The sequence below is a fragment of the Dendrobium catenatum genome, unplaced genomic scaffold, assembly GCF_001605985.2.
Source record: "Dendrobium catenatum unplaced genomic scaffold, ASM160598v2 fragScaff_scaffold_183, whole genome shotgun sequence".
Taxonomy (NCBI): Eukaryota; Viridiplantae; Streptophyta; class Magnoliopsida; order Asparagales; family Orchidaceae; genus Dendrobium; species Dendrobium catenatum.
The window spans coordinates 349,116-421,204 of NW_021318645.1; the positions used below are offsets into that span (position 1 = coordinate 349,116).

General features: G+C 35.1%; 2 protein-coding genes and 1 long non-coding RNA gene across 8 annotated transcripts; 1 reads left to right on the forward strand and 2 right to left on the reverse strand.

Annotated features, from left to right (window-relative positions):
- The first annotated feature begins 1,834 nt into the window (after positions 1-1,834).
- On the forward strand, positions 1,835-36,621 carry LOC110097251. Of its 4 annotated transcripts, none has more exons than XR_003699995.1 (7): positions 1,835-1,974; positions 3,878-3,966; positions 6,541-6,639; positions 6,765-6,829; positions 6,916-6,988; positions 31,804-31,983; positions 36,573-36,621. It is a non-coding gene; the product is annotated as an uncharacterized LOC110097251 (long non-coding RNA). The 4 variants fall into 4 exon arrangements; XR_003699994.1 differs by lacking the exon at positions 36,573-36,621 and adding an exon at positions 32,336-32,492; XR_003699996.1 differs by lacking the exon at positions 36,573-36,621 and having other exon boundaries at positions 6,541-6,643; positions 31,804-32,013.
- Positions 36,622-40,498: 3,877 nt separating this feature from the next.
- On the reverse strand, positions 40,499-41,616 carry LOC110097262 (heavy metal-associated isoprenylated plant protein 33). Of its 3 annotated transcripts, none has more exons than XM_020823533.2 (3): positions 41,318-41,616; positions 40,968-41,221; positions 40,499-40,879 (listed from the first exon to the last, which is right to left on the reverse strand). In XM_020823533.2, exons 1-2 carry the CDS (start codon positions 41,406-41,408, stop codon positions 40,980-40,982), a joined length of 333 nt encoding a protein of 110 aa, XP_020679192.1. In that variant the 5' UTR covers positions 41,409-41,616; the 3' UTR covers positions 40,499-40,879; positions 40,968-40,979. The 3 variants fall into 3 exon arrangements, with proteins under 3 accessions (XP_020679192.1, XP_020679191.1, XP_020679189.1); XM_020823532.2 differs by having other exon boundaries at positions 40,499-40,892; XM_020823530.2 differs by having other exon boundaries at positions 40,499-41,221.
- Positions 41,617-43,185: 1,569 nt separating this feature from the next.
- LOC110097256 lies at positions 43,186-50,482 on the reverse strand. Its single transcript, XM_020823525.2, has 6 exons — positions 50,090-50,482; positions 46,175-46,260; positions 45,938-46,060; positions 45,058-45,849; positions 44,750-44,963; positions 43,186-44,118 (listed from the first exon to the last, which is right to left on the reverse strand). The coding sequence occupies exons 1-6, from the start codon at positions 50,394-50,396 to the stop codon at positions 43,586-43,588; spliced, it is 2,055 nt and encodes a 684-aa protein (XP_020679184.1). The 5' UTR covers positions 50,397-50,482; the 3' UTR covers positions 43,186-43,585.
- Positions 50,483-72,089: the final 21,607 nt, after the last annotated feature.

Genomic DNA, 72,089 nt, shown 5'->3' on the forward strand with positions numbered 1-72,089 from the left:
ATAGCTTTTTACTACTTTATAAATGAACTTTTTAGTAAAAAAATTCTTGAATTACAATGTTTTTACGATAAAGCTGATTTAAAAAACCGTAAGAAAGTGCGCTAACCCAATGGAAAACTTAGTGTTGGATATTTGTTTCCAGATTTAGGATTGCTTTTAGTTTAGGTTTCTTGTTTGGCATATATGGACAATAGTGTAGTTATTTGTATAGCTTTAAGAGACTATATATAGGAGCTCTTTAGATTGTAATAGGTGGCCAAGAAGAAATAAAGTTTTGTTGCATTTGACTCTCCCCCTCTCCTCTCTCTCTCCTCCTCCTCTCTCAAGATCATGAGGAAGTGCTTCTTCCTCAAGTGAGGGATCTTACACTTAGGTTTTGTTTGGGATGGCTTTCTTATTGCTTCTTAAAGCAGCTTTCTTATAAGCCATTAGGCTTTGTTTGGAGTAGTTTTCTCGTTGCTTTTTAAAATGACTTTCTATCATAAAAAATTCCAATAAAAAAGTTGTACTAAAAAAATATTTTAAAGAATGATATATCATCAAAGAATTTTCTTGATCAACTTTTAATAGGACACAATGGCAAAAAAGTATTCATGTAGCCGACCTCATGTAGTGGAACAAAGGCTTGATGTTGTTGTTGTTGGGCATGAATCTCAAAGCAAAATCAAGCTGGAAACTTTAAAAATTAAATCGGAAGTCATCAAAACTTCAATTTTACCAAACATACAATCGAACTAAAGTACTAGAAAATACGAATCCAACGACACCAAATTCAACCCAATCCGAACTCAAATAGGTCAAAATCAAAGACCCGAAGTGCGTTTGGAAGGTTCAATCCATAATTTGGATTACCAAACAATTTCCAAATGTGCAATACTTATAGTCGAATTGAGCGACTCGACGAGACAAATTCAATGAGCCCAAGATCGTCAAATTCTGATATCATTAAGACATTCAAATGTTCAATAAATGATCCAAGGTCAAGTGATTCAACGTCGACATCCATTCAAACCACTCACAATTTACCCTTGATATTCCTCATATTTCTTTATCATGTCACTCTTAGAAAACTATAAATAGATCCCTCATTTCGCATGAGAAGGGGACACAAGCAAGAAGAGAAGAGAAGGAAGTAAGGAAAAAAAGGAAGTAAGAGAATGAAGAGAGCTATCTTACCACCAGACTACCCATCGACCACCGCCAAACTTCCACCCGGCAGCTGATCGACGTTGGAGTTCTGCTCGACCGCTGACTGATGCCAGAGTTCTGCTTGACATCCGATTGACGTCAAAGTTCTGTATGAGAGCAGACAGACAACAGATTTATGCCCGACCGTTAATTAAAGCCGAATTTCTACCCGACCATCAAAAGTCGTTTGATTACTGATCTCCATTCGTAACTGAATTTCAACTCGAGAGTTGATTTTTGTAATATGATTGTCCTCAATATCAGGGACGAATCAGCCACTTGTAATCTAATCAAACACTAATATAATTCATTCAACTGGGCGTGACCCCATGGTTTTTCCCTTTTTCAGGATTTCCACGTAAAAATTCTGGTGTTATATTTTTCTTATGTGTGTGTTGGATATCCGTACAACACTGAGACGAAATTTTTATAACTTTATCGCCATGCATATTCTAGCTCACAACCGAGAATAATAAAAAAGCTGTCTCAAATAAAATTTTAGGCTTCATTTAGAATAGTTTTTAAACTGTTTTTTACGATAGTTTTTAATATAATTTTTTTTAAAAATAATAGTCAATAGCTGTCCAAATCCTCACTTAGCTATGGGGCTCGTTCAGCTATACTCACCGTCAAGGTGAAGGTGATACTTAACGTTTCGCATGCGCCGCGTGCATGCGGATTCCAACCAATCCTTTTGTGGGAGCAATCTGTACGAGCCTAACCACCTTTTCTTCGCTCCGGTTTCGTCGTCGCCGGAAGAAACAGCTGGATTCATAGATGGTTAAGGTACGGACAGCATCCCAATTCGGTTCTGTGGTTGGATAGGATCATCTGCGTGCTTAGTGATTTGCCATTGGAATTTAGGGTTTAATTTTATTCGTTTGTTTGCCCTTCTCTGGTGTGCAAATGGAGTTCTCTCGACTTCATCGTACCGTCTTGGTAAAGTCCGTCGCTCTTGTGAGATTACGCTGGATAATCTCTATAGGGCATATTCTGTTTGATTTTCCTTTGCTTTCTAAGAACATTTATGCTTTAGAGTGGCCGTTCGTCTGTTTAGTTGGCTCTTCTGCTCTGCAATTTGACTTTATTTTACGAACATTCTTGGAAGGATGCATTGATGACTGTTTTTTCGTCTTTTTATTTAAATATATAATTAAGTTTTTGAATTAGATAACTGATCGAGTGACTCGTTTTGTGACCGGTTGTTAAAGTATGTGTAAATATAGTAGTGATGATCATGACCGAGTTGAGAGCATAGAAACTGTTGTCTCTATTATGTGATTGGGCTTTCAAATTGATCTGTGGAATATAAATAAATGGTGGAATATGTGATGTTGGTGTATTCCTTTGTTATATGGAATTTAAATTTGACTGTATCGTTATCTTTCCTTATCTTTGTTTTCTATGCCTGGAAGCTTCTGTAAATCTGATGCCCCAAATTTTCTCATTTACTATTGAATGGCGGTTGGGGATATATGATTGCGGCGATGGTTTCTTCAAAAGTAAATTTTTGTCATACCCAAAATTGAATACATTTTTTATTTGGCACCTAATAGATAAATGTTTGATGTACCTACAAAGTCAACTTATTCTCAAACATAAAGTTGAACAGTTGATGTTTAAAATATTTGATTTTATATTTGTAAAGAAGACGGTGGTCCAAATTCACATCTTTTCATGACATATAGTATTGAAATGTGGTTGAAATGTGATTAGTTGATGGGTTTAAAGAGCATTTTGATTTATTAAATATAAAAATAATCTTTTTTTCGTTTGTTTTCCCCTTCAATTGCAAAAGCTAGTATTTCATAAATTTTTTTAATTTTATTATTTCATTTCATGTCGCTAAAAAAAAGTGCTGTGTTATAGGAAGTATTGAGCATGCCCTTTCTTAAATCAATTGAATAATTTATGCTGCCTTAGGCAATTTGTTTTTTTTTTTTGGTTATCTTTGAAAGCTGCTAGGTCTTTTATGAAAAGCTAATTACTTAATTTGCTAAGTAATATTCTTGGGTTTTTAACTTTTTATTTTGAATGATGATTTGATCCTTTGTGTTTATTATGCTTACTACATTTGTAAATTTTAAATGTTCTTCTATGTGTCTTCTTATTCTCACATGTGCATGTCTTAATGGTATTTGTTTTATTTTTTAAGTTATCATGTGAATATGTGATTGTATTTTTAATTTTTTTTTTCATGGCATGTAATATTGAGAAGAATAACCTTGTACAATGCATAATTATTTGCCGTCCTTTAGAAAAAGGGTGTGGATGGGTCAGATTGGTTTGGCCCTTGCTGGCACACACTGAATTAGTTGTAATTGTTTTATAAGATTGAAATTGAATAATAATGGAATTTGATTTGGAACTAATTGTCATCCTTAGACTCAATGTAACTAAGAATCGGCAATAAAAACTTGGCTTGATGGATAAGAAAAGTAACTATCGAAAGTGTGCACATTAGCACATCAAATGATTATAATGGGTTAAGGAGGTATAATATTATATCTCTATTTTTTTTATTGCTTAGTAGGTATAATATTGTATCCTAGTTATATTGTCATGCTTGTAAAGTTTTTGATTTTGATAGCAATTACTATCCACCTATCATATTATGTAGCAAGAAATATATATCTTTTCAAGATTGATTTATTTAATGCTCATGAAACAAATTGTTTACATTGCATAGATGCTATTTAGATTTGGCAAACGGGATTTGGCTTGAGGGAGTTGCTGCATAGCTTGTAAGAAGCCATCGAAACATCTCTTCATCTAATGGTAAATCATTTTCTGCACATTGAAATTTAGTATTTATTTTTTGAAGTAATTTTGATCTTGATCATCAATATTATTTAACTTTGATATGGATGGGAAACCCATCAAACCTAATTTTCATTACTAGTGGCATTTCAACATTGAATTATGATATGGTCTGAGTCTGACCTAGCCCAATCATTTTTTGCATAGTTTTAGGGTGGTGATCCTAGAAATTGATATGTGCAAAGGTGCATTTGCAAATAGATGGCGACATTATTAGTAGAATTCAAGTAGGGTGATTAAATTGGAGGAATGCAATAGGTCTATTATGTGATAGAAAAGTACCACTGATGTAGAACGATACATGTTTTAGATATCTTGGATCTATTGTTCAGAGTGATGGTGAAATAGATGGGGATATTATCAGCAGAATTTAAGTTGGATGGTTGAAGTGGAGGAATGCATGGGGCTTGTTTCGATGTCCTCATCAACCACTCAAACTTAAGGGAAAATTCTATAACATAGTGGTGAGATCTGCAGTGCTTTATGGTGCAGAATTTTGGCCATTAAAAGAGAAGCATAAAAGTAAAGTGTTGCAGAGATGAGGGTGCTCAAGTGGATGAGTGGCTTCACTCTTAGTTAAACTATCCTATAAACTATCCCCACCCTCAATTTAGCGATTTACCCTTGTTTGGCATGAAATTTTGGAAAAATAGGATTTTGATATGGTAGATTAATAGGGTGATATTGTTTACTACAACAACAACAACATCAAGCTTTTATCTCACTACGTGGGGTCGGCTACATGAATCCTTTTTCTCCATTGTGTCCTATTAAAAGTCAAATTCTCTAATAAAGAAAGGTCATTCCTAATATTTTCTAACCAAGTCTTTTTAGGTCTACCCCTACCTTTCTTAACATAAGTCAAATCTAATACCTTTACTCTCCTAACCGAGTCGTCGGAAAGCCGCCGTTTTATGTGACCAAACCATCTAAGGCGACTCTCTCTAATCTTATCTTCTACTGGAGCTACTCCAACCTTTTCACGTATATGCTCATTTCGTATCCTATCTCTAAGGGTAAGCCACTCATCCACTTGAGCATCCTCATCTCTGCCACACTTAACTTAGTATTATGCTTCTCTTTTAATGGCCAACATTCGGCACATATTGTTTACTAATTTAGGTCAAATAAATTTAAATGAAAAGTTGAATATTTATATATGTACTTTTATATATCAAAATAATCAAAATGAAATATAAAATTTAATAAAAATAGTTTTGATGATTTTCAGGACATGCATAAAATGGGGTCCAAGTTTTATGAGAAAGTTTCATATCATCTTTTGAAAAATTTGGATATTACACCTACTATACCTCTTGCCTTGGAATCAGAGCCTCCCTTATTGTTGATGCTTCCTTCTTTAAGTATCATAGCTGTAGGAGGAACTTATTCTTTAAATGTCAGCATTGATTTAGACTTTTTCAGTTGTGTTAGTGAAACTCCTCATGATCTTTTTGTTGTAAAGGAAGTAGGTGGCCCAAGATTTGATTATTCATATGCTTTTGATAGAAATCTCAAATCTATAAGTCTTGAGGAACAAATGGATAAAAGATTTCAAATTCTTTTTACTAGGAGACACAATAATTACAAAAATATATATTTCTTCCTTTATCAAGGTTTACTAGATTTCAAACAAGAGACTATAGTTTGTCTAACTATTTTTTTATTCTTGACTTGCGAGGAGTTAATGGGGTTTCTTCACATAATTTTGATGAAAATTTTCTTCCCTGCTATCATGTTTTCTTTTGTTCCTTGTATTTTGGTTGATGCTGTCTTTTTGTTGCTCGTTGTAATTATATTGTAATCTTTTCGTTTTTTTGTGTGTAATATTTTCATTGATTTGCTATAAAATCTGTTTTTATAAAATAATATTCAAATATTGGCGCCTTTATGTTCATTGTACAAATATTTATAAGGTCAAGTGCATGAACTTTAGTTTCCTATAGTAAGCATACGATTCAGCTATGATATTGCTCATAGAAGTAAGATTTGAGTCTTTTTCACTCCATTTTCAAGTATGATAATTATTTTGGATTAGTTCCCATACTTTTTCATTACAGAAGCTTTTTTGAAGGATGATATTGCATTTTAGGGCCTATAATAGAAGAACAATACTAAACATGATTGATTTAGCAGATTTTGTATTTTACTCGAGCATGGTTTAAAATCTGTAATACGAGGTGCGCCTCAACGCTTTTCTGGAAAATTTGCATCCACTGTGAAGCTTACACCTTAGATGAGTCCTCACTTTAGTTTTTTTGAGATGTGTGTAATTTAGACCTGAGATATATTTTTAAAAAATAAATATAAGTAAAATAAACTTAAAAATTATTTCTGCTTATCCAAATATTACTTCCGTCTCACTCATGAACGCTTTTGATTATCCAAAATAAAGATTTCTTGCTTCAATTATCCAAAATGGGTATCTATGTTTTTTTTTTGTTGATTGAGATTATTTATATATCATGCCGCTTTTTTTTTTATTTTTTTTGCGGCTAATATGTTTAATTTTTTTCTTTTTGCAAACTCAAGGTTGAAGAGGTGTTACAGATGATTTTCTTGCAAGTTATGCAGCTGCTGCCGCAAGCTTTTTACTTCAACCTGCCAGAACTAGATTATTCATTAAACAAAGTTGGTACTGACATGCTCATGATTTCTGTGAAAATAATGAAGAAAAAAGCACCATTTGTTAAAATATCAACTAATTAAGATTGCTTGAGAAAAAAATGTTTTTTTTTTTGTTAATGATGTTGTAGTTTTTTCCCTTGATATCAACTACTAGCATGGAAAGAATTAACCAGAACATTGAGCCCTACTGAATGTAAGATGCTATTAAGCCAATTTTGTTTTACTTTAATTTATTCTTACATATTTGTTTGTTTCCTTCTAATAAAATCTAACTTGCAGGTATTGAGTATCAGCAAATGGTCTTAAGTAAAAGCCTAATAATGTTCTCAGGTTGCATAGTTTCTAAGTCCAGGTCAATAGTTGTATTTGGTTTTAAATACAGAAAATGATATATTTTATCATTTTCTTTCTTTCTTTGAATATTTGTATTGATCTGTATATATTTTTTCAATCCGCTCCTAAACATCCTTAAGGCTCTTTTGAACTTAATACTCATCCTATATCGGTAGTTATATATTTTACGAATAATCGAAAACTATCTGGACACTATAGGAGTTTGATACTCCTTGGGGATGAAATCAGCGAGAAAAGATAATAAAAAGAAGAAATTGAGAAATGATAGAATATTTTGATGTGAAACTAAATGCGATAGACAAGAATTGCTTGTTAGAAAATTAATAACGTGTGAACTTGCATTGCTAATTTAAAACAAATGTGTTCCAAGATAGATCGTAAGAAATTTCCATGGAAGAACTAAGCAACGTCAATCAATTATCTTAGAAGCGACATGAAACCAACAAAATTAATCCAATGGATAAGTAATAAAGCAAATGGCTCTTAACAAAAATCCACGGCTTAAGATATAGATCCTTCACCTTGAAGTCCCTCACTTCACTCTTGGATTCACTCGGTTAGCGGAAGAGGATGGCGCAGAAACTCAACGATGCCACTATCACACAAGTGACGCTGAGAAGACTAGTCGCCGGGGAAGAAGCCGGATTTGGGGAAGATGGTGGACGCCCGTTGATGATCTAATCGTCGGCCGAAAGTTGTTCGTCGATGACATCCACGAGAGTGGGAAGGATACAGTTCAAGTAATCCTCAACGGTGTGGTTGAAGCCAAACCCAACGTCAAAGAATGGCGAACGAACGACGTCAATATCTCCTTGAAAGTCATACGCAAATCCGTGATCAAATTCCGGATCCGCCATTCATGTTCGTAATAAATAGAGAAGAGAAGAGGGAGGGGGACGGGAGGTGGAAGTGGCAGTTTGGGGAAGAGAGGGGTTGGCCGTGAGCTAGAGGGAGAGGGAAGGATTTAGAAAACTGAAAATAATTTCAGCTTCAATTGGTTTTGGAGGGAGATTAATTTGAAATTTCAAATTAATTCAATAATGGGCTTGGACCCGGCGGCTAGCGACAGGGAGCTGGGAGAGCCGCAGGTGGTTGGACCGGCTAAGGGAGGCCGGCGGTGGAGCGGGTGGGGTGGGAAATTTTGGGGAGGAGGGGAATTTTCGGTTAAGTAGGGGAAAAAAGGATTGGGTAGGGAAAAGAAAGTTATCAAACTACAAACCTTGAACACCACTTCCACAAGAACTCACAAAGAGATCCACAATACTATCTTCTCAAGAACTCTCAAAGAGATCTTGGGAAATTTCATGAACTCACAAAGAGATCAACAAGAAAAAGAAATTTTCATTCATCAATAATCATCCTCATACAATGCATGAGGCCTCCTATAAATAGGCCAAAATAAAACTAAAACTAAAAGACATAAATGCTATCGGGACTACAATATCGAATGACCATCCATAAGGGTAAAACAGTAAAACTGAAAAATAAAATAAACTACTACATAACATGACTCAAAATATAAACTCATGACCGTGGCCGTTGATCTCCGGTGGTACACGTGTCAATGATGTCCTCATCAGATTTTTGTTTTAATACTTCAACATCAAAGCAGGATACAATAATCCTATCGCCTTCCTTAGCTGTGAGACATGAAAGACTGGGTGCAAAGCTGATGAGGGTGGTAGCGTCAATCGATAAGCTACTGTTCCAATACGCTCCAAGATCTCATAAGGCCCAAATTACCATGCAGATAACTTCTTATTACTCCTTTTGGCTAGTGTTTTCTATCAGTAGGGCCTCAATTTTATGTAAACCATATCTCCTGGCTTAAAGTTTACTTCCCTCCTGTGCTCATCAGCCTTCCTCTTCATGATCTGTTGGGCTCTCAACAAATGTACCTTGAGCTCAGATAATACCCTATTCCTCTCCTCGAAGTACTGCTCTACACTAGACACAGGCATAATGCTCAGCCCATAATGAATCAGATGGGGTGGATCTTTCCCATAGAGAATCCTGAAAGGAGTGGTCTTCGCTGCTGTATGATATGAAGTATTGTATCAATATTCCGCCCAAGCAATCCACCTTACCCAGCTCTTTGGCGTGTTTGCTGCAAAGCATCTCAAATAGGTCTCTATACTTATGTTGGTCACTTTTATCTGGCCATATGTCTGAGGGTGGTAGACTACATTTCTCTTTAGAATTGTCCGCTGTAATTGAAACAACTCTCCATAAGTGACTAAGGAACACCTTGTCCTTGTCTGACACAATGGCTTATGGAATTCCATGTAGGCGCACTACTACCTTTATGAAGGCAGTAGCCACAATAACGATGGTATAAGGGCGCTTCAAAGGAATGAAGTGTGCATTTTTGCTCAGACAATCCACTACTACTAGTATCACTGAAATCCCCTCTGATCATGGCAATCTCTTGATGAAATCCATCATCACCTCCTCCCACACCCTCTTCGGTAGGGCTAGGGGATGTAGTAACACTGTCGGCGCCATGGATAGGTACTTTTGCCTTTGTTCAACATCACATTTGGCTATCCAATCCTTTACATCACGATGCATCTCCACCTAGTATAATTCTGTTGATAATCGATTGTAGGTTTTCTGCAGTCCTGAATGCCCTCCCACTACACTGCCATGAAACTTCTGTAGCAGCTTGGGGATGTATCCCAATCCTTTTGGTAGAACAAATCTCCCCTTATGTAGCAATTGGACTCCTCTCAACATATAACTAGGATGATTATTCGGGTTCTACAACAACTCGTCTATGATCTTCATTAGTCTATCATCCTGTTCACTCTTCTATTTTAGAACTTCCCAATCTAGGATTAGATGTACTGACAAAGTTGTTAACTGAGGCTCCTCGATTCTCCTGGATAAGGAATTAGCTTCTTTGTTTTCTAGGCCCGGTCAGTACTGGATCTCAAAATTATATCTCAGTATCTTGGATAGCCATCATGGATGCTCTTCGGTGACCATCCGTTATTCCAGCAAATACTTCAAGATCCTCTGATTTTTTCTAACTAGGAAGTGTCTCCCCAATGAATAGGGTCGCCACTTTCTTTCGTACACTGACTTGAGTATCGCCCTGGTTGTGAGCACCTGACTAAAATGGGCAATCTGTCTCTTATTCTGTATGAGTACTATCCCTAGTTCATATCCCTGACGCATCTGTCTCTACCACAAACAGCCTGCTGAAGTCAGGAAGTGGTTATACCGATACTCTCATTAAAAAAAAAAAAAAAAAAAAAAAAAAAAAAATTAATCTTTAATTTGAAAAGCTACAATAGGACTATGTCTCAATACAAATGACAAAAACAAAGGTTTAGATAACTCAAAATCTGTGTGAGCAAAGCATATATATAAAATCTAATTGTCTCATCCAATTACCTTATTGGTACTGAATTAATTCATTTAGTTGAGTTAAACCTAATTAATTGAGTTAATTCATTTGAGTAATATAAAGAGTAGTTAGAACTTAGAAACACTACATTTCCACATTTCTTCCAACTGGGAATTCTCGGTTAGAAACAGTAAAAATATAAAATTTGAAGATGAATAGCAACCTGATAAGGAAAAATGCAGTGAAGAAGATAATCAAGTGAAGATAATGCAGTGAAGAAGATAAACAGTAAAATATCCAAATTTTTTCAAGATGCAGATAACAAGATAAGGAAAAATGGAAGCAAAAAAAAGAGCAAGTGGAGATTATGGAGTAGTAATGAGAAGCCAAACAATCAAAACTTACCTTCAAAACAGTGAAGAAGGCTGCAAATCGGGAACTGGAAAGAGAGGGCAGCGGCGAGCCGGCAACCTCTTCGGCTCTTCACGTAGACACGAAGATGAAGGCTGCAGGCTGTGAACAAGAGGGATCCGCCGCCGCCGGTCCGCTCGTCCTGCGACTGTGACTTTGCGAGGCAGCGAACTCGACTGGAGCACGGGTGACGGCGTGAGGAAATCGCGAACTGAATGGGGAAAAATGGCTCACGATCGGAAGATTTAGTGAATTTTTTTTTAGGGGGGACAGAAGGTCTAAAATGCCCCTTCTCTATAATAATTTTTTTTTTAGGGTGGGCATTTGCCCACCCTCAGCCAACCGTGGATCCGCCACTGCTAGTCATTACTTTCTTTAGCAACTCGAAAGCATGTGTAGTTGTCTCCCCCCACTTGAAACTTTCCTTCTTCAGCTACTCAGTCAATGACCCTACTATTGTGCCATATCTTGCACGAACTTCTAGTAGTACCAAGTGAGGCCTAAGAATCCTCTTAACTCCCTAATGCTCTTGGGCAAAGGCCAATTTAGCATAGCCTCAATCTTGGACTGGTCCATTGCTACCCTTGTCTTGATCACCACATGTCCCAAGTACTCTACCTATGGTTGTGCAAATGAACATTTCTTCAGGTTGGCATACAGCTGGTGCTCCCTCAATGTCTCCAACACTGTCCTCAAGTGTCCCATATGTTATGCTTCCATTCAACTGTAGATTAGGATGTCATTGAAGATTACCATGACAAACTTTCTAAGATAGGGTTGAATAACTCGATTTATGAGTGACTTAAAAGTGCCTGGAGCATTGGTGAGGCCGAAAGACTTAACTAAAAATTCGTAGTGACTCTCATGGGTTCTGAAAGTTGTATTTTGCACATCCCTTTGTTTCATTCTGATCTCGTGGTATCCGAATTTCAGGTCAATCTTTGAGAAGATAATCACCCCAAATGGTTCATCCAATAACTCATCAATCAAAGGAATAGAAAATTTGTTCAACATAGTTTCTTTGTTTTAAGTTTTATAATCCACGTAGAACCTCCAACTTTTGTGCTTCTTTTTCACCCGTAAAATAGGACTGGAAAAAGGGCTCACACTGGATCTAATAATCTATGCCTCTAGCTTCTCTTTGATGAGCCACTCAATCTTATCTTTTTAGATCTGCAGGTACCGGTAAGGTTGAACACTGATAGGAAAACTCCTGTCAATGAAATTGCATACTCATGCTCTCAAGGTGGTGCTAATCTGTTGGGTTGCTAAAAGACCTCTGAAATTGTTGTAGCAACTGATATAAACAGTCAGGGATCCGGTCTGCCTATGACTCTCGGATCCCCTCCAAACTCTGCAGTTTTACCAAATAGCCTTGTCCTGCTTCCTATATATCCTTGATCATGGTTGTGAGTGAAACTATGGTCCTGCATAAGCTGGCATCCCCTCGTAGCACCACCTTCACTTCCAACTGTACCTCCATAGAAAAAGACTTCAAGTCCACCTTAGTCTCTCCAATCGTCTGTAACAAGTTCATCCCCATGATGACATCAGTGCTTCCCAATTCCAATAGAAGAAAATTCCTCCACTATTTATATGCCTTGGAGGGCTAATACCAACCCTCTGCAAATACCCTTATTCCTCTCTACCTTTCATGCCCCCCTAATGACTCCAGAACTCCTTGTATCCACTAGCTTCAATCCTAACTGGTCCACGACCCGGTGGGAGATGAAGTTATGAGTGGCTCCACCATCTACCAAAACCACCAATGCTTGCTCTCCAATTTGTCCCCTTACCTCATGGTGTGATTTGGGATAAATCCCACCATTGAGTTCAGAGATTCCTCTGCTACATCTAAATGTAACTGCTCTATCTCCTTCATAACCTCCTCCAGCTTGTCCCACTCTCCTCCTTCCCTTCACAAACCATCAAGGCCTGAAGGTCTCGATTCTTACACAAGTGTATCCTTCATAACCTGCTCGAAATTTCTGCGAGTTCCACCCCTAAGGTTGTCCACCTGATTTTGCTAGACCGACCCCTGCTGGGCTGGCTGCCCTCTCCCCCGTATCAGAGTTATATGGGATTACCATGAGTATTATAGTAGGCAGTAGAACTCAATGGTGGAGCGACTGTACTTCAAGCACTATCATACATGCAAGGTGAATGCTATCAAAATAACATGGACTATGTGTAGTTTAAGTTTAAATCTCATGATGACTAGTTTTGTTTGTGCATTTGCATATGGAATTAGGGGTGTTAATTTCGGGTCGGGTTCGGGTCGAACCCGAAACTGATCCGGCACTATTCGGGTCAACCCGAATCCAACCCTTTTTGAAAACGGGTCAGTTTTCCTGACCCGAATCCGACCCGCTTCGGGTCCGGGCCAACCCGACACGACCCGAATGACCCATTTCCAACAAAAAATTGCTAGTTTTTGGGTAAAAAACGGGTCTATCTCATCTTTTCGGGTAAAAAACGGGTCTATCTCCTCTTTTTCGGGTAAAAACGGGTCAATCTCGGGTTGCCGGGTCAAAATCGGGTTTTCGGGTCAAAGGGTTAACCCGAACCCGACCCGAATTTTGAAACGGGTCAAAATGTTGAACCCGAACTCGACCCGTTTCGGGTTTGGGTTAACCCTAACCCGAAATTTTGGGGTCGGGTTCGAGTCGGGTTTTTGGGTCGTGTCAAATATTGACACCCCTATATGGAATCTATAAAAAGCTATTGCTTTTATTTTTAGCATAAGTATTCTCTGGAATAGTTATGTAAGGCTAAGCTCTTAGGTTTTATATTTTGCTCAAGTATTATTTATTGTTGTGATAGTTTGATTTGGCAGTTTAATTGAGTTTCTTTATTACTACAATTTATTTTTTAATCAAGTTATCTTTCTTTAACCTTTATGCAAAACTTAAATGTGGGCTCCGTAAATTCGCACCCCGGCCTCTTCGCAAACCCTTTCTTTCTTCTTTGGGTCGTCGAGGAGAGTTTTAACGCTCAAGTTCCTGGGAAAATTTTTCAGAAGGCATATTGGATTATGAATAAGACATCACCTAGAGATTTCTCCCTCATTTTATGAGAACTTTCAGACCTGAGTTCAGGTTTCATATAGGCGCAAGCCCTATAATTAATTACCCCTCCCGATAACATGAGAGAACTTTCGATTAAGGCTAGTCATTAAACAGATACATATACATATCTGGTATATAGTAGCAGCATGGGTTTAGTTTTTGAGATTTAATATTTAAAATTAAAAATTTTGCCATCTTGCACTTAAAGCGGATGGTGGGGGAAGTGATGATAGACCCGATCAAGATTCCATAGTTCCGTCTTCTCGGGCCATCGTAGTCTCTGATCTACTTAGTCATAGGAGGTAATCGATCCAAACTTGATAGAAGAATTCTCATCGACAACTATGGGTTGCTTCATCTATGGGTAGTTTGTAGACTTGGAGTGAATAAGGTGATAAATCTAAATCCACCTTAGCTAACAGAGGGATGTGTGCCCTATCGATTATATCTCAAGAATTTGGAATCATTGGGGAACATGTGAGCTCTGAATATGACCGTAATTTTGTGGTACCATTTAGCGGCAAATCACCCGATTTAGAGGGTCCCGGTCATAACCATTTACCCTGTGGTGTCATTTGGTGGCGAAACCACCGGTTAAAGGACATGTGCCACATCCTTGCTAGTAAGAGATTGTTTGAGAATAAATACACGTGATATTCTCGACCAGACATTTGCTTTTTGTGAGTTTTCACGTATATGCTCATTTCGTATCCTATCTCTAAGGGTAAGCCACTCATCCACTTGAGCATCCTCATCTCTGCCACACTTAACTTAGTATTATGCTTCTCTTTTAATGGCCAACATTCGGCACATATTGTTTACTAATTTAGGTCAAATAAATTTAAATGAAAAGTTGAATATTTATATATGTACTTTTATATATCAAAATAATCAAAATGAAATATAAAATTTAATAAAAATAGTTTTGATGATTTTCAGGACATGCATAAAATGGGGTCCAAGTTTTATGAGAAAGTTTCATATCATCTTTTGAAAAATTTGGATATTACACCTACTATACCTCTTGCCTTGGAATCAGAGCCTCCCTTATTGTTGATGCTTCCTTCTTTAAGTATCATAGCTGTAGGAGGAACTTATTCTTTAAATGTCAGCATTGATTTAGACTTTTTCAGTTGTGTTAGTGAAACTCCTCATGATCTTTTTGTTGTAAAGGAAGTAGGTGGCCCAAGATTTGATTATTCATATGCTTTTGATAGAAATCTCAAATCTATAAGTCTTGAGGAACAAATGGATAAAAGATTTCAAATTCTTTTTACTAGGAGACACAATAATTACAAAAATATATATTTCTTCCTTTATCAAGGTTTACTAGATTTCAAACAAGAGACTATAGTTTGTCTAACTATTTTTTTATTCTTGACTTGCGAGGAGTTAATGGGGTTTCTTCACATAATTTTGATGAAAATTTTCTTCCCTGCTATCATGTTTTCTTTTGTTCCTTGTATTTTGGTTGATGCTGTCTTTTTGTTGCTCGTTGTAATTATATTGTAATCTTTTCGTTTTTTTGTGTGTAATATTTTCATTGATTTGCTATAAAATCTGTTTTTATAAAATAATATTCAAATATTGGCGCCTTTATGTTCATTGTACAAATATTTATAAGGTCAAGTGCATGAACTTTAGTTTCCTATAGTAAGCATACGATTCAGCTATGATATTGCTCATAGAAGTAAGATTTGAGTCTTTTTTACTCCATTTTCAAGTATGATAATTATTTTGGACTAGTTCCCATACTTTTTCATTACAGAAGCTTTTTTGAAGGATGATATTGCATTTTTGGGCCTGTAATAGAAGAACAATACTAAAGATGATTGATTTAGCAGATTTTGTATTTTACTCAAGCATGGTTTAAAATTTGTAATACGAGGTGTGCCTCAACGCTTTTCTGGAAAATTTGCATCCAATGTGAAGCTTACACCTTAGATGAGTCCTCACTTTAGTTTTGTTGAGATGTGTGTAATTTAGACCTGAGATATATTTTAAAAAAATAAATATAAGTAAAATAAACTTAAAAATTATTTCTGCTTATCCAAATATTACTTCCGTCTCACTCATGAACGCTTTTGATTATCCAAAATAAAGATTTCTTGCTTCAATTATCCAAAATGGGTATCTATGTTTTTTTTTTGTTGATTGAGATTATTTATATATCATGCCGCTTTTTTTTTATTTTTTTTGCGGCTAATATGTTTAATTTTTTTCTTTTTGCAAACTCAAGGTTGAAGAGGTGTTACAGATGATTTTCTTGCAAGTTATGCAGCTGCTGCCGCAAGCTTTTTACTTCAACCTGCCAGAACTAGATTATTCATTAAACAAAGTTGGTACTGACATGCTCATGATTTCTGTGAAAATAATGAAGAAAAAAGCACCATTTGTTAAAATATCAACTAATTAAGATTGCTTGAGAAAAAAATATTTTTTTGTTGTTAATGGTGCTGTAGTTTTTTCTAAAAAAAAAAAAAAAAAATGGTGTTGTAGTTTTCCCCCTTGATATCAACTACTAGCATGGAAAGAATTAACCAGAACATTGAGCCCTACTGAATGTAAGATGATATTAAGCCAATTTTGTTTTACTTTAATTTATTCCTACATATTTGTTTGTTTCCTTCTAATAAAATCTAACTTGCAGGTATTGAGTATCAGCAATGTTCTCAGGTTGCATAGTTTCTAAGTCCAGGTCAATAGTTGTATTTGGTTTTAAATACAGAAAATGATATCTTTTATCATTTTCATTCTTTTTTTGAATATTTGTATTGATCTGTATATATTTTTTCAATCCGCTCCTAAACATCCTTATGGCTCTTTTGAATTTAATACTCATCCTATATCGGTAGTTATATATTTTACGAATAATTGAAAACTATCTGGACACTATAGGAGTTTGATGGTAGCGTCAATCGATAAGCTACTGTTCCAATATGCTCCAAGATCTCATAAGGCCCAAAATACCGTGCAGATAACTTCTTATTCCTCCTTTTGGCTAGTGTTTTCTATCAGTAGGGCCTCAATTTTAAGTAAACCATATCTCCTGGCTTAAAGTTTACTTCCCTCTTGTGCTCATCAGCTTTCCTCTTCATGATCTGTTGGGCTCTCAACAAATGTCCCTTGAGCTCAGATAATACCCTGTCCCTCTCCTCGAAGTACTTCTCTACACTAGACACAGGCATAATGCTCAGCCCATAATGAATCAGATGGGGTGGATCTCACCCATAGAGAATTCTGGAAGGAGTGGTCTTCGCTGTTGTATGATATGAAGTATTGTATCAATATTCCGCCCAAGCAATCCACCTTACCCAGCTCATTGGCGTGTCGGTTGCAAAGCATCTCAAATAGGTCTCTATACTTCTGTTGGTCACTTTTATCTGGCCATCTGTCTGAGGGTGGTAGGCTGTATTTCTCTTTAGAATTGTCCCCTGTAATTGAAACAACTCTCTTCATAAGTGACTAAGGACACCTTGTCCTTGTCTGACACAATGACTTCTGGAATTCCATGTATGTGCACTACTACCTTTATGAAGACAATAGCCACAATAACGACGGTATAAGGGTGCTTCAAAGGAATGAATTGTGCATTTTTGCTCAGACAATCCACTACTACTAGTATCACCGAAAGCCCCTCTGATCATGGCAATCTCTCGATGAAATCCATCATCACCTCCTCCCACACCCTCTTCGGTAGGGCTAGGGGATGTAGTAACACTGTCGGCGCCATGGATAGGTACTTTTGCCTTTGTTACACATCACATTTGGCTATCCAATCCTTTACATCATGATATATCTCCACCTAGTATAATTCTGCTGATAATCGACTGTAGGTTTTCTATAGTCCTGAATGCCCTCCCACTACACTACCATGAAACTTCTGTAGCAGCTTGGGGATGTATCCCGATCCTTTTGGTAGAACAAATCTCCCCTTATGTAGCAATTGGACTCCTCTTAGCGTATAACTAGGATGATTATTGGGGTTCTACAGCAACTCATCTATGATCTTCATTAGTCTATCATCCTATTCACTCTTCTATTTCAGAACTTCCCAATCTAGGATTAGAGGCACTGACAAAGGTGTTAACTGAGGCTCCTCGATTCTCCTGGATAAGGAATCAACTGCTTTGTTTTCTAGGCCCGGTCGATACTGGATCTCAAAATTATATCCCAGTATCTTGGATAGCCATCATTGATGCTCTTCAGTGACCATCCGTTGTTCCAGCAAATACTTTAAGATCCTCTGATTTGTTCTAACTAGGAAGTGTCTCCCCAACGAATAGGGTCGCCACTTTCTTTCATTCATTGACTTGAGTATCGCCCTGGCTGTGAGCACTTGACTAAAATGGGCAATCGGTCGCTGATTTTGTATGAGTACTATCCCCAGTTCATATCCTGACACATATGTCTCTACCACAAACAGCCTGCTGAAGTCAGGAAGTGGTGACACCAATACACTAGTCATTACTTTCTTCAGCAGCTCGAAAGCATGTGTAGTTGTCTCCCCCCACTTGAAACTTTCCTTCTTCAGCTACTCAGTCAATGACCCTACTATTGTTCCATATCTTGCACGAACTACAGGTAGTGCCAAGTGAGGCCTAAGAATCCTCTCAACTCCCTAATGCTCTTGGGCAAAGGCCAATTTAGCATAGCCTCAATCTTGAACTGGTCCGTTGCTACCTCTGTCTTGATCACCACATGTCCCAAGTACTCTACCTATGGTTGTGCAAATGAACATTTTTTCAGGTTGGCATACAGCTGGTGCTCCCTCAATGTCTCCAACACCGTCCTCAAGCGTCCCATTTGTTATGCCTCCATTCAACTGTAGATTAGGATGTTATTGAAGAATACCATGACAAACTTTCTAAGATAGGGTTGAATAACTCGATTTATGAGTGACTTAAAAGTGCATGTGATGCGATCAAAAAATATAGGGGACCCTATATTTTTGTCCCCTATATTTTTTGATCACAAAAGAAAATTAGAAAAAATACTACGACGACGACGACCCGCTAAAAGACTAGTAAGAGAGAGAACAAACTCTTACATTTCAAATCTAAGACCGACTTAGAAATTAAAACAAAATTGCAACGACTTACAAACTCGACTCGAATTTAAAAGACACCATAAAGTTGCTTCACTTAGAGAAGAATGATACAGGTGGAGCGGCTTTTGCGGAGAGACGAAAGAAGTTAGAAGCCCGAGAAGAAAGGGTGGAAAGAGCTCGCAAGATTTCCGGAGGGGATGAGAAAGAAGACGGACAAAGCTCACAAGCTTTTCCATGAAACCCGCAGGTTTACATTTCCAAAAATCACATTTTCATAACTACTTTCAAACATAAATAAACCCTCATATTTATAGGTATGAAGGGGGAATACAAAAGGACACGTACATTAAATTATCACAAGAACCGAAGGAGCATCCACGGGAGCCAAGGAGGCCGCACGGAACCAAGGCGCCAAAGCCACGGAAAAACCCCTCAAGCTCGGAAAACCAACAGCCACCGTGAGAACCAAGGAGCTTTGCACGGAAAACAGCCACCCGTTGAAGCTAAGGAGCCATGGCATGGGAATACACATTTTCTTGGGATTCCAAAATGGCCCAAAAGCCATTTTGGAATCCCAAGAGACAACATAAATTAAAACATAAAAACTATAAATAAAAAGTTACATAAATAAGATAATTAATGAACTAAAACCTAGCTAATAATGAGCTAACCTTTAGTTCAATAAATGAACTAAAAACCAGCTCATAAATGAGCTAAATTCCAGCTCAAAATTTATTGAGCTTGTAGACTCAAGGGAAGCCAAAAATTGATTTATTTTGGACATGAGTTGACCCCCCCCTTTGTCTACATCAGCATGGAACATTAGTGAGGCCAAAAGGCATCACTAAAAATTTGTAGTGACCCTCATTGAAGATGTATTTTGCACATCCCTTAGTTTCATTCTGATCTGGTGGTATCCGAATTTCAGGCCAATCTTTGAGAAGATAACCACCCCAAATGGTTCATCCAACAACTCATCAATCAAAGGAATAGAAAAATTTCACCCCAAATGGTTCATCCAGCATAGTTTCTTTGTTTTAAGTTCTATAATCCATGTAGAGCCTCCAACTTTCGTGCTTCTTTTTCACCAGTAAAATATGACTGAAAAAAGGGCTCACACTGGATCTAATAATCTATGCCTATAGCTTCTCTTTGATGAGCCTCTCGATCTTATCTTTCTAGATCTGCGGGTATCGGTAAGGTTGAACACTGATAGGAAAACTCCTCTCAATGAAATTGCATGCTCGTGCTCTCAGGGTGGTGCTAATCTGTTGGGTTGCTAAAAGACCTCCGAAATTACTGTAGCAACTGATATACACAATCAGGGATCCGGTCTTTCTATGACTCTCGGATACCCTCCAAACTTTGCAGCTTTACCAAATAGCTCCGTCCTGCTTCCTATATCTCCTTGATCATGGTTGTGAGTGAAACTATGGTCCTGCATAAGCTGACATCCCCTCGTAGCCCCACCTTCACTTCCACCTGCACCTCCATAGTCAAAGACTTCAAGTCCACCTTAGTCTCTCCAATCGTCTGTAACCAGTTCATCCCCAAGATGACATCAGTGCTTCCCAATTCTAATGGAAGAAAGTTCTCAACTATTTATATGCCTTGGAGGGCTAATACCAACCCTATGCAAATACCCTTATTCCTCTCTACCTTTCATGTCCCCATAATGACTCCAGAACTCCTTGTATCCACTAGCTTCAATCCTAACTAGTCCACGACCCGGTGGGAGATGAAGTTATGAATGGCTCCACTATCTACCAAAACCACCAATGCTTGCTCTCCAATTTGCTCCCTTACCTCATGGTGTGATTTGGGGTAAATCCCACCATTGAGTTCAGAGATACCTCTGTTACATCTAAGTGTAACTGCTCTATCTCCTTCATAACCTCCTCCAGCTTGCCCTCGCTCTCCTCCTTCCCTTCAAAAACCATGAAGGCCTGAAGGGCTCGATTCTTGCACAAGTGTCTTGGTGTAAACCTTTCGTCACACCTGAAACATAGCCCCTTTGCTCGTATATCATGCACCTTTGCTTCTGTGAGGTGCTTGAAGTTAATTCCAAGATAAACTCTAGTGCTCTTCTCCTTTGGTGCTTCTCTTTGAAATGATGTCGTCTAGGTTCTTGGTATCAGGGTCGTGGAGGCACTCTTGTAAGCCCCTCCCATAGTGTTGCTCTGGCTGGCCTTATTCCTCTGCTGTTTCTCTTCCACCCGTTGTGCCAGCTCTGTTGTCTCTCAGAGTCCTCGAGGTCTCAATATCCCGAGCTCTGCTTGCATGTCTTCTTTAAGGCCCTTCATGAAATTTCATTCCACTCCTTCCTCAGAGACCCCTCTCAGTCTCCCCGACAATAGCTCAAACTTCGTCTGATACTGCATAACTGTCCCCTCCTGAGTTAGGACATAAAACTGCTCGTGGAGGTCTCCTTCCCGAATAGCTCGGAAACGTTCCAACAAATACTCCTTAAATTCTCCTCATGAGTAAATTGGATACACAGTCTCCCTCCATTGAAACTAAACTAGGGCTTTCCCTTCCAAACATAGACCCGCCGCTAGGAGTTTTTTAACCATCAGGCAGCCCATTGATAGCAAAGTAACACTCCACTTGTACACCCATCCCTGAGCATCTTCCCCTTCGAAGACTGGCATCTTTAGCTTTGTCGATCTCGCATCCATACCTCAATGGTTTCTTCCATCGCTAGTTCCTCTTATGTATTGTTGGTGTGATTCTCTCCCTTCCTCCCTTGGCAGATTTGGACCCTATGGTTCGGCCCAACCATTACCTCCTCCCATCCACCTTCCCTCTTATCTAGGTGGTCTCGAAAAGGGTTCAGATTCCCCTCTTCTTGCTGCCCTCTCTTCCGGATACCCTGACACAACCATTGGAATCCACCTAGGTGGTCCTAGAGGAAAAACACTCTCCACTTCATCATCATCTTCATGCACTATCTTCCCCTTCCAATCATCCCTACGAATAGCCGACAAAGCCTTCTTTTGCATTTCAATCAACTTCATTATATCTTCTATGTTTTCAAAGCGGTTCTCCATAGATGAGAACCTCTCTTCCATTCCAGAATATCTCTCTTCCATTTTGGCCTTGAGTTGTTCCTTCTCACATTCAAACACCTCCATCTTCTTCACCGCCATAGGTCCCAAAATGTGCTTTGATACCAATTTGATACGCCTTGGGGATGAAATCAGTGAGAAAAGATAATAAAAATAGCTAAAATTGAGAAATGTTGGAAGATTTTTGTATTAATACTTCAGCATCAAATCAAGATAGAATAATATATAATTAGAGAGGTAGATCGTTTCTTGCACTTGACCTTGACGCCACTGGGAAGCCCTGAAGAGAAAAAAATATAGAAAAGCTATAGCAAACTCCAAAGATACATGATGAAAATAAACCCTAGAATAAGCCTTAATTAAACTCCCCTTATTCTCCCCTAAACAATCCCCTTCCTTAAATAATTTCCCTCTGCTTTTCTATTTCAAAATTAGAATTCTTTCCTTTAACATTTCCATCCTTATTTCTTCTTCTAGTGTATTTAATCAAAGCTTTGATGGGCCCTACAAGGGGGGGGCGAAATTTCTGCCAGTTCCACCCCCAGGGCTGTCCACCTGGTTCTGCTAGACCGGCTTCTGCTGGGCCAGCTACCCTCTTCCCCGTATCAGAGTTATATGGAATTACCATGAGTATCTATGGTAGGCAGTAGAACTCAATGGTGGAGCAAGTGTACTTCAAGCACTATCATACATGCAAGGTATATGCTATCAAAATAACATGGACTATGTGTAGTTTAAGTGTAAATCTCATGATGAATGGTTTTGGTTGTGCATTTGCATATTGAATCTATAAAAAGCTATTGCTTTTATTTTTAGCATAAGTATTCTCTGGAATAGTTATGAAAGGCTAAGCTCTTAGGTTTTATATTTTGCTCAAGTATTCTTTATTGTTGTGATAGTTTGATTTGGCAGTTTAATTGATTTTCTTTATCACTACAGTTTATTTTTAATCAAGTTATCTTTCTTTAACCTTTATGCAAAACTTAAATGTGGGCTCCATAAATTCGCGCCCCGGCCTCTTCACGGGCCCTTTCTTTCTTCTTTGGGTCGTCGAGGAGAGTTTTAACGCTCAAGTTCCGGGGAAAATTTTCAGAAGTTATATTGGATTATGAATAAGACATCACCTAGAGATTTTTCTCCCTCATTTTATGAGAACTTTCATATCTGAGTTCAGGTTTCATATAGGCGCAAGCCCTATAATTAATTACCCCTCCCGATAACATGAGAGAACTTTCGATTAAGGCTAGTCATTAAACAGATACATAGAGATATGCGATATCTGGTATATAGTAGCAGCATGGGTATTTTCAATGTTTGTGATCCCCTCCGGTTGAGATTTACTATTAATATGACCATCAAACGAATGATCAGGTTCTCTGTCGGCTTTATGCCTTTTTTAGTAAATTTTTCTTTTGGAGGGCCTTAAAGGCCTTATATGAATGTATAAAATGAATATTCTAGTCGATGCCATGATCACATATTTGTTTGATAGCTCGAGCCGTGCCGACTCCTATTTACCCACATAAAAGGTTCGAGCTCGATCTTATATTCATTTCTTAACCTGTGCAGCATCTTCAAACGTTATGTGTGTACCCATAACACGCTCGCCAGGGTTCATGCGGGTATATGCATTTGCATGTATTTTGTATGATGCATTTGTATATTGGTTGTATGTGTGTATAATGTATTTTGAATTTACATGTTGCTAAGTCATGCTTGTATGATATATTGATGTGCTATGTCGTGGTTTAATGTATTAACATAGCGTATGATGATTTTGTATCATATATGTGTATGATGCATCAATGCATTACCTGTTTGTTTGCATAATGCATTTGCATTACGATTCAACACTTTCAGGTAGTTCATGATATATTTGTCGACGTAGCATTCTGTCGCGCTACACTGTTGTTGTATAGTATGCATTGCATGTTGGATAATATGCTTAAATAGTACATTTATCTGTTGCAGCTTGCATATGTCTAATGCATTTTTTATATGTTGAAATGTATAAATGCACAGTATGACTGCATATTAACATAACACACTGTCACAATACAACATAGACTGTCATGTGGGAGGGCATTTTTGTAAAGTGTCAGCCATTTTTTAGTGTGCGTGACATTCTATTTGGAAGCCTGTAGATGCTTTCTATCTGCTTGTACAAGTGTTGCAGATCTGGTGGCGTGGCGCTTTGCTGCAGGTGATTTGCTGCTTTATGCACGTAAACTGTCGTGCACCAACGTGTCTCCTGCAATTTTTCATGGGTACTTGCATTGATCATAGGTTTGATGATTTCGGTTATAGGTAGTGTATCGCACTTGTTGCAATATTCTCGTTCATGTCTTCCACCATCATCTGCGGGCAAATTGCACTGAATGCAAATCTTCCAATGTCGTTTGTAGGCATACTGTTGTATGTATGATGGGTCATCTGCCATTGTTTGTAAACGTTGTGATGACGCATTCACCACTTCTTACATGCACGTTGTTGTCCACTATGAGATCTGTTAGATTATTTTGCGGGTTGGCAATAGATGCCCAAGAATCACTGGCCATCGTATGCTGATGAATAATTTTTAGTGCGACATTTCTCAGAACTATTTGTAAATGCTTGCATTTACCACAACACATGCATTTGCTCGAATATAGCGTTATATGTACTTGACAAGTCTTCTTTAGCAGCTCATAAGCACTTACATTTGTTGTATCTTTGCTTCCATAGGGTTAGCATTTTTATCAGATAGTTGCTTACTGTTGACTGCAGGGATGATCAAGCATCCACAGCTTATTGTTCATCACCACCCATAGGTGGACTACTATGCACATTTCAGTCCTACATTGCCTACTTAAGGTTCAGTCATATTCGCCACAAATTTACTGTTTTGATTTGTGTGTAACTTGCTCTATATATGATGAATCATCTGTTGCTGCTTGTAAGTGTTGATACAGATCACCGGCCACTTCCTGTAGGCAAGTTGTCACATAATGCAGGTTTAATTTAACACTACTTGCGAAAACATTTTATTTGTTGCTTGTACATCCACCGATATTTTCTTGGATACACTTGTAGGAAATGTTATTTCTTGCATGTGAGCTTGCGTTAATCTGTAAACTTTTTCATGCATGTTGACTGTCGTCATTTGCAGGGAACTATTATATTCATCCACAAGTGGATTGATATTGATTGTTGGAGTATCATTGTATCCATTGCAACTCTTCTAATGTCGCTTATAAATACGTTGTGTTCCTTGTATATGACTGTTGGTAAGTCATCATATTCATTGTTTGTTTATTATTTCAATTCATAGGTGATCTATTTCATATATATTGCAAGTCACTTGTTACTTGTCGACGTTTGTGCATTGATTGATATAGCTGCCATATTTTTTAAGAGTTTGTGATGTTGCTTGTGAACAAGTCAACAAATCATGTCTATTGGGACTTCAACACAAGTCCCATATTCATTCGTTGGTTTTTATTTGGATAATTAGGGTCACAATTAGCATTTATATTTTAGTTATGATTGTGCATTTTCCAAATTATTGTACAATTCCTTATTTATTAATTTGAGTTATGTTCCCTGTTGTCCATTCAAAATTTCTGTCAATTGTTTAAGTTCAGGTCCCCTATCACTGGAAAATTCGATATCCTCTCAGCGTCTACCCCATTTAGTGGGAATTCTGGGAGCTAGGCCTTCCCTACCACTCTATGAGAGCGCGTAGGATGAGTGTTGAGCGACACTGCTATCGTAGCATTCAATCCCACTACACTACGAGAGTGTATAGGAGTCTTCGAGGTACCTATTTGAAACAAGGCGCAATTTTTTCACGTAGGAACTGTAGCTCATACACATGTACTTAATTTTGTCCTCATCACGCTACAAGAGCGCTTAAAGGCCTTCTCACCTCGTCGTAAGATTTGCACTGAGTTTCCTCCCACCAAGTTAGAGAAAAGTGTGTATAGTTGTTTTTCGGTGCGCCGCGAGCGCCAAAAATAAGATTTTTTTGAGGATTTTGGATTTTTAGGGCATTATAGCTGAGCAAAGGGGTTGCCGATGGTGATATCGATGATGCCGAGGGCACGATGATTGCAAAAATGCACAAGATCATAAAAAAATGTTTCTTTTCCCTTAAAGATCACAAAAAAATTGTTTCTTTTCCCTTCTCTTTTTTTTTTTTACTAAATGTAGATAATAATATTGTATTAATCTTAATATTAATACTAATATTAATATTAATAGGGAGGAGGAGAATTGAAATGGTTTGGAGTTTGTTAATGGACTTTTGGGCTGTATGTTTATGTGGGCTGGCTGTTTTGAGTGGAGGCATGTAGGATGGGCTAGTGATGGGCTGTTTTGAAGTGGGCTTAAGTGGCTTTTAGGAAGTGTTTGAGTGGATTGAGGCTTAGTGGGCTTATTTGAGGGGGTCGGTTGTAGTTGTTGTAGGTTTAGATGGAAATGGTTGTAGTGGGCTATAGGTTGGAGTTCGGGTATGATGGGCTAGTGGACGAATGGAGATTGATAGAAGCTACTTGGAGTGGGATCGGTTAGGGATTTGGTGCTGGAGACAAGAGGCGGGATCTATGCGGCTTAAAGGCGGAAGATCGGAAGGTTGAGGGTCGGTTTGGGCTGTAAGATCAAATGGGTGTTATGGCCAGTTGGGGGACTCGACTGTGGAAGGTCAAAGGAGGAGGTGGGTTGATGGATTTGGCTGAATGAAGCATGATTGTTGGCGTCAATTTCGGGATTGAGGAGCTTCCGTATGGTTCAGAAGAGGAAGGATAGATGGATTGGAGTTCGGATCAAAGAATAAATAGGTTGTAGGCAGTGTCGGCTAGGATTGAAAGAGGAGGTTTCGGCTAAGGGGTTGAATGAAGGTCAGAGCCGGGATAATTGGAATGGCTGGAGCTAGGTTAAGGGAGTCAAATAAGGGAGCAGATCATGGAGTTTGTGGCTCGTGAGGTTCGGCTGTGTGCGGGAACAACAAGAACGAAGGCCTAATCCTCTCTCGTTTTAAAACGAATGAGGTCATCTACGGGGCGAGTAGAAATTGCGGGATATGACAAGTGCGGCGTCGATGCCGAATTGCAGAGGTAAATGGGATTTCCGCGGAGTTCGTGGAGGTGACGTAGAGGTCAACATTAAACAATTTTATATTTTTCTTATGCAACATTATTTTTTAATAAAGAAAATGAAGTGGGGAAAAGCTGTTGGACCTGATGATATTTCAATAGAGGTGTGAAAATGCTTAGGAGATGAAGGAATTTTTTGGCTTACTAAACTTCTTAATATTATTTTACAAACTAAAAAGATGTCAGATGAGTGGAGAATGAGTGTGTTGATTTCTAATTTTAATAATAAAGGTGATGCACAAGATTGTGTGAATTATAGAGGAATTAAGTTATTGTGTCATACTTTAAAAGTATGGGATAGAGTTATGGAGCATACGTTGCGGCGTGATACTAATGTTTCTCAAAATCAATTTGTATTTATGTCGGGTAGGTCTGCTATAGAAGTTATATATTTATTGAGAGGTTTGATGGAAAAGTATAGAGAGAATAAGGAGGATCTACATATGATATTTATTGATTTAGAGAAACCATATGATAAAGTTCCAAGAGAAGTGCTATGGAGAGTTCTAGAAAGGAAAGGGGTTAATAATGCTTACATTCAAGTCATTAAGGATATGTATGCAAGAGTTGTTATTTTCCTATTTCAGTTGGATTACATCAAGGATCAGCCTTAAACCCATATATATTTGCTTTAGGCATGGATCTTCTCACTAGACATTTGCAAGAGGTTGTACCCTGGTGTATGCTTTTTGCTGATGATGTTCTTCTTGTTGATAAGATTACGGAGGGAGTTGAAGGTAAAGTTGAATTATGGAGGTCAACCTTAGAGTCTAAAGGCTTTCGTTTGAGTAGATCTAAAATTGAATTTGTGGAGTGTAATTTTAGTTATAATAGTTCTTATGGGGGGTTATGATTTTGAGTGATCAAGTCATTAATGAGAGTACACGTTTTACATGTCTTGGGTCTATTGTTCAAAGTCATGGTGAAATAGATGGGGATATTATTAGTAGAATCAAGTTGGATGGTTGAAGTGGAGGAATGCATCGGGCTTGTTGTGTGATAGAAAAGTCCCTTTCAAATTTATGGGGAAATTCTATAAGGTGGTGGTTAGACCTGCAATGCTTTATGGTGCAGAACGTTGGTCATTAAAAGAGAAGCATAATATTAAGTAAAGTGTTGTAGAGATGAAGATGCTCAGGTGGATGAGTGGCTTTACTCTAAGAGACATGATACAAAATGAGAATATGCGTGAAAAGGTTGGAGTAGCTCCAATGGAAGATAAGATTAGAGAGAGTCGCCTTAGGTGGTTTCACATAAAGCTATGGGCTTCCGATGACCCGGTTAGGAAGGTAGATGTATTAGATTTGACTTATGTTAAGAAAGGTAGAGGTAGACCTAAATAGACTCGGTTAGAAAATATTAGAAATGACCTTACTTTACAAGAACAACAACAACATCATGCCTTTGTCCTACTACGTGGGGTTGGCTACATTAATCATTTTTCTCCATTTTGTCATGTTAAGAAATGACCTTACTTTATTAGATTTAAATGAGAATTTAAATCTAAACTTTTAATTGGGCACAATGGAGAAAAAGATTCATGTAGCCGACCCCACAGTGGGATAAAGCCTTGATGTTTTTATTGTTATAATATTATTTTTTAATGTTTTTCTTCTACATTGATTATTACAGAATTGTATATAATATGCACTATTTTCAAAATAGCATGTATTATGCTATGCACTGGGCGCTACAGCTCTCGAGAACCCTTGTGCTACATCACATTATTACAAATATGGGGAGTACCTATTAATATGTATCATTTTAATGTTTGCTTTTTTTGGACAACGTGTAGTGGCACTTTATACTGGCTAATAAGTTGATCTCTAATGGATTGATTTTAATAGCGAATTTTCATGCAATCTGTTCTATCTTTGTTTTATTTTTATATGATAATTCATTTTCTGGTTCTTTGTAGGGTTTGGTCAACGGCAAGCCAGACAGTGGTTGGTCAATGTGTTTTGCTATAGCTATTCATTGGCAGTGGTTTATGTTGTTTATTTTATCTCTAAAAAGCATAAAATTTGATAGTTTATCAAACATTTATGATTAATTATTAAAATCAACTCATTTTGCTATTATTCTTGTTTAGAGGAAAGCTGTCTTTTATATTATTGACTGACAATGTGAGGCAAAGGCATACAAGAGGATTTAATAAGGAAACAAATAAGAGAAAGCTATAACCCTCAATTATGTGGATATTACTTTCCACTATGAGGAGTCTTACCTTTTCGGCTTTTATCATCTAGTTTGAGCATATATATCTGTTAGCTCTAATTTGCTATATATTTGAGAAAAATGAGCCTTCGTAAAAATATTAAATCACTTATTCTAAAATGGAAATGGAAATAGTAACACTTTTCTTGAAAGCATGATATCTTGTATGACATAACGATTAACTTTGATATGGCTTTTATTCATAAAAAATAGGATTGTTTGCAATATAGATGTCTGTTTTTTATTCATAAAAAATAGGATGGTTTACAATATAAATGATGACATAATTGTCACCTATGATGCACCGACACGGACATGTCGACACGGACACGACACGACACGGACACGGCATAATAATTTTTAAATATAGTATATAGAAATTAAGGTGACATTATATTAAAAGTGACAAGCAATAATAAATCAATTTCATGATAACTTGTTTAGTTTATAACATAAAGATGTTTAGTACAAAATTTCTAGTACAACCACAAAAATATAAGCAAAAAATTATTTAGTACAACATGAAGGTCCAACTACTCAATAGAGGGAATGATAGAATTAGATTCAGAGATTGATCTTTGGCCTTCAATATTATTATCACTGAATATCATTGCTTTTAACTCTAGTTCATCTAGAAAAAGATTTGCAACCTCCAATAATCTCATATCATCAAGGCACTCGAACCCATCTCTAGCAACATCCCACATTTTGTTATCACATGTCATATAAAGTGGGGTTTTCCTTGATAGAAGACAAAGATTTGTATGCACATAAATTAAATCTTCAACTCGTTGTGGAGTTATTTTTATTCCTCTTCATTGATTGAATAAATGAGTATGTGCTCCAATTTCTCTCACAACAAGAAGAGGATGATACTTGAAGTTCTGCTTGTTTTTAAACTTCGTAAGTTATTTGTATGGAAAGATACCGAGCGGTACCGAGCATGTACCGAGCGGTACCGAGCATGTACCGAGCGGTATCGAGCATGTACCTAGCGGCACCGAGCTTGTACCTAGCGGTACCGAGCATATACTGAGCGGTACCTAGCGGTACCGAGTATGTACCTAGCGATACCAAGCGGTACCAAGCATGTACATTAGCTTTTTTTTTTTTTTTTTTTGTAAGTTTCAAAAAACAACAATTAATATTTCAGGCTTCGAGAGTCAGGCGTCAATGCCATTTATCACTCACCGAGAGAAGAGATGAAAATATCTTCACTGCCAAAAAGAAATGAAAATGAGAATATTCGATGATTGGAAATTAAGTGCGGACATTGATTTGGTGTTTTGGATAAGAAATAAGAAATTTAGTTTAAATCCCGCAAAATACATGAATTTATATTTAAAAGAATTCATAAAATATTTAAGATACGCGTGTCGGACACGGTGTCGGACACTGCACGCCTCTTTGGGGAGAAGTGTCGGTGCATCGTAGATTGTCACAATATAGAGACATAGGCTGAATAATAACCAAACTCTTCTAAAAGAGTTGCATGTGCCGTAGCTCTATATTTTGATTTTGCACTAAATGTGGCCACAATATTTCATTTCTCGTTTTTTATATGGCCAACTTTACTCTAACAAAGATGCAATATCCTGAGATTGACTTTTTGTTATCAATAGATCGACATGAAAAGCCTTCAACATTCAAATTCCCATACTTAGTATATAATAATCATTTTCGTTGAGTCTTTTTATATATTTGAAGATTTCCAGAACTACTTTCCAATGCTTATTCCATGTTTGCATGTGTTGATTCACTGCTCCAACTAAAATAAAAATTGTAGTAGTTCCAATGGAGTATTCTAAATACTTAATTGATGTTCACAATGTAAGAGAACACCTGTTTCTTATATATATATATATGGATTTTGATTTCTTTATTGAGTGTATCTTCAGCAGTTTTGTTCAGACAGTTTAAAGGGGAAATTCTTTTTTTTTTCACTGGTACCTACTTTAAAATAAAACTAGTTTTTTGAAGCTTCTGGAATTCAGTTACTGTGGAGATATCAATTATGAACAAGGGCCACGTTCATCATAGTTGGCCTTTCTTTTGTGCTGGCACGACCGAAAGTTTCTCTTATTTTCTAGTTTAATTTGAATGAAGGTTATTTGAAGGTATTTGCGAATAGCTTAGGGATGATTTCCCTCAGGATCATGGGCTGGGGCGTGATAGTGGGGCTACTTGCTTTGTTACGAAATAGACGTAAAATAAAAGATATATTTTTCTTTTTGGCTTTTAATTTCATTTAGAGTTGCTGCATTTAGTAACAAGCTGTCTTTAAGCTCATTCCATTCAGAATGAACTTGCAAAAGAGATAACACACTTTTACTCTGTAAGAGTTCTGTTTAAATATCTAAAAGATCTTGATGCTAGTTGGAAAGCAATAATATTTCATTCTTGACTTCGAAGAGATGCATCTGCCCCTTATTTTATTTCTGAAAGCTTCACAAATTTATGTTTATGGGACTTGTGCTGTATGTGATTATTTTAAGAGCGGCCTTTGGGACTGCAGGTGAAGTCTTGCTTGTTTGCTTCGGAAGGAGTTGTCCTCTTCCTTTCTCTCAAAGGAAAACGGCAACCTAATATTAAGGATTCTACGAAATTAAGAGTGGCTTTTTTGGGATTCTCTTTCCAGATATGTGAAGACTGAGTAGACAGAAGGATTTTGATCAAACAAAGGCTCATAATCTAGGTAAGTCTTGCTCATAATTATGTTTTTTTTTTTTTTTAAATAAGTTTTAATCCATTCATGTTGACAAAAATTACAAATGTTTTTGTAAATAAGAATATGGTGCATCACACAGTTCTCAGCTAATCCATGAGAGCAATATTTAAGATTTATCTGTTTGAACCTTTGAAATCCCAAGAGCCAAGACTTTCATTAGTGCCAAATTCCGTCCACAAGGACCTTTTTCCTAATCTAATCGCTTATAGTAAACCTCAATTGGAAAATATATTATAATGTTATATCTTTCGGAATTTCCTATGTCAGCCGTTATTCTTCAATTATATCCATGAGCTTCCCATTTTTATTTATGTGCTAGGTAAAGAAGAGTAATTATACGCTAGCTAATGACAAAAGAGAACAATGTCCATATGCAAGTATATACATTCTTGGCTTGGTGTTTTCTTTTGTTCAACAAAAAATATTTTTAGTCTTCTATTTCAATCAGTTGAGTCAAATTCAAATAAAAAAACTAAGTTTTCATATCCAACCGAAGGAATATATGTAGCAATGCATTTGCTTTTGCTTCATTTTAAAAAAAAATGTGAGGTCCTATTTTGCCAATGTCCTTTAGGGCTAACTCATTATATAAAAAAGTTCAATCATGTTTAGAAATTTTCAATAACCTAGAATTTTATTGCCTATTGTGGCTATTTTACTCAATATAACATTTAGGCCTCTACCGTGTGAGCCATAATGAACTGCCCTTTAGGGTGTACAATGTTTTTGCTTTATATTGAGGACCAACATTATAAGGGATAGAAGGTAGGGGTGTCAATATTTGACACGATTCGAAAACCCGACTCGAATCCGACCCAAAAATTTCGAGTTAGTGTCAACCCGAAACGGGTCGGGTTCGGGTTCAACATTTCAACCCATTTCAAAAATCAGGTCGGGTTCAGTTTAACCCTTTGACCTGATTTTGACCCAGCAACCCGAGATTGACCTGATTTTGACCCGATTTTTACCTGAAAAAAGAGGAGATAGATCCTTTTTTACCCGAAAAAGAGGAGAGATCCGTTTTTGACCCGAAAACTAGAAATTTTTTGTTGGAAACTGGTCATTCGGGTCGTGTCGGGTTGACCCGGACCCGAAGCGGGTCGGGTTCGGGTCAAGAAAACTAACCCGTTTTCAAAAACGGGTCGGGTTCAGGTTGACCCGAATAGTGCCGGGTCAGTTTCGGGTTCGACCCAAACCCGACCCGTGACCCGAAATTGACACCCCTAATAGAAGGTGGTGGTTGTGGGGATGAGAAGGCAAAAAATAAGCCTTATTTAATTTATTCATGTAAGTGGAGAATGTAGTGGATGAAATTATCATCCTCCAAATGAATGGAGCACAAAGTTGTTTAGAGTGGACTCTAATTTCATTAACTATTTTGATTTTTCAAGATTGGTGGTTATTTCAAAGTCCTAATTAGAGAAAATCTTAAAATCCTAAATAAATCCTAAAAAAGAGGTGATTTCTAAGGGAGAAGTGATAAACTAAAAGTTCATTGCAGGATAGAGGTAGATCTTATGAGTGAGGGTTCTCTTCTAATCATGGCAGTAACAAATCTCAAAATAAAGCCAAAAAGATTATTTGTTTTTGTTGTTAGAAGAAAGGGTTGATAAAGAAGAATTGTTTTTCTTCGAAGAAGAAAGAGTAAGAAGAACAGGACGGTTGCAAAAGGATAAGTTAGCTGATGCAAGTGCTGTTGCAGATTTCTATGGTTATGAAATTAGTAATGCTCTTTTGGTGATTAAAAATAATGTGTAAAGAATAGGGGTTTGTGGACTCGGCTTGTTCAAATTTAGATATGTGTTTTTGATATAAAAGCCAAGTTCTTGTGGTTATGTTTACATGGAAAATGGGTTTATATTTGTAAGATTGGAGGATCTGACACTTTGAAGTTAAAGGTACATGGTGGTGTAATTGATCATTGGTTGGAGTGATAAATGTACCAAATTTGTATATCTTTTAGTGCTTTTAGTGTTGCAGGATATGAATTCCCTGGTGATGCTGGTGCCCTTAAGGATGTGTAAAGGTGCATTGGATATCTTGAAGCTTTTTTTTTTCTTTTTATATATTCATTATTTATTTTTTTATTTTAATAGAGTTGATGGACTCTATGTTTTGCAGAATTCAATGTCACATACTAATTGGTTAGATCCAACAACTACGGTGGATGTTCATGGAACCAAGAATAGTAATAAGTAGATGGGTTAACTGTGAACTCTTAAGTAAAAGAAGTTGAACTCTTTAACATCGAGGCGCATTTTGATGTAATTGTTGGAATTTCATTAAGAAATTTCACAGTTAAGTGTGTTCATCCCGGAGAAATCCTGGGATGAGTCATCTCCTGGTAAATTATACCAACATGACAAAATCGTGAGACCTTTAGGCCAAAGCGGACAGTATCTCGATAGTTAAAGAATTTGGGCTGTTACATCAAGTACCAGAATGTCATTTTTAGAACAAAATTATACAATTGAGTTTGCTTAAAATTGAACTTGGAATTTTTTAAAATTTTTTTGGCAAAGATATCAATGATTTTTTATCAATATTTTAATATTATACTAAAGTGATTGTAGAATGATCATCAATAAAGATAACAAAATAGCAACTATAAGTGAGTTAGAATATGACTCAAACTGCAAATATCAAAATGAATTAATTCAAAATGAGGAGAAAATAAGTGGTAATGCATGATGAAAATTAAACACGATGATGTTTATTAAAATTTATAAGAGGTGGTAAATTCTTGAAATTCGAGCATAGGGAAGAACGGCCTAAGCAACAATGTCACTAATATGGACTAATAGTGGAGGCTGTAAACCTTTATAATTAATGGGGGTGAAAGCTTGTGCTTTAGAATCTCTTTGGTACATGAAAATTTAGGGCAATTGATAAAGCCTTAAGGGACTTGTAGAAGTAAGCACTCATGAAGTGTAATAAGAAACCTGAAATCATAAATCAAAAGACAAGATAGAGGCGGATGAAGCTCTCTAAACAATTCAAATGTATTTAGGGGAGCAAATCTTTAAAAAAATTGTGTTAAGGTTTGTGGCTCAATCTAAAATCTTTGTAGATGACCAATAGCCTCTCTAATAAATTTTATCATAAGTAGATCCTCGATTTAATTTGGATGCATAATTTTATACGTAGTAAATCATATTTAAATGTGTTTCATTCTATTATTTGAAATATAAGGAATATTAATATGATTATTAATGATGAAAGTTAAGTTTTATTGTTATGATTTATAATTTATTTGGGATAATTTTCTTACTATTTTTTAAAGTAATTTTTTAGTATAAAAATTTTTCTTGAACTAGAAATTTTTGCATTAAAAAATTATTTTAGAAAGCAATAAGAAAACTATCACAAACAAAGTCTTAATATCATTATGATTTAATATGGAGCAAGCATCATTGGAGGTTCGATCCTTATATTAAAGGGGCATTTACATACATAACACATTATTTCATACTATTTACATATCTAACACCCAAAATATTAATATTATATACCTACAACCCATAGAACAAATATGCATGCATGAAATAAAATACTAAAGTTTATAGCATTGGCGTAGGCAAGGGGGGGTACGTGCCCCCCCTAAAAAAATGAAATATATATATATAATATGAGAGAGAGAGAGAGAGAGAGAGATAAAATCAAGTTGGAAACTTCAAAAATTAAATCGGAGATAATATGAATTCCGATTTCAGCAAACTTACAATCGAACTGAACGTCTCGAAAATGCAAACCCAACGGAACCAAATTCAACTCAATCCGAACCCAAATGACTCCAAATCAATGACTCAAAGCATATTTAGAAGGTTTAAACCATAATTTGGATTATCAAAAAGTTTCCAAACATGACATGCTTATAGTCGAATTGAGAGGCTAGACGAGACGAATCCAACGAGCCCAAGATCGTTGAATTCTGATATCACTAAGACATTTAAATGTCCAATAAACGGTCCACGATCAAGAGATTTAAGATCGGCCGTTCATTCAAATCACTCAAAATTTAATTTCCTATTCATTTACATTTTTTTCTAGGTTTATATTAGCTTAAACCTGTATTGATTCGATCTTAAAGAGATTTTATGATTTGTTTTTGTGCAATAAGATTTTTAATATCACGTATTTAGTTAATATATTGAACTCGTTTTAGTAGTAATCAAGTGATTTGATGATTGGAAGTCATTTTGTGAAGACAAAAAAGAAACTAATTCATTATCAAAGTTTTATCATTTTTAAAACTTACTATTTTAATCCCAAGTCCGGATGTTAAAATTTGAAGGAAAATAAAAAGATAATAATTTAGGCCCCCCTCCTCTAATACATTTTCTAGCTCCGCCACTGATTTATAGGATGATATGAGTTGTAGAAATGAAATATAAGAGTTATATATTTGATATTAAAGTTGTATATGAGTAGTAGACATGTAATATTAATATTTTGGATGCTATATATGTAAATAGTATGAAATAAAGTGGTATGTATGTAAATGTATTTGAATGATTGTAATTACATCTATATAAAACTTAATTACTCCCTAGCAGCAATATCAAAGCAAGAAGATGTCAACTTTTCCCAACTAGAGAGAGAGAGAGAGAGAGAGAGAGAGAGAGAGAGAGCAAAACCTGGTGCTGGCGAAATCATATAGTATGCTAGTGCTGGAGAAAGACGATGAGACCAACCTCGGCATCACAGACGATGGCGAGCTCTCTGGCCTTAGACCTCCCTCTCCTTGGTCTCAAACTTTCTCTCTCTAATCTCTCTAAAACCAGAACTGAAGCTACAAAGTCGTCAGAGATTTTGGTTTATGGAAGGTGAAGCCTGCCCCGGAGCAATCTTAATTAATAATGATTAATGATTCATTAAGAAAGCTTAATTACAGTCTTAAGAGATTGTAATTGTAGTTTAATGAAGGGCATTAGTGCTCCACAATCTAAGGCCCGTGCTTGTTGGATGGGGAGTTAATTAGGGCACCTCATTTAGCCTGGGCCCTGGGCTTTTATGTAATTAGGAAGAAAAATAGGAAAATATATCAATTAAAATTTTTTTAATTAGTTGAAATTCAATTGAATATCAAGTATTTATACACTATATTTTTCGTAATATAATAAGTCAATATAAATAAAAGAGTTATATTTATGTACTGTTTATTAAAAAGATACATTATATAAAAATTAATAATTAGTTAAAATAATATTTATTTCTGACAAAATAACTTCTTTGCATTTTTCAAAAATATTTAATAAGACCTAGAAAATTTTCATGATCGGTATGAATCTCGAGATAATATTTGAATGGAAATTTTTAACAATTAAATTAATAATCTTATGAACTTCAAATTACGTAAATTTGTAGTCAAATTAAACATCTCGAAGAGATGAAACTATGGATGTTACAATTGACCTGATTCAACTTCAAATGAGCTCAAATCAAGCATTTAGATCATGTTTGAAAACTTCAAAATAAATTGGTAGATCGAAAGACAAATGACTTCTAATTATGACATGTTTACAATCAAACAAAGCAACTCAACGAAAAAAATCTTATGAGTCAAATATCACTTGATTCTGATATTATTAAGTCATTCAAATGTTTAATAAATGATCTATGATCATGGGATTAATATGGATAATACGATGGATTGCCTTAGATTCAAGCCATTTATACTGAAGTGCCCATCTAAAAAAGTTTAAAAATAGGCCTCATTTTCTACACGAGGGGAATGAAATGAGAAAATTTAATAGCTCTCTTATCACCGCCAATAATCACTTTTTAATTGCTTTCAAGAAATTATTTTACTAGAATGCTCCATTACAAAATAGTAAGAAAATTATCCCAAATGAAATTTTAATTGAAATAAAATTTATATTTCTTAATTAAATTTATTTAACATATAATTAATTAATTAATTGTTACATTTTTAAAAAAATAAATGTAATAACCATAATATTTATTATGATTAATGTTTAGAAAATATTCTCTCCAAAAATTTTCCATAGAGTTGTCTTGCTTTAATTTTCCAACTTCGACTAAAGCTTATCTATTGATATTATAATCAGTGGGCCTCGTCGGCTCGATTATGTTTTTGAGGATAAATCATAAAGCAGATTTATTTCATTGTTTTGGTTGCACGTATTGTCATATAAAATAAAAGAAATATAGTGATTTTATTTTATTTTTCTAGGTTGAAGTAAATTAAATGTAAAGGATTTTTAGGAGATTTAGAATGTCTTATAATATTTATTTTTTATGTATTTAAAATTTATCAAGTAAGATTATTTTGAAATACAAATAAAACTCAGAGAGCGCAATCTTAACTTTGTTGTCTCGACAATTGTTGTCCACCTATTGCTGCTACTTGCCACAATCGTCATAGTCAAACAAGTAGTAAAACCCCTTAAGTAAAAGAAATCAAAACTCTTAAACATCAAAACGCCTTTTGATGTAATGGTTGAAATTTCATTTAAGAAATTTTGCAGTTAAGTGTGCTCATCTAACAACAATTCTAGAATGAGTGATCTATTGTGAAGTTACACTAATACGATAAAATCGTGAGACTCTTAGGCCAAATTGGACAATATCTCGATAATTAAGAGTTTGAGTTGTTACACAAGTATAGCTTTAGAGTTTTTTTTTTTAGATTTCCAAGCCATTAATATAGATAATGTAGATCTATTTATAGTATTTTAAAAGTAATATTTTAGCAAATTTGAATAGAATTCTATAACATTATATGGGGATACCTATATTGAGTGCTTCAATCATACATTAGTTATATTACATTTAAGTACATTAATGATCTTAGATTGAATGATCATAGGCGAATTGAATTGATTTCTTTGAAATGCTCAATTTGATTACAAACATCAAGATTCAAAACTCATTTTATCTTTGATATGTCACAAAAAATCTTCTTCATCAAGCACAAAACTTGAGCCATATTCAAGAAAATTAATTAAATTCATGCCATATTAACTCCAATTTCAGCAAACTTATAGTCAAATTAACTATCTTAGTAAGATGATCCTAACAAAACCAAAATCAGTCCAATCCTAGCCCAAACGGGCCCAAATAAAGGATCAAAGCATATTTGAAATTTTGGTACAGTAATTGTATAGCCAAATGTTATCCAAATATAGCATGTTTATAGTCGCATCGAGCAGCTCGACGAGATGAATCCAACGAGCTCAGGATCACTTAATTTAGACATTATTAAGGCAATTAAATGCTGAATGAACGTTCTATGATCGAAGAAATCAATATGGGTCGTCCATTTGATTGAGCATTCCGAATTTGCATTGGATATGCTTCATATTTAAGGGGCACATCGCTCTCAAAATTTATAAATAGAGCCCCACTCTCTACATAAAAGAGGACATCTTGGCTGAAGATTAGAGAGAGCTTTAAGGCATCAAGGATCTTGAACTCCACCCAAGCACCTTTGCAGGCGAACTTCTATCGGCTCATCGAACTAATGCACGACCTCCCAACCACCGTTGGACCTCTGCTTGAATGTCGACCATCGTCGGACCATCACCCAGTCGTCGACTAATGTTGGGCCACCACTTGATGTCAGACCACCGCCCGGTTGCCAACACCTGCTAGATCTTCTCCCAACAATTACCACCAAACTCATGAGTTCCATCATCTAACCACGACCATTACAAGCTCCTGAGCACCTATATGAAGTTCGACTAGCTCTCTAAATTATTGTAATTTCATCTTATCCAAAGTTAATGGATGGAACAAATTTTGTAACTCACTCAAGTATAGTAAAATCTCTTCTCTTGGGCAAGGCCCCATGGTTTTTGTCTATTCGAGTTTTCCACGTAATTATTTTTTCTTCCCCTCTCCCAATTATATGTTTGTGTTGGATCATCGTGCAATGCTATGATGAAAAAATCTCTCACTTTACCGCCGCGAATTTATCAATCTGCAATATTCTTCAATTAATGCCCTAAAATTTTAATTATATTTCAAGTGTTGCATTGTGATTTATTTGGATTCGGATCATATCACTTTTAGTATTATTAGATTTGTCATGTCCTGGCGTTCATTTCTACCACAAGTTTGTTGAAATCATAGTTTAAATTATTCTAAATTTAATTACAATAATTTTTTTATTCAAATATTATCTGGATATTTATGTTAGAAAAAATAAATTTTCTAGTGGCATGTTAATACTTAATATATAAAAAAATCTATAAATACTTTTAAAGTTTGGCTATTTTTTATAACTTTTTTATTCAACAATAATAAAAATCACTCTTTGGAATTTTTTGAATCAATTTTTGCCTTTAACATTCCATTAAATGATGACTTCCTTTTTAAAAATATATTTTCATACTCAAAACTAATTTGATATAATATGCTTACAAATTCACCTTATGAACTCATGAACCAAGCAATATGCACAAAATCATTCTATTTATTTATTTATTTATTTTAACATACACTTATTTACATATGAAAAAAAAAAATATGGCATCGAATAGAAATTCTTTTACACAGTTTCTACACATTGCCTCCCATTCAAGTTTTGTTTGGAAGAGCTTTCTTACTGTTTTATGAAATATCTTTTTAGGATAAAAATTTTTAAATTGAAAAGAAAAAAATTGAACTAAAATTTTATTTCATAAAACAACAAAAAAGTTGTTCCAAACATGAAATTATTCTGCGCGGATGCTGAATGTCGTTCGGAGACTAATCAGAATCGCCACATCACCTCATGCTCGGTACCGCGGCTCGATACTGCTTGGTACCACGGCTCGGTACTCACGGTTCGGTACCACTCGGTACTCGACTCAATACCACTAGCCTGGGATATTTTAATCAGTCTCCGAATGATGAACTGCATTCAACATCTGCACAGAATAATCTCTCGTTGCAAAAGAAACTTAAATCATGGTATATTCATATAAATTAAATCACCGTCTTACAAATTTTAAGCGTCATTTATTACAAGCAGCCGCCGCGACCATCACCCTTTGTCTACCGCCGCCACCACCCTCCCCACCGTGATGTCCTCCATTACCGGCTGTTTCTCTGCTCCCAACAACCGCTTCTTTAATCTCCAAAATCTCGACGCGGCGATTGATCATCTTTCTTAACCTTATCGCCACAAACTGTGGAACGAACTCTCCGCAGACACTTACTCTTCCCAGCTTCCTCTCTATCAAGTGGCTCTCCAACTCTTCGCGTCAAACAATTCACATACAAACAAAAAAGATTAGGTGCAGGAAGCAAATAAAAAAACCAAACTAATTATTAATTATGTTGTGATTTTCACCTTCTATCTTGAGAAGAGCTTCTCGAATTTTGCGGTAACAGCCGGCGCAATCGATGTTGATCTTCATGATCATACAATAGAAAGGTGGCATGAAGAAGAAGAAGAAGATGATGGATTGAAGAGGAAGAAAGATAGGAAATTGGTGATAAAAGGTGGGAGGAATGGATTAAAAGATGGGGAAGATGAAGGAGATCATGTAGAAAATCTGGATTCCTTCTCCCGGCTTTTTTATTAGAGAGTGAGTGGGTTAGGAGCCGTAGAATCTGATTCTTGTATAGACGGGATTAGGGCTTATTGAGTTGTTTGAGGTTTGGTGCTTCTTTATAATATTCTTTGTTTGGTTTAGGCCTTGGGCCATTGGTTTGCATATCGAGTAATTACTGTGTTCGGACACCGAATGCGTCCAGAGACCACTAACAGAGCGCCACGTCACCTGGGTGCTCGGTACCGAGCACTCGGTATTGCTCGGTATTCGTCCGGATTTTCAGTTTTTTGTCCGGACGTAAAAACTTTTCTTGCATATCACCCCTTAAGTTTTTTATTTACATGTGTATTTTGTAGATGAGAAATTATTCTGTGCGGAGTCCGAACAGGAAAGAATCACCCGGATTGTGAGTGTGTGTATAGTTTGAACCAAACTACGGACAAAAATTGTATACTATTTGTACACAGTGTGTACACTCATAGTCCAGACAGTTCTTTCGGTCCGAACTTCGCACGGAATAATTACTCGAATTTAGGATAGGAAAAGTATCTTATCTTATAATAATATGCTATGCAAAACGTTATAGTTCTATATATTATAACTATAAGAGAGAAAAACAAGTTGAGCAACATCGAATAAAATATTTTTTGTTTGCCTCGTTAAGAAAATAATTCAAAATAAATATGAATGAATCAAAGACGGGCTCCTAAACAAGTTAAACTCAAATTGTTCATGACAGATAAACTTTTTTATCGGTCCTAGATGGAAAGCAATGAAGATAACAACAATAACATCAAGCATTCATTCGGATACATAGGGCTGACTATATGAATATATTTTTTTTCATTTTGTCTAATTAAAAGTTAAATTCTTATTTAAATCACGGAGTTCATCTTGGTTTGTTTGTTGGGAGCCTTGGCTATCAACTAAGAGCCATTGCATTCGAGTCTTTTGTATGTGATATATGTGTGAGTCTGTCTTAATTGTCCTAAATGTTCCAAAAAAAAAATTCTAATAAAAAATATCATTTTTTATATTTTCTAATCAAACATTTAGTTCTAACTCTATATTTTTTAATATTAATCAAATCTATTACACTTCTAATCTGATCATCAAAAAGCCATCATTTTATGTATCAAACCAGTCCGAGATTGAGAACATTGAACAGAAAATTCACAAGCTTTGCTATGTCCTCAAAAATATCGAAATTCTCAGTTACTGAAAAAGTCAGAAGACGTAGCTTCATCATTAAACTTGCAGGTGCCCAATCTTACATTCAAGCAGCTTTAACTTGCTGAAGAAAGTACCAGCCCAAATCAAAACCAGAGAGTCATCACTTGTAGCATTAACGTATTTTCATACAAATCAAAAGCTTAACACAAATTTTAAAAGCACCCAGTAACGTCAGTAGCAGCGTTTGTATTCTTCACTGCAGTGGCAATCAGTTCAGAGTCCCATTTTGCTGTTTGCAGATGAAAATCATACTGTAATGAGATATCTTTATTTTAATTCATTTGAATTTAAAACATACAATTTTGAGAAATTTTACTCAGAGTCCCTTTGTTATGACTAGATTTTTATAAATATGATTATAAAATTATTATAGAGAAAATAATTTTAAAAAATAATGCAAAAGGAGATAATGTAAAGATGAAGAACTGACTAAACCACCAAGAAAACAATTGTTAACAGAACATAGTAAAGTACAGAGATGCCAAAATGGAGATAATCTATTTCAGCTGCATTCAAAACTGCTGCATCAAGATTACTTGGTAAGAAGAAAGGTTACCAGCAATTCATCTGATGAACTCGGTTAGATTTTCCACCATTTCAGTCCATTCTAAGCTAAGATTATGGATACAAAGCATTGTACAAAGATTGCTCCACTCTCCACTATCCAAATTCCTCATTTTGAATATAAGTGATCAGCAATTTGAGGTCATTTAACTCCAAAACCAAACAATGCAGTTGCCACTGTCATAGTTGATACACTATCAAAACTAGGAGAAAAAAAACCTACCTAACATCTGTAAATTCTACTATACAGCTGAGAAACCAGTCATCTAAGTCATGACTAAGTTTGAGCAGAAGGTCATGGGTGCGCCAAACAAAGGATCCCCGCCACTCTTGCAGTTATCTTGTTCAACCACCTTCAATGATTTTGGTATTATAAATGTGCTACTTTTGTCGCTGCATTTGTGGCTAAAATCAATACGGCGTCTTTTACTACTACAAAACTTCCTTTTCCTTGAGGAGCTCCACCTCAAGCCATCATGGAAGTAACTCCCGACAAGGTCGGACTCATTTCTTTCCCTCTTTACCAACAGAGGATTCCTAACAAGCTGCGATCTGCAAGCTTCAGCGCGGCCTAAAGGAGGCGAGCGATCTCCTTTCTCTTGCCTAGGTGCTGCCTCAGTTTGAACCACAGAGGGCGAAGCCTGGAAGGTAACGCAATCACTGCACTTTTCATGATCTAGTTCTGAGAGTAGAAGAGTCGCAATATCTGGCCTGGCCTTGATGTAGTTCCATTTGTTTTCAACCCAATCTTGAGAGGGTCTCAGGTCCGCAGGACGAAAGCTGGATACTTGCTGCTCTCCTGCAAGTTTACAGAGGAAGAATATGAAAAACATAAGAGGCGGACAAAGAAGAAATCTCTAAATGATGCAATTACTAATGTTTGACGAAATTCTTTTGAAATATGCTCTCTCACATGCACCTTTGGCTCTGATATGCCAGTTCAGTATGAACCCACCGGCTCAGATCGTGTACAGGAGGCGGGAGTAGTCCGTCTCCTCTGGTGTGCTCCGCCCAAAGGGGTGAGGGCCCCACTTGTCCAAATAATTTCAAATTGAAAAGGAGTGAGCGGCGGCTAGGGCTTGGGAGGGAAATTAAATTAGGAAAACTTTTGTATTAAAGAGGGGGAGAGAATTAGGGATGATTATGTTTTAATTGATTGGAATTAGGGTTCCTTGGTGACTTGGGCTCTAGACTCTCAATTTAAGGATCTCGTATCTTTGCTTTGTTCTTATTTCCCTTTGTTTTCTATAAGAATTGCTATCGTTTGATTGTTCTTCCACCACGATTTCTTCATTTTATCGCTATTTTTACCGATTATTGTTAGGTTTGCTTGCGAACTCAAGTAGATCCGATAGGATTACTTGCGAACTCAAGTATTTCCTATCAGGCTCCTATGGAAAACAGTAATGGGGAATTTAAACCTTTCTCACCTGGGAAATATACATGAATTTTTCCCTCGCTGTCATTGCTGATAACAATCCCTTCCCACCACCCATCATGCAACCATGCATCCACAGCTTTCCCAACTTCATAACTGCAAAAACTCTCATCTTTCTTTGGTGGGCTTGGGCGAACCATTCGCCTTCCACTTCTGTGAATGCCCAATTTGTCTGTAGTAGCAATCCTTGATGTTGAAACCCATTCCTACACATAAATCAAACAAACTAAATGACTAAGTTACAAGCATCATTAGAAAAAGCACAACTAAAGAGCATTGGGTAAGCACCATCTTTTTTACCTCTAAATTGCCAGTTCCATCGGCGTCTTCGACGTCTCGATATTGAACCTTGATTCTATCACGGCGTCTTTTGAGAACCACACAACAAAACCAGCAGCCCCTGATGCCACTGTCCTGCGAAAGCACTTCAATTCCCAACCCAGAAGTTATCAAATTCTGATGCTGGGAGTCTACCTGCTTTACCAACCCCCTCCTGAAAAGGGCAGCCGACGACTTAACTCGATCATGCCTTTCCAATCTATTTCCAACACTCAAAACCTTTGATTTGCCATCATCAACGCCTCCACTATTTGAGAGAGGTTTTCTCTTGCAATTTCCCTGAAAATCAAAGCTATTTTTGTTGCCATCTACAGTAGAACCATGGCCTTTTATCTTCAACCGTAATTTAAAACAGGAGGGGTACATGGAACGAAGAAGATCCTGACCCCAGTAACCTTGGACTTGAGTGATATCAAAAGTCTTAACTTCTTCTTTGTCAATCTGTCTGCGGCAAAGAAAAGGTTCCCAGGAGCTGTATCTGTGCAGTGCCTCTTTCTGAAACTTGTCAAAATCCTCAAAACCAAGTACAGATGCCAACCCATCTACGCATTCAACACTGACATCTTGGAGACAAAGAGAAAAGAAAATCTCTCTGTCATTAGTGTCGGGTGGCAAAACAATACTAATCTCATCAACTTTATGAAACCACCGTACCGCAACCATGTTATTGACCTTCACATCCTCATATAAATCTTCAATATATGCAACAAGCCTCTTATTATCTTCTGACAGAACATAGATGAAGTCATGAACCTGGTGGTGTTATTAAAAATTGGTATTTCAGATAAGGCGGCAAAATTACTAGAAGAGCATATCAATTGATGATTGCTGATATACTTACAGATATCGTAATTCCATTTCTGCAAAATGATTGATAATGCTTCCGGCGTTTCTTACAATTCCATGAAGAACCTAACCATGAAAACTCTTCCGAATGGTGCCTCATTCGTCCCGAGGAAAGAACCTGTAGAGAAGCAGGAAGGAATAGGATTTCAAGGAAAATGCTTCAGTCACAGTTTAAAAATTATAAATGACAGATCAAAATTTGAATTTTAATGAGAAAAGGGGATATCTCTACCTTGGAAACAGGAATACTGGCTGGTGAGGCATCTTCATCATCAGAGTATCTGTCCAACACAGGGTCCAATCCATATGGCGTGGAATCTATTTAAATAACGAATATTAGTTCAAAGCATAGCAAAAATTAAGTATAAAGAATCTCAACAAAAGGATTTGCAAGGCACAGGTAGTATGAAAAAGAATAAAGGTGGTTGCTCTTCTAAGTTCTATGCTTGACTATGTTGCACCGATACACCTATTTATGAAAGCGTGCTATATTGGATATGTGTTGGACACAAATACGCGTCGGATACGGCACCGATACATGCAGGATATAGCAAATCAGTATACAATTAAAATACTATTTAATTTCAAAAGGATATGTGTATCAAATATGCGTGTCTGTTGAAAAATGAAAAAAAAATATGGCAAATGATGTTGCTTTCATTTTTTTTTGTCATTTCAAATATTATGTTTTGCTTGCTTTCTTAATTTTTATGTGTGATTTATAAATTATAATTTTGTGTTCGCACCATACTTGTATCATGTATTTTTAAGAATTGATGTATCCCGTATCTGAATCGTGTCGTATCCATATCGGTGCAACATAGATGCTTGAAATAGATATTTGATGGGGAAAAAAACTTTGGATAAATAAAGAGTTGTTGTACAATAAAAGGATATGAAGTTCTGACAAAGAAAACAAGACAACGTTAAACTTTAATATGCATGCCTCTAGTGTATTATGGAAGTCCCAGGTTCGAACCATTAAAAACCCACTCTATAAATGCGAAGGGGTAGAGCTACCTTCATCAACGTCTACAAATGCCTTCTACATCATAAATAAATAAATAAATATGGTAATAAGTATGCACGCACCAAGATGGTTTAAGTAGAGCCTCAAATAGTAATCAAGAGAAGAAAAGAGTAAGAAAAGATTAAGAAACCAAAAGGCTGATATCAAACATGAAATTTGGAAGAAAAAAAGAACATATCAAAAAGAAACACAAGAAGACGTGGGTTTATTTAGAATGAAAGGCTTTATTTAGAAATGATGTGTTTTGTCAAATGAATTCAAGTAGTTATCAATATCACAAAGAAGGATAAGTTTCCCTGCAATTGTGTTCCATATGGTCCGAAAACTGAGAACAACGTGCTTTTTATGAATAGGGATTTCCATTTGTGTTTCCTACAAATCAATTTTAGGGTAAGGAAAGTTGTTAAAAGCAGTGAAAAATCAACACAAACAAATGGGGGAATAGCCAGGACTAGAAGAAACTTCTAAAACATATAGGGAAACAATTTTGGAACTTCTGATTACTAAAAACAAAACTAAGGCTTTTTTTGGGATGGCTTTCCTGCCGCTTCTTAAAGCAGTTTTCTAGTACAAGATTTTTAATTTTTGTACTAAAAAACTGGTTTAAGAAGTAATAAGAAAGCCATCCCAAACCAAGCCTAAATCAACAAAAAGTAGACTTTTCAAGAAAGTTTCACCAAGGCTGGAAAAAAAAATTAAGGAAAGAGAGTATAAGGAGAAATTCTAATTACTGCTCAACTTTTTTTACCCACATGGCTACATTGAAAGACAATTTATGTTAATTGGGTACTGTACAACACTTCATTTGTATAAAAATCAGAAAATTTGCAGAAAATAATTACATATTTTTTATTTTACAAGAAATTTTCATCATTGACTTATATTTTCCATGCATATGCTGGATTTGGAACCAAAAAAAAAGCATTAATATGAAAAGAGCCACTACCAGACCTAGAAGAAATTACAGTTGGAAGAAGGATGTGCTCGAATGCATAAATATAAATTCAATGAGAAGTAAGAAATCAACAATGTCATTCATTGCCTACACTCCAAAAAGTCCTAAAGGCGTCCTAAATCTCGAACCAACAAAGGGTAAAAATAACTATAATGCTAAAGAGGTGATATTAGCAACAATGAAAAGCACAAGCATACAAGCTAATCTAGGCATTATTTGAAAGAAAATTCCATTGTATAAACAAAGAAAATATCCTCATTTTTTTGTCAGCATCATCTCCCAAAAAAAACCTAGTCCTGTTTTAATTCCTCATCATCATTATTTCCCATATTCATTCATACTTGTTAAGTGCTATCTAAGGTGTTTTTCATCATGCTATTTTGAGGAAAACAAAAGCTTTTTGAACATTTCTCGAAAAATAGCCTATAAGCCAAACTAAATAATAATTCGGTGGACTTGATACCACTATAAAAAAGTTCCATCTCTTAACTATAGCACATTCATTTCTTCATTTCCTTTTTTTGCTATTTTCACTCAACATCCTTATTTATGAAAGATATTCCTTAAGCTACATACTACTTATAAAGATCCACAATTTTTTGGCTTGTTTGTGAAGATTTTATTACGCAAATGCGATACCTTTTTACCAATTACATATTTTAAATTCATAATCCCACACCCTAGATGTGCCGCGTTATACTTCCGCATGGTTTTTCCTATCCCATGATTGTGTTGTGTTGTGCCCTTGCCCTTGCGTATCCATGTCTCATACCTTCCATCAAATGTTGCAGGAAGATGATATATCTATTTGGATGGGCAAAGCAATAAACATGAAGAACAGGCAGGTAATAATCCCTATTCATTTTATCCACAAACCCAGGGATGTGAGGACAGGCATGCAAATAAACTCTCCAAAATTTATCTGGCATCTTATTTCATGATTTCTGGCTAGGCTCTACATAAAAATTTCGGGAAACGGCACAAAGATTATCCATAAGAAGATCAATATACAACTCCTGTGTAAGGCGCGATTGAAAAATGAATGTTCTCTACCCATGGGAAAATCAGATGAAACAGCTAAGACAGATAGAATTCACAAGGGGGAAAAATATGAATTCAATATTTAACTTGCATCTTGCTTGATGATTTCTACATAGGTTCTACATAAAAATTTCAAGAGACATGCTAAATTTATCCATGAGAATATCAATATAAAGCTCCCCTGTAAGCCACGAACAAACCAAAAAAAGGTACATAATCCCATAAGAAAATTAGAAGGAAAACGCCTACAGCTAGGCAGATTTAATATAGAAACAGAAAAATTAAACCTTAATTAACGCTTCTCCAAAAGGAATTTACTCAACGAGCACATAAATTCAAGTTTTCATTTTGATGGAATAACTGTTTACGATTATAGAAAATTGCGGAGAAGAGCCAGATGGAAGGAGGGACAAGAGATGAGAGCAAGCACCTAGTTATGAAGGAAGCTTTGAAATTTTTGATCCCGCAAGAGCTGCTCCTTGTCTTCACACTTCTCCTTTTGGTTTCGTTTAAAGGCTGAAAGACGTAGGAGTACACGTCCAGCGTAGGGTTACCAATTCCGGAATTTAAAAATCCAAATTTCTATGAATATGAGAAATTATAAACCTAGTTTTCTCCAAAATAATGAAAGAAAACTCAACGGAACAAACACAGAAACCTACAATTACAGCAAATTTGATAAAAGACACGACGAAGACCTCAGATCTGACAAAGCTCACCTCAAACAAAAAAAAAAAAAAAACAGTTCCAAACCAAAAAAAAAAAAAAAACGAGTTTGATAATTCACCTCCAAATAGTGCAGCATAATTATAAAAACAAAAGTAAAGCTAGAGCTCCAGCATCACAAATGCCTTGTCTAGCGCTGAAACCAAGCAAAGGAACAATCTTTCCAAAACAAACACAACACAAACCTAACCAAGAAGCAACCTTACCTAGCAATAAGCAACTTTACCGAAACTACCATAAGAAAAACCTCAGATCCAGAAAAAAACCTAATCCCCAAGGCTTTCAATTCCCATCCAAAATTTTTCCTTCAATAAACAAACATAAAAAAGGAAAGCAGCAAACCAGCGCTCACAAAAAAGGAAAAAAAAAACAATAAAGAGAAATCACAAAATTACCTGATACAAGCAAGGAGAGCCAATCCACAACCTGTCTCCGTGTTCGCAACTTCAGATCCGACGGCAGTGCAGCCGCCGCCGAGTTAACCCCGGAAGGCGAAGCGGTATCCGACAAACTAATCAGAGACTGATAAAACTTCGCCGGAACAGCATACGCCATGTGGCGCACACTTTTCTCCCTCCCTACAACCGCCAGATCTCGTCCGCCGCAGTCGTCCCTGACATAATAATGCACCTCTCGCCGCCCACGATCGTTCGACACTATCTCTTCTTCCCATCGCACCCAAACCTGAAACTCGGAATCCATGGCTAAGAACCCTAACACTAGAAATTACCGGGTACCAATATCTCCGCCGCCTCCTCGGCGGAGGAAGGGAAGCGACTTTAAATAAAACCGATACATCCTTCCGTAGTATATGGCAAGGATCTAGGGGAAGAAAAAAAAGGGACGGTGGATCTCGCAGGTCAAGAAATCGACGGTCAATTGATCTCCACGACGTTAAATCCGCCGAAACCGACTCGAAGCTGCTAAATCGGCTCGAACCGTGCTTCCCGAATTTGTATAAAAAGATTACAAATTCAAATCCGCTGTATTAATGATTTTAGCGTACAGCGAAATGAAGGTCATGAAAACGGGACGCGTGGCGAACTAAGTAGGGGTCACGCTTAACGCGTTGATTTCGTCTAGTGACGTATGTGGACCCCACTGTGAGGTTATGAGAAGCTGTAACGTGTAACGGGTTTACATGTTTGCATGAGCTGTTAAAAGTTGGGTTGATGAGAAAAAAAATTTAAAAAACGGTCAATTTTTCAAAGTAAAAAAAAAAATACCAAAAGTAATTGTGATATAATTTTTGGTAAAATTAAGGCTCTGTTTGGGGCGGATTTATTACTGTTTTTTAAAGTAATTTTTAGTATAAAATTTTTTTAGTACATAAATTAAAAATTTTATATTAAAAATTTGTTTTAAGAAGTAAAAGAAAAATAATACACTAGAAAACTGTTTTAAGAAGTAGTAAAAAAAAATCATCCCAAACAAAGCATAAATCTCAAATTATTGAATTTATGTTGAGGTAAATATTATATATATAATTTTGATGCAATATTTGTATTAAAAACTTTCAAAACTGACTTTAAAATTATCTCAAATCCAATTTCGACAAATTTATAGTCAAAATTGAGCGTATTGGTATGACAAATCTAATCTCACTAAAGATCTCTTAATATTATATGCTTATACTCAAATCAATCGATAGTAAAAAAAATTTAGGATATTAATTAGATTATCAAATAGTCTCCGAAACTTATATGCTTATATTCAAAACAAGCAACTTTTCATTAAGATGAATTCGACAAATTCAAGATCACTCAATTCTTATATCATTAAAATACATAAATGGCGAATAAGCAATCTATAATGAAATTATCAAAGTATTCAATACAATCCATCTAATGAGGTGTTATGAAATTATCAAAGTATAATAAATTTGCTCTCATTCTTCTCAAGAAAGGGCGTTATATTTAAGTTTAGATAGAGCTTGGAGATTCGAAAAACTTTATAGCATAATTTAACATCGATGCCAACAATCACAACCATCCACTATTGCTGTCGAACTGCAATTGTCAAACCACCATTACTTGATTGTTGTCATCTAACTGTCGTATCACAGCTATCGTCCTCTGATCACTATCATATGATCACCCTAATCCATTCACTGTCATCCAAACACGATAATCAAACTATGATTGTCTCACTATCATTATTTTGCAACAGTCATTCAATCATTGTTACACAACTAACACCATTTATATATTCACAATTTCTATTTATTCATAGCAAAAAATAAATTATTCTCTTTTATGATTTATGATTTAATATAAAAATATATATTTTTTAACCTTTAAAAAGATTCGGCATAAAGAATATATAATTTGTTTTTTCTTTTAATTATCATGAATGTTTTTAAAGGTGAAAATGGTTTTTGAATTAAATCATAAATTATATTCACTTTCAAATCTTAAGTTTATATCTCACCGAGAGGGTGTGTATATATATATATATAATAGCAAGGGCAATTTATTAATTTTTTTTAGTTTCATAATTAAGAATATTGTAGTCGTTGCTGGCTAGAATATACACGGCGATAGTGTTAGAAATTTTTTCATCTGTGTTGTACGGATATCCAACACACAAACATAAGAAAATATGAAACACCGGAATTTTTATGTGGAAAATCCTGGAAAAGGAAAAAACCACGAGGTCACACCCAGTTGAAATGAATCCACTAGTGTTTTATAAGATTACAAGTGACTAACTCGTCCCTGAAATTGAGGACAAGTATATTAAAATAATCAACCGTTGTGTTGAAATCTAGTTACAAATGGAGATTAGAAATCCAGCAAATTTTTGGTTATCAAACGGAAGTCCGGCATCAGTCAACGGTTGGGCATATGTTCGACATCAATCAGTGGTTGGGTAGAAATTCGGAATTCGGCAGCCGGGCGGAAGTTCGACGTCAGTCAACGATCGGGTGGAAGTCCGGCGGTGGTCGAGGAATATGATGGAAATAGAACTCTGGTTTATCTTCTTCTTTATCTTCCCTTTCTTCTAACTTGGGTCCCCTTTTCATGAGAAATGAGGAATCTATTTATAGTTTTCTAACAGTGACATGACCAGTAAATAGGTGGAAGATCAAGGAAAAATTTAGAGTGGTTTGAATGGACGGTTGATGTTGATCTCATTAATCGTGGACCGTTTACTAGAGATTTGAATGTCTTAATGATATCAGAATTTGATGATCTTGGGCTCGTTGGATTTGTCTCGTCAAGCCACTCGATTTGAATATAAGCATGTTGCGTTTGGGAACTGTTTGGTAATCCAAATTATGATTTGAACCTTCCAAATGTGTTTCAGGTCTTTAACTTGAATTCATTTGGGCTTGGATTGAGTAGAATTTCGTGTTGTTGGTTTGTATTTCTGAGATGTTCAATTCGCCTATAAGTTTGCTGAAATCGGAGTTCAGATGGTCCCATATTTAATTTTTGAAATTTCCAACTTGATTTTGACTCTAGATTTGTGCCTGATCAAGAGAATTTTTTAGTTTTTTTTTTATAAATCTTTTTAGATTATGATGCATGCGTGTTTATAATTAATCTCATTATTTGCCATATTTCTAATTATGTAAATTTTCTTAATTGTAAGTCATAAAATGCAGATTACTGAGGACAAATAATCATAATATTTAACAAATAAACACGAGTCAATGAGGGCATATGCATGGCTCCATGTTCTCGCCCTAAATCTACACATGGAAGTATGCAACCTAGTTCTCATAGTAGAGATTTTGATTTTTTTTTTCTTTTAATTAAGGGGACAAAGCAATAATGCATTCAATAAAAAGATATTACAAAGCGGATTTAAAACAAACAAAACCAATTACAGCACAAGAGAAAGGTGAAGACGCCGATCGGACTTAGGAATGGCAGCATCTTGTAACTACTTACCTGCCAGACAAAAACCATTCATTGGACGAAACAAGCCAGAAAGCATCAGCAAACAATAATTGAAATCTGTATCAACCCGCAAGCCAAGGAATGACCTCCGAACAAAAAGAGAAAATAACCACCAAAGTTGCCAGCAAGCCTAGACCAACCAAAGGGAATGCAGGAAGCAGACTCGTCATTGTTCGGAAGCATCGATGAATAAACAACCACAATAAAGTCACTAACCCAATAAATCGGACAACCAAGAAAGCACCCAAGGCCAAAGCCGAAGCCCAACAACCTCCAAATCCAATATCACACTGACAAGAAACCAAAACAAACAAAAAAATCCACAACGCCCCAACCAGCAAGCCAAACCGAAGCCTAATAACCTCCAAAGAAACCACCAGACCACAACCAAAGAGATAAATAAAATATACCCAAATTACTTCCTTTAAATTTCTGCCTACCACATTTGGAACTCCCACGCGAGAAGGCATCATTAATGGATCCAACCTGCTATAGATTTTGAATTATAGTCTGGCATGAGCCTTACTTTAGGGTGTGCTTGGAACAATATTTTTGCTTTATTTTTTAGACAACAATCATAATTTTATTTGGTTATATTTATGTTATATTCTTAATGTTTTTTTTTTTTAAAAAAAAAATTTTATGATGAAAAACTACTATTTTTTCAATCAGATTAGTTGAGTGACTTGAGCTTCGTTTGTGCCGGCTTTCTTAATATTTTCTAAAGTAGCAAGAAAGCTGTCGCAAACGATGCCTAACGCTTCGTTTTGGACAGTTTTGGACTACTGTATTTTTTTTCTCCTATTAAAAAAATTTTTTACACTTTAAAACAACTTTACAAAGCAGTAAGAAAGCCATCCCCAATGAAACCATATTCCACAACAATTTTACAATCAACTTTGACTTTTTTTGCGATGACTTTCTTAATGTTTCTTAAAGCAGTTTTCTAACATAAAAAAATTAATTTTTGTACTAAAAAATTGGTTTAAAAATCAGTAAAAAGGTCGTCCCAAACGAACGAAGCCTTTATAAAATGTGATAATCATCCCAAACATATCCTTAAACTACTTGACATATGACATGCAAGTGTTTAATTCACCTCGCGCCTTATCCTATTTAATTATATTTAATAAAAGATTTAAAGATAAATTTTTATTATTTAAAAAAATCTCAATCTCATACATCATCTACCTCTTTGTTTTTTAATCATTTGGGCTTGGATTGAGTAGAATTTCGTGTTGTTGGTTTGTATTTCTGAGACGTTCAGTTCGACTATACGTTTGTTGAAATCGGAGTTCAGATGGTCCCATATTTAATTTTTGAAAATTTCCAACTTGATTTTGCCTCTAGATTTGTGCCTGATCAAGAGTTTTTTTTTAATTCTTTTTTAAGATTATGGTGCATGCGTGTTTATAATTAATCTCATTATTTTCCATATTTATAATTATGTAAGTTTTCTTAATTGTAAGTCATAAAATGTAGATTATTGAGGACAAATAATTACAATATTTAACAAATAAACACGAGTCAATGAGGCATTTGCATGGCTCCATGTTCTCGCCCAAAATGTACCCATGGCAGTATGCAACCTAGTTCTCATAGTAGAGATTTTGATTTTTTTTTTTTTTTCAATTAAGGGGACAAAGCCATAATGTATTCAATAAAAAGATATTACAACACGGATTTAAAACAAACAAAACTAATTACAGAACAAGAGAAAGGTGAAGACGCCAATCAGACTCAGGAATGGCAGCATCCTGCAACTACTTACCTTCTAGACAAAGACCATTCATTGGAGGAAACAAGCCACAAGGCAACCATCAGCAAACAATTATTGAAATTTGTATCAACCCGCAAGCCAAGGAATGGCCTCCGAACAAAAAGAGAAAATAACCACCAAAGTTGCCAGTAAGCCTAGACCAACCAAGGGAAATGCAGGAAGCAGACTCATCATTGTTCGGAAGCATCGATGAATAAACAACCACAATAAAGTCAGTAACCCAGTAAATCGCACAACCAAGAAAGCACCCAAGGCCAAAGCCGAAGCCCAACAACCTCCAAATCCAATTTCACACTAACAAGAAACCAAAACAAACAAAAAAAATCCACAACGCCCCAACCAGTAAGCCAAACCGAAGCCTAATAACCTCCAAAGAAACCACCAGACCACAACCATAGAGATAAATAAAATATACCCAAATTACTTCCTTTTAAATTTCCGCCTACCACATTTGGAACTCCCACGCGAGAAGGCGTCGTCAATGGATCCAACCTATAGATTTTGAATTATAGTCGGGCATGAGCCTTACTTTAGGGTGTGCTTGGAACAATATTTTTGCTTTATTTTTTTGACAACAATCATAGTTTAATTTGGTTATTTTTATGTTATATTCTTAATGTTTTTTATAGAAAATTTTATGATGAAAAACTACTTCTTTTCCAACAAGATTAGTTGAGTGACTTGAGCTTCCTTTGTGGCGGCTTTCTTAATATTTTCTATAGCAGCAAGAAAGCTGACGCAAACGATGCCTAATGCTTCGTTTTGGACAGCTATAGACTACAATTTTTTTTTTCTTCTATTAAAAAATTTTTACACTTAAAAATAACTTTACAAAGCAATAAGAAAGCCTTTCTTAATATTTCTTAAAATAATTTTCTAACATAAAAAAATAATTTTTGTACTAAAAAGTTAGTAAAAAGATCGTCCCAAACGAAGCCTTTATAAAATGTGTAACCATCTCAAACATATCCTTAAACTACTTGACATATGGCAAGCAAGTGTTTTTGCGCCTTATCCTATTTAATTATATTTAATAAAAGATTTAAAGATAAATTTTTATTATTTAAAAAAATCTCAATCTCATACATCATCTACCTCTTTGTTTTTTAAATCTTAGGATACTCAAATAATCATAAGAATTAATTGTTTATTATTCATCTAGAAGTTTTTTTACATGTGTATATATCCTAATTGTACACATGCCTCTATTTTTTATATGAAAAATATTTTTTAATTGAAACTTAAAGCTAAAGTTGAAAAAAATCTATTGAACTTAATCGTTATTGATTGAATGGGCATAATGATTTTTCCCCTTTTTTTTCAAGAATATAATGATTTTGTTTAAATATTTTGAGAACTGAGAGTACTCATTTGGTTCTAAAAATGCCCAAATTGGAATAGAATCAAATCTTGCTCACACTTAGGATATTTTTGGCATAGACTTCAATATTTTGTGAAGGTGGTTGTTGGGTTATTTTTGAAAAACTAATATTTTGAAAACTTTTATGAATATTATTAATTTGTTCTTAAAAAAATAATAATAAGAATCGCTATTTCTTGTAGTTATCATATATTAATAAATCTCATTATGAAAAGAATTTTTTTTAGGGAATAGCTCAATTTCCATTAAGAAAAAATAGTTACATGTGTGAAATTATAAGAATACAATCAGCATAAAAAAATTAAAAATAGAAATAAAAAAGCACGCCAAAAAAGTGTAATACAATTTCAATGGTAACGCATTTATTTTGAGCTATTATTCTACTTGAAATTGAACTTAAATTTGATTGAACTAATTCTAATATCATTGGAGTCAATCATATAAATTATTTGAAATTGTGACCTTATGCAATTTGATTAGAGCTAGTAACTTATTTTCTCCTCACTCCAAGAAATTAAAAAGATCTACAAGAAGAAACAATATTCAATGATAGATTTTTAGTATGTGGGATCATCAACCTAATTAAAATTAGATAATGAGATAGAGAAAGAGAAATTGATCTTAGGGGTGTAAGTGAGTCAAGCAAATTTGAGTTCAGCTTGATAAATCGCTCGTGAGTTGAACTCGATAAGCTAATGCTCTAGATTTGAGCCAGCACAGATTCGACTCGTTATCTCACAAGCCTACTAGTTTAAGAAATATTAATATAAATCTCACTTAAATATATTAACAATCATAATCTTAAGTACAAAATTGTTTAAAATATTTAAAAAAAAAGTATATCACATCTCCGGATATTAACTAAATCTTTATTATTTATTTCTAATTTATTTTTTTCTTTTTAATCATTTATTATAATAATCTTTCATTCATAAGTTTGTTTGTGCCGCAAGCGCTAGGGCGGATACGAACCTTGGACCGAGGCGACGTGCGTGAGCTGACCTTGTGCTGCGTGCACTCGACGAGTCGACTTGCACTTTGACGAGCTCAAGCTCGTCTTCTGAGCTTGACTCGAGCTCAAGTTCGAGCGAAAGTTTTGACTGACCAACCGAGCTAGATAAGGCCACTACTCAACTCAACTCGACTCATTTGTATCCCTATGCTCATGAGCACTCGAACTCGTAGAATTATACCCAAGACTAAACTTGAACTCAATTAATTAATCAAGCTCAAGCCACAACCGACTTGAGCTAGATTCCACCAGTTTATCCCCTTATTAATCCTCATTGAGAGAGAGAGAGAGAGAGAGAGAGAGAGAGGCTTCCATCCCATCAATAAGATTGAGCTATTTTTCTCTATAATGATAAACCATTTACTAAATCTAATCCATAAAGCTTAATTAACTATCTATGAAAGGCTCAAAAATACCTCAAATGAGATTTCTAATATTAAATTTGCAGCATAATTAATTATTTATTTATCTCTCTTTTTTTTTTTTTCATTTTTCTCTCTATCTTCAACGCAAGGAATTTGGTTGGCTCAGCTCATCCGACATTTATTTCGTCTTTCAATGTTGAAAAATTTTTTGTTATTATTATTATTTTTAATTCTATCTCACTTCACAAACTTTATTTTTAAATGAATATTATGATCAGTATTTTGTAAACTGGAGATTCATTGTTACTGTGGAATGAAATTATTAACGGAATATGCCAAAAAAAAAATAAAGATTTAGTATAGCAAGCAAGGGTGGTGGAATTAAGAAGAGCTCATAGTGGGCAATTTTTAATTTTTTTTTTTAGAAGAATAAGCATTATAGCTATTTTGCCCACCTTTAACAAATAAAATTACTCAAATTCCCACCTTCAATAAATAAAATTACTCAAATTCTAAAAAAGAAATTACTTTTTATATTTCATGTATATAAAATTATAAATTTCACAATCATATTTTTTCTTCCCAAAAAAAGAAGAGATTATTCTATGCGGTGTTCAGCACATATGGAGGCCAATTCGGACGCGCTACATCATTCAATGCACTATGCATTGGATGATGTTGCGCATCCGAATTGATCTTCAAATCTGTCCGGACACCGCACACAATAATTTTTCTCAAAAAAGAGGTTGATTCTACTATTGGTAGCAAGGAGAAGTTACATCAGATCAAAAAGTACTGAGTAAAAAGTGCTAGAAGGAGAAAATAAGATAGCACTTGATCTTATAGTTTATATAGAAGATTTAAAGGAGAATTTGAAGAGCTTCGAAAAACCTATGAATGAGAGATCATCAATCTCAAACACTGCTTTGAAGGCTTGAGGTGTAAAGGTGAAAAGGGTTCCTTGGATGAGAGAACAAAAGCTTTAAGAGAACTGCTTCTCTCCCATGCTAATGCTTTGAGTAAATCATCAATGTCGTCAATGAGCAAGATCAACATCCATAAGTTGCCTTCATCATGATGGAATTTTTATGATGACTTCAAAGATTGTTGCTTATAGTTCCATGATGTTGATGACCTAGTAAAGTTATGATGGTCGCTCTTGTGCAGGAAAATCATCGGTAATTGACAATTTTTCTGTAGTGTGCACTGTGCTTGGCAGCGTTGCAGTGTTAGGGTTGAGAGAACAGCGGGACAAGAAATTACTGTCGCGACATTAGAGGCTCTGTTCTACAGTAATTTTGGATTTAATATACAACGTTGCGCCGCCAGGCCACTAATAGTATGTTTACATATTTTGCACAACTCATTTATTAGTGGTAGGATATAGACATCAATATTATTTCTTGGACTCTTCTCCCCTGGTATAATAGTATACAGAATAAAAGATGATTGTTGCATTGCAATCCAAGGAGGCATGTTGTACAGAACTAAAATTATGGTCCAAATACTGTATGTACTACTCATAATCTTAAATGGATTAAAACCATCACTTGCTAATTAATGCAAGATGAACATTATGTGGATCTGAAGCAAAATCATGATATCTAAACTCAAAGGATTTCCAGGCTTCTCCACCAGCTGGATGCCGTAATAACCCATATATATATTTCTGTTGGTATGCCAAATCATCTCTTCAGCAGACTTTTTTATTTTAAACAATCTTTGAAGCCTAGGAATCAATGGGAAGTATCGAACAATCTTGACAGACTTCATTTGCTTTTTTTTTCCTCTAGCTAAACTTCTTTTAACACGTGCCCACCGCAAAGAACCACAAATATGGCATACCTTTTGATTGGATCTATCTTTCCAAAATGGACAACAATCATTTGGACATGCATCTATCTTTATATATCCAAAATCGAACACTTTAATAATCTTCTTCACTTCATATGTATTCTTAGGTAGCAATGAACCATCAGGGAAAGCTTCAATCAATTGATCAAAAGATCTTGCAGATCAAGAGTGTAAGCACTTTAGGCAAAATAAATATAAGATGAATGATAATTTCGTGAATGACTTACAACCAGGGTATAATTCTTCTCCTACTTCCAGTAATAAATCATGAAATTTCTTCGCACAATCATTTGTCAGATCTACATTGCTTTCATTATGTTCAATTTCTAAATTGACATTATTTGAGCAGAATGTGTCCCTTAATAATCCTTCTATATCATTTGGTCTTGGTTGCTCTTCTTGAATTTGTACTTCATTAACATTACAAGTATCACTAATTATTTCTGATCTTGTTGCTTCAGCTACAAAAGCATGTTCCTCTCTATGTCGATTCCAAACAATATATCCGGGAAAAAATCCTTTAGAGAGTATATATAACTTAACATCTTTTACATAATGAAAATATCTATTAATACATAATTTGCATGAACATAAATTTTTTTATGCCAAACTTTGACTTGGAATTGCAAATTTTAAAAAAAATTTCAACACCTTTAACATAGTCACTACTCCATTTAGGTTTTGATATTCACCTCTTATACATCAAATATGAGAAAACAAATTCCCAATAATTTCTGAGAAGAAAACATTATCCAATTAGTTTATGGCCTAAAAGTTTTCCATAGTTAATTATTTAGTCTACATCATATTATTCAATTTTTTAAACTGATAAATTAACAACCAAACCAAATCAATCAGATAAAATTAGTTTGGTTTAACTTTTTTTGTTTATACCAAACAATGCACACCACCAATTTATAATTGAGTTGATTGTAGTTTGAACAATAACTAAAGGAATAAAAGTGGCTTATTGTTAATGTGAAACTCAATTTCTTTACTTAGTAGATAAGGATTCAAAGGCTTATCAACATGGTGGAATGCATCGACTCCTTATCATAATTTTTTAACATCTCATAAGAACTCCTAATAGTATATTATAGGTTGTTTGCATAATTAGATTGATCAACTTTAGCTTCAAACAACATCTATAGATTTAATAAGGTTAAAACTAGTGATTCCATTATCATTCTTTTGAGAACAAGAAATGTATTATCAATCCTTTTATTGGAGAAATTTTAAAATAACCTAACGTGTTGTTAGTTAGAACAAATATATCATCCAATGAAACATCGATCTCTAGGGATTCTTTCTAAACGTTTTTGATGTATTCTTACACAAATTGGTCTTATTACTAATGCAACCTATTCTTTTTTCATCACCATTCTTCTTAATATGATCCTACATGGTGGAATCATTATCAAAACAACCTCTTAAATTTCCCTTAAGATATATTTCTAATTTTAGGGATTACCCTAAACCCTAAACAATGCAAGTTGAAGAATGAGAAGAAGAGGGAGAAGAATATGAAGAAAAAGAATGAGAAGAAAAAGAGAAGAAGAGGATGAAGGGGAGTAGACTCACAGTGAGGATTGAAGGGCCGGCCGGCTGGGATTCGCGAGAGGAGAAGAGTTGCGTCGCAGCTTGGATGTTCGCTCCCGATCGTGCGAGCATAGATAGAAGAGGGGAATTAGGGATTTGACTATCCTAAAGTCACAGGTGGGCTTTGCCGGCGGTTTAAACCGGTGCAAGTTGCACCGGTTTAAACCGCTGCAATTGTATGTTAAATCTGGTGCAAATGACGGGTTTTGGTAGCAGTTTTGAAACCGCTACAAAGAAACGATGCGATAGGGGCTGATTTTTTGTAGTGAATTAATACAAGTTGGCTGTTAAAATATAATTTCCGGCACATGAGGGTGGGTCAACGAGCTTTCCTTTAAAGATGATTTGTGGTATTATCCTAGTTATAGCTTGTAACTGATTATGCTGATGGACAAAGAGAGACAACTTTTAAAGATTTATTAAAACCCACCTATAATAATAATTACAAAGATGATATAATGATACTTAATAATAATAAAATTGAGCAATTTTTTGTTTACTAGACAATCTATGGATCATGTTCATTTAATTATGCCAAATTCATAAAGATAATAAAAAATAGCTTTTTTTAAAAATACTCATTAGGTTTCATATGAGAAAGTTTTTTTTATTAATTTTTAAAACAGTTTTTTAGTATAAAAATTTTAAATTAGAAATTTTTGTATTAGAAATCAGTTTTCTAAAGCAATTTTTAAATTAAAAAAAAATTAAAATAAAAATTTTGTACAAAAAATAAGGCATATTCTCCCATGATGGATAACATATCTTTAAATTCTAAATGTTGAAGACCACCATAACATATTTTTAGGCACATGCTTGCACTGACTTTATTGGCTTCACATGGCTTAAAATAACATAAGCTTTTCCATGCAGCATATTTATAATGTTATTTACAATCTAATCTCTATTAATGTTATCATGTGCGCATGAGCTCATGTTATTAATAATAAACTTGTTATGATTGATTTTAATTTTTTTAGAATAGGGGCCATAGTTTAATAATTTATCATCATTAAGATATAAATCTACCTTTGAAAACTAATTTAGATATAATTAATTACGACAACAATAATATCAACTCTTTCACCACTACGTGAAAATTTAATACTGCCGTTGTCAGGTCTCAAACCCTGAATGAGAAAAATATAGCGTTACATGTCGACAATCAACATAAAATTTGTCGAACAATCATGACACGAATCATTACCTAAATATAATTAACTCCAATGTCAAAATTGCCCCATTATAGTATAGTTGTGGCCTAAAGTATGCCACAATAAAATTTATGTTTGAGAATCCAAATATAAAGTTTAGCTAAGTTACTCTTCATGATTCATGTCATATTTTTTCATCTTTAGCCTCCCCTTCCATTAAGAGAACAAACAAGCCCACCACTAATTATCACACAATGGCCAAATTGAGCACTCATCATTACCTAGCTTCTAATGTTCCATCTCAATCACCACTCGACACCTACAAACAATTGATGTTCGACAATTGCAAATTTCAAATGTCTACTATTCAGCCTTGTGATCTGTGACATCCCAAGCGTCTATAGTGAAAGGATTCGTCGATAGTCTTGATCAACCATCACTTCCTCTTCTCTTTCCTTCTCTTTCTCTCTCCAACTTTCTCTTTCTTCAAAATATCTCAAAATCAGATATTGTAAAACCCCTCAGATTTTCCTTTTTTTGTGCTGTTAGTCCGTACGAACTGACTTTAGTATGGGATGAACTAAAGAAAATTGTGAAAATCTGTATGGTTAGTACGTACGAACTGCCCGTACGAACCTGAATTCGTCGGGACGAAAATTGTCCAGAGAGCAAGTCGTCCCGGGACGAATAGGATTCGTCCGGGACGATCTGATTTGATAAATATCTGATTTTGAGATATTTTGAAGAAAGAGAAAGTTGGAGAGAGAAAGAGAAGGAAAGAGAAGAGGAAGTGATGGTTGATCAAGACTGTCGACGAATCCTTTCACTATAGACGCTTGGGATGTCACATGATCATCCAATCTCCTTTATCAAATAAATGACTAAGTTGATCACCAGTTATTGCGAAAGTTATATTGTAAGAGATTAAAATATCGCAATCGAAATGATTTTTTTAGCATGCAATCATTCAAAGTATATATATAAATATTTGGGTAATTATGATTTATCTCTTTTCATTCACTAATTGTTAAAATGAAAGGTGCTTTCATTATTTTTAATTTAAAGAAAAAGATTTGTAAAACTATGTAACACACATAATTCAGAGTTTAAACAAAACAACTCTATCATGTGTATATAATAAAAAATAATCATAAATAATATATTTTATTCAAATTTAATTTACTATTATTTTAAAAGTAAATATGCTTAAAAAATTAAACCTTATTAGAAAAAAAAAATGCAAGTCTACGGCACCAAAATATGTATTACATTAATGTGCTTTTACTCAAATCAATATCACATCAAAAGAATATTCATTTAATCAGTCACGAATCTCATTGTAATATTTGAATTGAAATTTTGCGAAATAAATAAACATCACTTGAACTCCAATTTAAATAAATTTGTAGAGCTAATTGTCTTGGTGAGACAAATCCAACAACATTAAAAGTAGGGCGATTCGCCCAATCTACTACCATCTGATTGCCATCATCAAACTATCGTAGTTCAATCATCGGTCATTACTCTATTGTCAATGCCCAACTGGCATTTTCTTAGCCCCGTCATCGCTCTTCGACTCTTCTCCAATAATCTCAGCTGCAATCAATGGAGATCAATCTAATGTTCTGAGCATTATAATGTCATTTTCTCTAACTAAGGGAAAGAGCGTACTATTGTAATCAATCTTTATATACTAAATTATTTCATATGAGTCATGCCACATAGTTTAATTTGTGATTGATTCAGTTTCACCATTTGTCCAAATAGCTTGATTATCAATTGGGACACTACAATCGATTGTGATTATATATGGTTCAAAGTGATCCAGCTGTCTAACCTTCACAAATAATAAGGGCATATATAAATTTTAAGTCAACTATTAGTAGCACTAGGGCTGTCAATATTTGACACGACAAGAAAATCCGACCTGGAAAATCCGGGTTGGACCCGACCCATTTGAAAAACGGGTCGGGTTCGGGTTCGAGTTTGCATATTCGACCCGTTTGAAAAAACGGGTCGGGCTCGGGTTGACCTGGCGGGTTGTCAGGTCAACCCGAAAACCCTTTCAATTTAAAAAATCCCGCGCTGCCCCGCTGCCCCGGACCTGCCCGCGAAGTTGCCCCGCTGCCCCGGACCTGCCCGAGAAGCTGCCCCCCCTGCCCGCGCTGCCTCGCCTGGCACACCGCCGCACCCGCGCTCGCCCCCGCGCGCACCCGCTTTGCCCACTTCTCTCGTGCACCCTGCTTGTCCAGTGTCGGGTTGGGTCAACCCGGCAATCCGTCGGGCTGGGTCCGAGTTTGAATTTCTGCCCCGTTTAACTACCCGGATCGGGTTATGGTCGACCCGTTTTCACCCGGGTCAGTTCGGGTTCGACCCGAACCCGACCCGTGACCCGAAATTGACACCCCTAAGTAGCACTTAACAAGAACATATGAAATTCATAAATCCAAAGTCAAACAACAGAATTAAAGCTTCGTTTGGAACGGCTTTCTTACTTCTTCTAAATGCAACATATATATATATATATGGGATGTGTAAGTTTAGTCTAAATTCTCTACTATTATTACAACAATAGAGGCAGAATGTGAAACGAGTGCATATGTGAAAAGATTGGTGTAGCTCTAGTGCCAGATAAGAGTACAGAGATTCAGTCGCCTTAGATGGTTATTTAGTCATATAAAACATCGGCCTTCCGTTGACCTGATTAGGAGAGTAGATGTATTACATCTTATTTAACTTAAGAAAAGTAGAGGTAGAGCTAAAACGATTTGATTATAAAGTAATAAAAATTGACTTTTTTATTAAAAAAAAAATTGACTCTTAATCTGATAACGAAAAAAAAAAATCTCATAATCAACTTCACCTAAGGGGATAATGGCTAGATGTTGTTGTTAGTCTAAATTCACTAATAAATAAATAAATAAATAAAATCACTAAAAATTAAAAACAAGTAAGTTGGAGTTGAGACCTATTTGTACATAGCAGCCAAATTGATTTGTCTTTCTTAGATTGATGTCATGTCACATCATCAGTAATCTCAGACATAGAAAATTTAAAAAATCTGCTCATTTGGGCTTTGTTTGGAACGATGTTTTATTGCTTCTTAAAACAGAGTTTTAAAATCGTACCAAATGAAAATTTAGACCTTTTTTTAGACTGTTTTATTATTACTTCTTAAAATAATTTTTTAGCATAAAATTTAAAATTATTGTACTAACAAATAGTAAGAAAGTCATCCCAAACGAAGCCTTAGGCTTGATTTGGGACGATCTTTTATCAATATTTTTTGTTGCTTAAAAAAAAATGTACTTCAAAGTTACTTCAGAAAATACTAAGAAAGTCTTCCCAAATAAAACCTTACACCATTGCACATTGAGTTGTGTTTGAGGGGTTCCTTCTCCTTCATGCTCTTCACAAGTATTTGGGCCATTTATTAATCATTAATTGTTAATATTTATGATTATTCACTCATTAGTCTAAAAATTTAAATATATCATTAATTTTCATTAATTATTAACTGCTAAAATTTATAATTATGCCATGATTCTTAATTAGAATTGTAATTAGAGGTTTGAATACTAGATAAAATTGGGTTAGAAAATTTTTATTTAAATTTGAGAATATTATAAATATGAGCATGATATTTAATTTAAATAAGTAACAGGATCATGTGTTTAAAAAATTTTTAAAAAAATCAAATTAGCCAAATCATTTGTCTAGTTTTAAAGAATGCTTCAAATCATTTGGTGCATTCAGAATGCGCTAAATTATTTGGTGCATTATTTAGAACTAGCCAAATTAATCGGTGCATTCACCCCAATCAGCTGAATTAAATTTTAAAATTACTGTAGCAATGCACAAAACAGAATGACGTTTCTCATTAAATGCGCCAAACAGTTTGGTGCATTCAATGGAATCCGTCATTATGTTTATCTAGTTTGCTTCTTTTTAATTTTTTTTTAATACTATGCTTCTATTCCTAATTTAATTAAACATCATGCTCCTTCTTTGTAAGATGAATTTAAAATTAAAAAATTTAATCTATTTTGAGATGATTATAATATATAAATAATAAATTAATTCTTTACATGACCATTTTATTTGAAGTGACAAAAGTCATGCTATTTACTTTCGTCTATCAACTCTCTCAACTCTATTTACTCTTTGAAGCCTCTTAAGCTTAAAACCTTAGCCTCTCATAGTCTCGAACCGTTAGCTTCACTTGGTGAAAACCTTGACCCTATTCTCCCCTCAGTTGATTTTGTCTATGATTCTAAATTAAAATATTGAAGGTATACCACAAATCTAACTAACAATATGTGCAAAATAGGCTATAGCCATAATGGTAACCTCATGGTTGGTTTGTTGGGGGCCAATAATGATGGTCTATGATTCTAAACTCTCATACACTCAAACCTGTGGATCAAATATTGTTAGAGCATCTCCAACCGAACTTGAAACGCATGAATGGCGTCGCTCGCGAGCTCCAGCTGAATGACAAAACTTCCGCTATTTGGTTGGGGGCGAACAATGCGACATTAATATTGGTGTTGCACTATTCACCTACACTATTTTTTGTCTCTACCAGATTTGCCGAAGAAACGCGTGAAAGAGGAGAAAGACTGCTTCCTTCTCAGAAGGGCACAAAATGGAGTTACATTGAAGATAAAATGCGGCATTTTTTAGTTTCACTGCATTTTGGAGTCGAAAGTAGGATTTTTAGTTGGAGATGCCCTTAGAAAACCCTAAAGACAATCCAAAGGTACATTGATGACCTTCTCTCACATGCAATAATGATAAAAATCTCACTTCTTCTTACATTACCCCTATGTCATACCAATGGTTCATAGAGGATCCCCAAATTGTTAGGTGCCATCCTCCAAATTCTCATAGTTTGTCTTACTTAATTTTCTGCATTCAACTAGCCAATTATCATTATAATCCAAGCTTTATTGTACATGAGTTACCTCCTAACCAAGGTTCGTCTAATGCAACTTGTGATGGAAGATGAAGGCTTCATTTGGGACGGCTTTTATTATTTTCTAAAGCAGTTTTATAGTATAAGAATTTGTTGAACTATAATTTTTTTGTACTAAAAAACTACTTTAAAAAGCATTAAGAAAGCCACCTCAAATGAAGTCGAAATCCAATCCACTAGCTGAACCAGCATAGATAAAGCCAATCGAAAGAATATTATAGATTACAAACCTTACATCATCATGAATGCATATGATGAAGCTTTTAATATGCATTCATGATGAGCTCATCCAACTAGAAGAACAATGCAATATTCGTCCCTTTGTGTCGCTAAAGAGATAAAGATGTAATTGATCTTGACAGCTTAACAAACTCTATCACTCAAATATCAAAAATAAAATTAGCCCACTCGTGTAGGCCATTAGCCACTACGACCGATGAGAGGATTTAGATTCTTTGCCACTAGAGATCGCTGTCACTCAGTCAGATGCTTTTTTGAGACTAAGACTTTGACTTGATGTCATACGTAATCGTCTTTTTTTTCCAGTCACTTACCCTTACCTTAGAAAACCAAACAAATCAAACACGTCTGGCGATCGGAGAGAAGAGTAAGGAAAGGACGAGCGAACTGCTAGAAAGAAAATAGGATTTTTTAGAATAAAGCTACGATCAATGAAAATTTTGTATATAGTAAAAGCCAACATAGTAGCTGTGACGTGAACAGCGCTTCGCTCCTTATCTTATATAGGCTACACCGTGATGAATGAAAAAGTTTTTCCCTAATAGGAAAACCCAACCTTTCCATTTGTCAGGCCGAACACCACATCATTCCCATAGGTGGCTGTAAGTTTTTCTAATATATATTATGCAATTAGTGATCCTGACCATCCATTTCATTTTGAATGGCTTGGATTGATTCTACTAAACTACTTTAAATCCTTTCAATTAATTTAAGCTTCGTTTAGGACAACTTTCTCATTACTTTGCTTTTCATATTGCAATCATAAATTTTGTTTGATCGCTGATTTCTCATTTCTTTTAAAAAAAAAATTATACTAGAAAACTGCTTTCTACAACAGCTTAAAAAAATTACTTTATTTACATATGATTTAAAAAATAATAATAAACTGTCCCAAACAAAACTTTAATATAATGAATTCTTTGACTAGAATAACTAATTATACAATGTATAGCTACAACATAAATGACATTGACATAAAATATATGGCATTATCATTCATTCAATGACATCAAGATTTAGGTTTTTAAACTATGAGTTGTGTTTATAGAAATACCTTTTCTTAGTAATTGTAGACATATCATGGGAGAGACAATCTCTCCTACTTGATGAATCATAACAAACAAACAAAAAAAAAAAGCAAGCATGTGACTAGCCCAAGCTGATAAGGACACATTAATATTATTTTGTTGATCAAATGTGTTTGTCCTTATTGTACCAAATAAATGACTGCTATAACTAGTTATGTTGAAATTCAACCTAATAAATCAGTATCAAAATTTTCAGTTTAATATATATATCGGTTCTCCGTCGTCAAGGCTAGTGGAAAACTTTGGTGGTCGTCTGTTTCTTGGTTGGGTTGGCTGCTTCGCACTTGTCATCACCAAATTGGATGGTTTGAGCTCGGCTTTCGGGATGTTGGAAGCCTCAACCAATTACTGAGACCGTGGGATTGTATCTCAATTGTATTTTCTTTTGTTGTTCTTTTGCTCTCATGTATTTTTGTTGTTTTGCGTCCTGTAACCTTTTTTTAGTTTTTCTGGTCTTTAATAATATATATATATTGTGAGCCATAAATATACTAATTGACTCATCAACTCTAATCTCACTTATTCATTTTTTAGAATACTGAGGACTTGAGCTGAACCCAATATATATTTGCTACTCTAAAAGTTTGGTCAATATTAATATGCTAAGGTCCACTGTTATCCAATTGATAATTCAACTCTTATTTCACCATTAATATGAAATTGTGAAATCATTATAGGACTCAAAGGTGAGGAGCTATAAGTGGTTAGAGTTTGTTAATAACATAGACCATTGGTCATTATTTCTCTCATTACATATAAGTGGATTTTTTTTTTATATCCCTTCTATTAAAGCATATAAGACTTTGAGTTTAGACTCATATTGGGTTGTTGAAAATTATTTTGGATTAGAAGTACTCAAGAGTTAACCCTCACCCATTAGCTTAAGTCTTTAGTTTGAGGGAAATTTTTTATGAACCTCACCAATAAGCTTAAACTTTTGGGATAAAAATGGATGACCACTAATATACATGACTTAATTATGAGCCCTTTTATTTTATCCTTCTTAACATATTTTATTAGCTTCATGCCCAAAAATAAATAATAAATGCTATAAAATAAATAATATGAATGATGGAAAGAAATGAGTAGTAGAAAATATAGAAACATATTAGTATGTCTCTTTATCAAATGTCATCTTGTTTATTTATTTTGATATGATCAATTTATTGTGTCCAATGCATGCTAAATATTTAATCAAATCCATATGTTGTATGTTGAATTGTTATCTTTCTCATGCTAAAGAAGATTTCTAGCGATTGAGAGAAAGAGCTCACTACATCAATATATAAAAGGCATAATACACAAAACATAATTTCTAACTTAATTGAGTATCATAAATTGAAATTAAAGAAGAGGGGACGTGGGACTTTCAAAATGACTAGCAAATGAGTTAGATCAAATCATAATGGATGCTCATTTTTGTGCTATCAAAAGAAACCTTGCTAGATAAATCAGAAATTGTTGAGAGCTCATACATCTAAGTGTTATCGATTATGTTATGAACAATCATGAGAAAAAATATTAGATAAGTTTGCTAGTTATTATCAATGAATCAACTATCATTGTTTTTTAATTGATAGCACATTAAAATCTACCAACTACTGGCAAAAATTTTATTAGGCGATTAGGTTTAATCATCTTTGTGAAGGTTTCAGAAGATTACTTGAGTAAATTTGTTAAACGATAATTATTTTTCAATGAATAACACAATGAAATCTATTGCCTACCAACAAAGCATTAATTACATAATTAGGTTTAATCATCTTTATATAATACATTAAACATATTTTTTTTATTCTAGTTAGACAAACATCAACATGTGGTACTTAAAATATAATATTTTAGATAGAATAACTCCCTTGTGTCTACACATTACATATATTATTTAAAAAATGCGGGCGTGATAGGGCTGCAACAACTTCTTTAGTGAGTCAATCATCTATATATTACATATTAAATAAAATATTTTAAGTAGTATAACTCCCTTATTTCTATGCATTATATAGAATATTTAAAAACGTCATCTACATATTTAAGAACAAAATAATAAATAAGCATTAAAAATAAATTTTAATTTAAATAGGATGAAATTTTATAATTATTTCAAATATATATATATTTTTTATTTTTACCTTCTCTATTTCATCCTCCTTTGTCTTTTCTCATTCACTCCTCTCCTCACTTGTCACTCCTTTAATTTAACCTCCTCTTCTTCAGTCACCCCTCCATTTCAGCATCTTCTTTTACAATAGCATGTGATTGACTCATCCTTTAATAGACTAACGCATCAATTACATGTGCTTATATTACCGCACTTATATGTGGTTATATTTTCTCAGTCATAACAAGTCTGCCTGACACAGAATATTTTTTATAACTCATCACCAATATAAGCAAAAAGAAAAAGGGCATCATAAGTTAGGTCTGGGAACCTAATTCATAAACATACATTTTTTTTTCATCCATCATTTAATTATTAGTATTCTATGTATTTTTAAAATTTTAAGCAATTAATTTTCACTTTTCAAAGTATATAAATTTTTTAAATAAATAATTCTCATCCAAAGTATTCTTGATATTTCATCAAATGAATAAGTTGTATTGAATAACAAATGCCCTATACTTGATGACAATGAAATGAACTCTACTAAAGAGTTCTCTTTAAACAAGTTAACCTGTTACTCCAACACGTTCACTTGACTAACAATTTCTACGAGTGAACATATCTTTTATGACCGACTTTAGTACTAAACTGTTGAAGATTTAGAGAATTAGTTCAATATCGACGACTGGTTGAGCCTAATTCAAATTTACAGTATAATTTTATTAATTTGACCTAACCCATCGTAGATCTACATACCCTATATACCACATGTGATCAATTATAACACAATATTAAAAATAAAAAGTCTTTATCTCATAAAATATTTTTATAATTGAAAATTAAGCCAAGTCATGTGAGGAGAAGAATCCAACCACAAAAAGAAAGTTAGCCATCCAATTAGTGGGAGACAGAGTCAAATGGCTCCAAGTGGA

Bases quoted from the DNA above. Each gene is read 5' to 3' on its own strand.
- LOC110097262 (XM_020823533.2), bottom strand. From the start codon at position 41,408: ATGCCACCTTTCTATTGTATGATCATGAAGATCAACATCGATTGCGCC. The intron at 41,222-41,317 runs GTGAAAATCACA...TTTGACGCGAAG, and splicing joins AGCTCTTCTCAAGATAGAAG to AGTTGGAGAGCCACTTGATA.
- LOC110097256 (XM_020823525.2), bottom strand. From the start codon at position 50,396: ATGGATTCCGAGTTTCAGGTTTGGGTGCGATGGGAAGAAGAGATAGTG. The intron at 45,850-45,937 runs GTAAGTATATCA...TAACACCACCAG, and splicing joins GAAATGGAATTACGATATCT to GTTCATGACTTCATCTATGT. The intron at 44,119-44,749 runs GTGAGAAAGGTT...GTAAACTTGCAG, and splicing joins AATTCATGTATATTTCCCAG to GAGAGCAGCAAGTATCCAGC.